Here is a 58663-nt window from a genome sequence, read left to right on the forward strand (position 1 = left end):
ACCGTTGGAAAAACCCGCTACCCGTGCTTTTTCGACGAAGGCTCGTTGCTCCTCGAGGCCCGAGCTGGACAGGGCCGCCTCGCAGCCTTCCCACGTTAGCTGATTTGTTGTATCAATACTTTATTTTGTTGACAAGTCCATACCATATGATAAAGTTTGACTTCTGGCCACAAAATTTGCACTGCGCCGAAAAGGATTCGGCCTCAATGGCGTGAAGTGTTGCTGGATGATTAAATGACATAGTTTGTAACCTTCGAAGGTGACACTCTTCTAATTTAGTAAGACCCTAAATCAGAAATGTCTGCATTTCAAGGCGCAAATGCTGTAATATATCTGAATATGTGGTTAACGGAGAGGGGAAGCCTAAATCAGCAAGGGAGGACGTAGAAGGATTCCGGGGAAGAAAATCTCGTGCCGAAGCGCGTGCGCGTACGTTGACTTTCTGTCCAAGGTGAGCTGGCGCCCATATTAGCTTCTTCTGTGCAGCTGAAGTCCCACATTGACTCAAAATTTTGCAGGCTAGCGGCGTGATTCTGCCACGCATACAGTTTCTATAACCTGCCTGGGAATAGATAATTTTTTTTTTCGATGCGGAGTGCGTTGCGGCTAGGGCTATCGCCACTTCCTCCATAGCCTACATTTCCCCGTTACAAACTGAAAGCCCGTCCACGACCTGCATTTGGTGCACCACTGATATTGTTTATATCTCCGCTACAGGACCCGAAGTATCCACGAAGAAGGCTCCTTCTCTTGAATAAGGTTCGTTCGTCTTCTTGCTTCTCGCCACTCGTCTAGCATGATGATGATCTGAGTGCATGTTTTTGGGGAGCGGAAGCGTAAGGAGTTTGCTCTTCCACTCTTAAGGTATATCTTGTCTCCCAGCCACTTGTCGTGGAAAGCAAATGTTCAAATGTTCTTAGACCCTGCGGCCAGTCTTGGTTGCGGCCAGTTGCATTACCTGGCTTGTAAGATGGGCGCTAATCAGTTGGCCGCAACAACAGCCATCGTCCACCACCGAAACAGTGGTGGGTGCAATGACGGCCTAAAACAGATAAAAATTCGGTGGCTGGCTAGCCCCTGCCGCAAGCGGCGTTGACCTACCGTTCCAGCCCCGTAGGGCCAGGAACAGCCACCCCTCATCTATCGTTAGCGACCGCTCGGTTCTATAGCCCTCCGCCACCGATAGAGTAACGGCTACTTTCACGGCCTCTGCTACAATGCAGTGTCGCATAGAGGCGCTGGTCACTTCGCGTAGAGACGAATCGACCACTGTGGCCACTGTACTTTGGTTGCCTCCTCCTCTCGAGGACGCGTCTGCATACACGGTCGAGTCTTGAGGGGTGTATGTTCTCTGAATGTATTCGGCCCTTGCTTCCCTTCTGCCTCGATGAAGGTTGGGGTCCATGTTTCTCAGGTTTGGAGCTACCTTGAGTGACTTGCGAAGTTCGTCGGGTATCGTTTCCGTCCTTGCTATTTCTTGCATCTGCTCCCGGTATCCGAGTCTCTGTACGAGCGCTCTTCCAGACTTCTGCAGCAGCCTAAGGTTTTGCGGCTCAAGCTGCGCCTCGCGTAGCTCTTCGAAGGTGTTTTGCAATCCAAGAGCCATATAGTTTTTCTGTCGACGTGTTGCGCGGTAGTCGGAGCGCTGCCTTGTACGCTTTGCATAGCAGGGCATCTGCCTGTTGTATTTCGCTCTTGTTGAGGCATGGTAGGGTAGGCTGTGCATACTTGGGCTCACTGCCAGGTTTGTGACTAGTTTTAGTCTGTCCTCTTCGCGCATGCCGTGCTGCCTGTTGGTGATGCGGGTGATCATGCGTGTTAGTTGTAGCGTTGTTGTTTTGAGCAGGGGAAGCGTGTGCGGACTGCTGTGGTTGGATTGAACCCATATACCCAATGTTCTTATTGTTGTCTTTTCCGGGATGGACTTTCCTTCCAGGTAGATGTTGAGTTTCATGTCCTCACTGGTTGAGACGGTCCGGTTTATTTTGCCTCTCTACACTAGAAACAGTTTGAATTTATCGGTCGAGCATGCGAGTGCTCTTTCTCCGAGATATTTATGTACACAGGAATCCGCTTACTATAGTTTTTCTTCCTTCCCCCCGAAGGAACTGGTCTTCGTCTAGACTGTTATGTCGTCTGCATACACGGCGAGCAAGATTCCTTCGATCGTCTCTGGTTTTAGTGCTAGACCTATCATAGCTATATTGGAGAGGATTGGTGAGATGACCGACGCTTGGGGTGTTTCTTTGTTTGGCGCGTAAATTTTATTCGATCGAAGATCTCCCATGCCGATGGTGGCGTGTTCTATCTGACGGGATGGCTTTGACGTACCCGTGGATTCTGGGTCCACAGTCCAGGTCGTCTAGGTCTGTAAGGATCGCTTCGTGATTGACGTTATCAAATGCTCCCTTGATGTCAAGGGCCATTATGACATTTTCACCCATTCAGTGTACGTTGCGAAGCACATCTTATATTTGAAGGAGCACGTCCTGCGCTTAGAGCTTTGCTCTGAAGCCGAACATGGTATTGGGTAGACGCTCATTATCTTCCATGTAATTTTGCGGTTTGAACATCACCACCCGCTCGTAAAGCTTGCCAAGGCACGACGTGCGGAAGATGGGCTTAAGGCTTTCAATTTGGAGCTTTTTTCAATGTTTAGGGATCATAATTACTTCGGCGTGTTTCCAGTTTTCGGGAACCGTCTCCGTCTTCCAGTGTTTTGTTTAGAAAGCTTACGAGCTCTTGTATGAGGTCGCCACTCAGGTTGCGGATCAGGGCGTTGTCTATTCTGTCCGCTCCTGCTGCCGTGTTTCTGGTCGTATTCTTTTAGGCCGCGCAAACTTCTTCCACAGTTAATGGGCGGTCGAGACTCGTTTTTGGCTCCGCGATAGGTTCCTTGGTATCGTGAGGAGTTGTGATCACCGAAACATATTTTTCGTGCCTTCTCTAAAAGGTCAGTGTCCAAACTCCGAAGTAGTGGATGAATCTGTGGATGCTTTTATTTTTTCTGATTTAATTTTGGTAGGATCAATTAGGGTTCTTAGGAGATTCCAGGTTCTGGCCGTGACCAAGGTTCCCTTAAGCGAGTCGCTGAATTGTTTCCAATTTTGTCTCGTGAGTTGCGCTGAGTATTCTTCAGCTTTTGCTGTAACTTCCGTTATCTTTAGTTTTAGTTTCCTGTTGTGTTTTTGCTTCCGCCAGCTTTTGGTGAGACTGCGTCTGTCTTCCCATAGTCGCAGAAAGCGCCCATCTACTTCGGGAGTTGTTCGCGTTACAGTTTGTGCATTTGTCAAACGCTTTTGTCAACATGGCGCTCCATTCTTCCAGTGATTGGATGCCGCCTTCACGTTTTTTGCAAGCCCCGCGAAACGCGTTCCAGTTTGTGTTTTGCTTGTGCGATCCGGCGTCTTACCCTGTCCGATTCTATTCGCGTCCGGAGGATAAAGTGATCGCTGCCTAGGTTTTCTATGATGTTTTACCACTGTGACTCCCTGCGATTTCTTTACGAACGTTCGGGCAAGTGTCCATGCTCACACTATTACCGATTCTCGGGGGGTCGCGGGGTCTGTTATTAGACTGCAGCCAAAATATTTCGCTACCTCCGCTAATGTTCTTTTCTTGACATCTTGTTTCCGGTATCCCCAGCTCGTGTCCATGGCGTTGAAATCTCCTACAATAGTGACTAAATTTTCTTTTACCAGCTTATTCGCTCCGTGGAAGAGTGCAAAGGATTTGACTTTTCTTTGTCATGGCAGGCTGTACACGGTCAGTACGAATGCAATCCCTACCTTTCGTTTTTTTTTTTTTTGGAATTTTCGACAAGCGCGTGCTCGATGTATTATAGTAACGTGCCTGATGGCGGTGATGACTTTGCTGACTGGAACGGCTGCTTTACCTCCGTTTTGACTCTCGTAAGCATCGTACCCCTGTCAATTGGGCTTAGTTTCAGTCTCTTGGAGGGCAATTACATCGGAGGGTGTAAGCTCTGTGTTTATAAATGTTTTAGGACGCCTTGGGTTTAGCTGTAGCTTGTGCAGCTCCACTGCCAAATTTCTAAGTATTCTTGTTCTTGCTGACGCGTCTTGGTCATGTTTATGTGTCACTGCTGTTGCCTTGTTCGACAGTGAACGCCGTTAACTATGGACGGTTGTACGCTCTTTTCCTGATGTTTTCGTTATGTCTTGTTTTCGAAAAGCACTTTTGATTTCTGAGATCTGCCCCTGAAATTGTGCTTGCGCGTGTTGCATTTGAGATCGTATTTGCCGCATCATATTCTTCATCTATTGCATTAGTGTTTCAAGTTCTCCATTGTTGGATGCTTGAGGTTGTTTTGGTAAGGCTGTAGTGATTTCTAGCCCCCGCTGTTGTGCCTTTAGACGTTTTATTATTACCTCGACCTTGCGTTCGAGCTCATTTTGTTTGCGTCGAACGAGTTAAAGCTCGCGTCTGAGCGCATCGCTGCTCACATCTCTCGCTTCTTTGAGACGAATATTTTTGTTGTTTGTATTCTTTGTGTTACTACTGTTTTTACCGAGTGCGCATCAATGGTAGAGACCCAGCTTACCTTGTTACCGCCTTTCTGGGAAAGCCTTTTCTTTTCTTGCTTGTTCCCCTCCTAAGGACTGGCCGGCGACAGAGGCGGGAAGGAATTAGGCCTTGATCGGCTCTTCGAGGCTTCTCCCTCTGAGCTAAACCATCGCTTGCGTGGCCGCCCGCGTTGTTCACTGCGCCCTCTTTCCCCGCTGGACTTGGTCCTCTTTCGCCCTCTTTCCCCCCTGGGAAAGAGGGCGCTCTTTCCTTGCTTTTTTTTCAGTCTGTCCGGGCCCTCATTGGATTCGATGCAATGTGTCTCACCGCATATTAGGCACTAGAGCGCGCACACATGGTCTTGGGTGTAATTTTGAACTGCGCGCAGTCCGCACACAATAATGTACGGTGTGGGGCACACGTCGGAGCGGTGTCCTTACTGCAAACAGTACCGCCCTACGAGGCATAGGCGAGAACTACGGAGTAAATTTGACCACCTGTTTTATGAGCCGATTATTCTAAGCATTTGCTGTTTGTTATCCATGGCTTAAGTGCTCATGGCAGCCAAAGTGCAGGCCGTGGCTTAGTCCACGCCGCTATGAAAGTAACGGTAGTTAAGCCATGCTATCCGACTAATATTGCCCCTATGGCTGCCCTATTGCTGAAAATGATGGCTGCATGAGTCCAGACCCTTAATCACAAACACCGATTGAGGGTGACAATTAGCAGGGATGACCGGAGGGATGTGTCGAAATGTGTTCCGAAAGGTCGGAGGTAGGGTGAAGCAATACGGATGAGCGAAGGGGACGAATGAGAGAATTTTGATGAATTCGCAAGGGAACGCCATAAATCAGCTCAGCAGAAGAGCAGCAAAGGTCAGCCTTCAAGGCTGAGTGGTTGCCCAGAAGTACGAGATGAAGATGGTCGGACCAGCGATCACTCGGTGGATAAGTGGTAAAAGGCAGCCTTGAGTTGGCAATGAAGACGTTCCACCGCGCCATTTTCCGATGGATGGTAGGCGGTAGCATGAATGTGACGGACGCCCAGAATGTTGGTAAGTGTGAACTGGGCCGACTGAACCTGGCGGCCACGGTCGGTGCTGATGACTGACGGGCAGCCGAAATGAGACACCAAGTCGACCATGAAGGCCATAGCAACTGTCTCTGTCGTAGTATCAGAAATGGGTATAAGCTCGGGCCAGCGGGTGAAACGGTCCACACATATGAGCAAACATGTGATGACAGAAGGGGTTCAACAATATGTAAACGTGAGAGAACTTCGCATCGGCAGGCAGAAAAAGGGAGGCAGGCGGGACGGTGTGGCTTTGAACCTTCACGCATTGACATTGAAGGTAGGTTCGTGCCCAGCGGCGGACATTGGCATTCATGCTCGGCCAAAGGAAGCGCGACGTAATGAGTTTCTTTGTGGCACGAATACCAGGCTGGCTCGTGTAGTGGTATTTGTCAAAAATTTACGAGACCCTTTGGCGACCAAAGTGATGAAAGGCGAAATTCTGAATGCCGCATTCTGCTACGCATTCTGCTACTTATTTGTTCCGAATGTGGCGATGAATTATGCTTCGAGTAACGAGGGTGACTTCTTTTTCACATTCTTTCCTTCTTTAACGGCATCGTGCATATGTACGCGGAGAATTGTGGCAGATACGGCGCCTTTTATTGCAATAGCAATACTGCGCCAGGTTTCTAGCCGTCGCGAGGTCCCGGCGGAGGCCACGCTTGACCTTGAACAGCCGAGGAGGAGGACGAGGAGATAAAGAAGTAGAAGACTGGTAACTTACGCTCTCGCGTCACACTCTTAAAGGACGATCTTAAGTATCCTCAATAATGTAGCACCTTACACTGATAGGGAATGATAGGGGAATCATGTATTAGGCAAAAGGAGCTTCCGAAGCTGCTATCGCAATTCAACTAGGGTTAACTAGAGTTAAACCACAACTAATGTTTCTATCCAGTAAATCAATTTCAAACGCCGCCGATGCCTGCTGTACTAACACCTCCTATCAGTGTAAGGCCTATCAGTGTAAGGCTCTACATTATTGGGGACACTTAGGCTCATCGTTTAATGGCATGACGCGACAGCGTAAGCTACCAACCCACATATCAAGTTACGCTTCAACCAAGCCGTATGAAAGAGCCTGCGTGTCGTAGGGGCAACGAGAATGCAAATGGTTCTGGCAGGCTGATTATGATATCACCCTCCCATATGAAAGGGACGACCCGAATTGGGAGCTCCTGTAGGTGCTGTGATTCCAGTGGAAGGCAAACGTCATGTGCTTATAGTATGGGATGACATGAAAGTTCCTACCCTCCAGAAAGAGGCGGAAATGCTTGATTGCCAGGTACACCGCGAGGAGTTGGCGAGCGAAGGCTCTGTATTTAGACTTTGGTGGCTTTATCGTTTGAGATAAAAAAAACCAACTGCAATACTAGATGCATCAGTGGCAAGACGCAAGATAGCGTTAGGAATGGGACGTATTAGGAAGGTGGGGTCAGCGAGCGCCTTCTTCGCGGCAGAGAATGCAGCTACAGTGTCATCAGTCCACTCAAGTGGTGCAGCTGGATCTTTTTTGGTAGCTGAAAGGTCGGTTAGAGGCTTCAGGAAACTAGCACAATTGAGGAGAAAGCGGCGGTGTAAGTTAGAAGGCCCAAGAATTCTGTGAGCTTCCTAAGTGATGCAGGAGGTGAAAAATTTTTAATGGCCTTTACTTTGCTGTCGAGAGGCCGGATGCCTTGTGCAATGACAAAATGTCCTACGAACACATTTGTAGCCGCGACTAAAAGGTACTTGTCCTGATTGATAAAGAGGCCGTATTCATCAAGGCGTTGGAAAAGTGCGCGCATATGATCTGCGTGCATCATCCTCAGAGGAGCTTGCGACGAGATTATCGAAGTAGGTGAAAATGAAGTCGATGCTTCGTGTAACCTCGTTTGAAGTTCGCTGAAAAGTCTGTGCAGCAGCGAGCAATCCAAAATGCATCCTCACATACTCAAAGAGGCTGATTGGTGTGGTAAAGGCCGTCTTCAGAATATCGGCGGAATCTACGGCGATTTGGTGGTATGCCTTCACTAACTCAATCTTAGAGAAGATCGTGTAACAAGCCAAATTTGATGAGAAGTCCTGTATGTGACGAGGTGGATAGTGGTCTGGTAAGGTGTGAGCAATGAGAACACGGTAATCTCCACATGGCCTCCAGTCGCCCGGATCGTTCTTTGGCGCCATGGGTATTAGCGATGCTCAGTTTCTGGTAACGAGGAGCCCACTGCCGAGGACAAGCATGTATTGAAACTCGCGAGTCGTTCTCCGGACAGGTGCCGAGGGCTAGCAAATACAGGTAGTACACAGGTCACGATTTAGTGGGTGATAGAGCGTTTTACGGGGTACTCTCTAGTGTGCGGCTTCCTGATGTTGGGAGCATCGGCAAGGATTCTCCCGTACGACGAAGTAGGAACGAGAGCTCTAAGATCTGTCCCCGAAGAGGTGGAGAGTACGCCGTTGACGGAGAGTTTCGTGCTGAGATTTGTGAGGTGATGGGCCTGAATATCGACAGCGAGGTTGAAGAAATTGAGGAAATCAGCTCCGAGAACAGCTTGCGAGACATCGGCGATGATGAAAATCCGGCGCGTTTTCCAACGCAATCCGTGGTTAGGTGCAAGACACCGTTGGCCGTACGTGCGGATGGGGGAGTGTTTATCGCTTGGAGCGGGGAGGTCGATTCGTTGCGACGGCGATCTGCCCAAGCTGCTAGTATTACACTGCCCTGTCCTCCCGCGTCAACGAGGAAGCGTGCGCCAGTGATCTTATCCGAAGCATAAAGTAGGCGGTATGTCCATCCACCAGTACCGCTTGCCGCCGTCAGTGGCCGGTCGCAGAATTTCCCGACCAGGAGCATGTGTGGGTGCATTTGCGGGAAGAGCTTCCGAAAATACAAATATGGTGGTACCAGCACACAACCGAGGAGGAGTCGTGCCGCGCTTCGGATAGTTCAAGTTTCGGCGAGGGCCACGGTGCCTGGGAGTGGCGGTAGGACTAAACCCGCTGCGGTGAATGGCATGGCAGGGGCTCGAGGTCATTGAGCCGCCTGGGTAAAGCATTCAGTCACTCTCTTTGCTCACAAGCTGGGAGGCTGTCATCGTAGTGCAAGGAGGAACGGTCCCAGCGCTGACGCTGGCGTGCTTTGAGTAATCCGCAACACGGTCCGCGAGTTCGGCGAGCTTATCCAGAGTGACATCACCAGCAGCCGAGAGGACGAGGACCATGTTCTGGGGATGTCGCTAGAGAAACAACACACGCAAAAAACTGTCCGGCCCGGGGGAAGTCTCCAAGCAGCTGTCGCATGCGGCAGAGGATCTACAAAGGACGGCTATCACTGAGTTCAGCAGCAGTGAGGAGCTGCTGGAGTCAGTTGCGCTCGGACACTGATTTGCGGTCAATGAGACCTGCCTTCAACATGCCAAGTGGTAGGGCCAAGTCCTGCGTGGCGAAAGTGTCCGCTAATTCATCGGTGACGTCAAGAGGCAGAGAGAACACGAGATGGAGGAAGTTGGTCTCCTGGGTAATGATACGCCGCAAGTGGAAATGCTCCTCCACCTGGAGCAGCCTGGCACGAAGGCTGTTGGGCCACAGTGGTGGCAGATTGACTAGTTGAAACATGGCCAATTAAGCGCCATTTTGCCGAGCATCCTGGGGCGGGTGTAGCTGTAGGTGGGTGGAAGCGCCAGCGGAATCAATGTAGGAGGGCTGAGTGGCGCGGTCGATGCCGGGTCACCAAATATGTTGTAAAGGCAAGCAATCAGCAGCTCCGACAGCGTTTGGGTCTGAACTGATTTTTTATTGCACTCTTCGCGCTGATGCGCCTGGTGCGAGCTTCATTTTTCAGCGCCATGTCTTGGCTTGCGAGAAGAGCGCGGCGCGATAGCGCTACACCCCGATATGGTACTAATATGGGGTGGAATCTGTAAGGTCACAGTAAGTAATCAACGGCGTGGCATTAACAACATCGGAAGCAGTCTCCTTGTCAACGCGTACCCTGAAGCCCATCGCTCTATTCTCGGTTTGTGTGCTCGGGAGAAATGGCAGTGCTCGATGAAAAGTTCGTCTGAGCAAGCTCTGCGGTCGTGGTCTCAGCGCGTTCGCTGTGGTGGTGTAATTTCTGGGATACAATCTTTGGCTAGCGGTTTTGTTGATAAATTTTGGTTTTTGAGGTTTACCGTCTCAAAGCGACTCAGGCGATGACAGACGCCTTAGTGAAGGGCTCCAGAAATTTCGACCAACAGGACTTTAACTCGCGCAGCTCACGGAAGTCTTGATTTTCGCCCTAATTGAAATGCGGCTGCCGAGGACGGGATTCAATCCCGCATCCTCGATCACAACTTTTGAGCGCCCTAACTACTGCACCACTGCGGCTGGGCCGTCTTGAATAAAGCAAGGTACATATACGTCGAACACAAACCAATCAGTAAGCATCGTCAAAAGTTAAATAAGTCGTATTGGTGTGTGTTATTTTTTAAAAGCACTTTACAACCCAATGTACGAAAACGAACACATTATTTCTCCAGTGCAGAACACTGAGGAAAAGAGTCGTATACGGAGATGGAGGTTATTTACTTGCTTCTTTCATTATTTTTCTTCACGGCGCGATGCAGGTGTCCGCCAAGTATGACGCACTAACTGCGGGTTTATTTTCCTTGCAATGTATTTGCCTCCGAATAAATTCTCCAATGCAAACATTTTGCATGATGAAAATATGCAAACAAAACTGTAATTGTCTTCGTTTCCTCCGTAAAATAAGATGGAAACATTTTCTTTCGAAAGCCAAAAGCCTATAGCTGACAACAAGTTGTTCCACAAAGAACGAATAGCCAATGGTATGTACCAAGAGGCCTATCGTGAAATAAGCGTGAACGCACAACACTATTTAAAGGGTTAGGGCGGCTGGTGTTTGAGATGCTTTATTAGTGCAAAGTATAGTCATGTGTTCGATATATCAGTGGTATAGTCGGGGAACAATGGAAGTGCCATTTATTTGACTAAGTTACACTGCTATGAAAGAAAATTTTAAAAAGAGCAAAGGAGCTCGATTTTCCTAGGAATATGTATTGCACGTGGTGTCCGGTCCCACGCAGCTTAGATCCTACGCAGAACATTCAAGATAAGGACCTGTAGTTGCCCATGGCAATCTCTTACAGCTTAGAACGAACTGTGTGTGGCTACAAACGTTCTGGTACATTCGCCGAGTGGTAACAAAATTAAAGCTACTGCAAAACAGCTTTAATTAATTGCACAAGCGTTACAACGGTTTGATGTAATATTGCATTAAATATAGACTTGACATGCCATGAGAAATCTGTTCTTTTATGGTCTACATGCTACAGTGTGCATTTTACAAGAAAGTTTAATTGGTTAAGAAACTTTGATGAGCGCCATCAATTTCATCGCTCAGAATAGCATTTTACGGTGCAAAGTCTGCAACATCTACTGTGTTTACTACAGGATAATAAGTATCTTGTACAATGTTTATATATCAAAACGCGAAGCCATTTTATGCCGCTCCTACCTGAACTGTGTTTATGCTGCACTGGGAACATGAACACCGTATTTTAGCAGCTCACTTTAAATCGAGGTGTCACTAGGGGGCAGCTTGTGCATTTTGTGGAGGGCAATCATTGAGTTGACGCATTTTAGACATTCGTGTTCGAAGCTGGAACGAAGTCAAGCGGCATTTCTTTTCTTCTGCAGTCGTAGGCCCTGTAAGTGTGCTTGAAGAGTGTCATTTATATATAGGCTAAGGTAGGAGTCATCGCGTGAGGCAATGATCAAGGACATACAAAAAGCAAATGCAAGAATTTGAATGATAACACTTATTTTATCTTGGTTCTGCACCCGCGACAAATGCACATACGAGGAGATGAGGCAAGAAAGTTCAGAAGACACCTCCCGATGACGTGCCCCTTCTATCAGTTTCTTATGACCTTGCTCAAACTCGCGATACCAGGATTTGTAAAATATCCAAGGTATCATCAGTGCCTGGATCATGCCGCGAGTTTGAGGTCGCATTGCAGTTTGAGGTGACCTCAAAGCATTTAGGTATTGGACCTTTTTCGGTACAGTCAGAGGTGAATCCTCACACAAGGAAGCGGTTAGAAGTAGGCTTAGCTCTCATTGGAATAAAAGAAACCGAAATATTTCAAGGCTATATTTTGAATCGCACAGTTCAGTTCAGTTCAGGCGTTCAGTCTTGTCCGACTCTTCGTGACCCTATGGACCATGTCACGCCACGCTTTCCGGTCTCTCACTATCTTCTTAACATCACATAGCTTCATCTGCAATGCCTCGAGAATGCCATCTAACCATCTCGGTCGCTGCCTACCCCTTCTCCGGCGACCCTCAACCTTTCCCAACATCAAATCTTTCTCCAGCGACTCCTCTCTTCTCATCAGATGACCAAAGTAGCTGAGCTTTAACTTTAGAATTTGACCCTCGAATGAGCAGTCAGGGTTTATGGTCGACAATATCGACTGATTTGATCTTCTGGCAGTCCAAGGAACTCTTAAGAGTCTTCGCCAGCACCACAATTCAAACGCGTCAATTCTTCGGCGGTCAGCCTTTTTCACAGTCCAACTCTCGCATCCATACATTACAACTGGAAAGACCATAGCACGGGTTATATGGATCTTGGTTGGCAGACTAATGTCTCTGCTCTTTACTAGGCGGTCAAGGCTAACCATTGCTGGTATTCTGTACTGGTATTGTGGTAGGAAGCGCAACCCACTGAAATGTGGCAAACCCATGCTAAAGGAAAGAAAATATGCACTGAGCAGCTGACATTGCAGGTGATATCCACGGCCTCCACCAGATCTGCCGTAAGAGCAACACATGTGCTTAAACACGGTGTTCGTCGTCTGCTACCGCACGAAATTCGTTTGTTTTGTTATACTTTCTCATTACTACCGTCCATGTAAAGCTTTGTATTATATCAGCCGCAGTATTTAAGAGGAAATGTAGCGTGCGCGACAGCTTGTCACACTGCGCCAGGAGATTGCTCCATTCTGAGAAGCGCTCAGGAAATTGACCCTTCAGGTATATATCTCGCTTCAGAACTATTTGCCGCGGGATATTCACAATAGGTTCCATTCGAAATAACACAAAATTTTCGCCATGCTTTTATACCAAAGATTAGTTAATCAATAACTACCGACAGCACCAAGGTGGTCTCACACAAGAAAACATTTCGGTATGATTTCCTCAGCGATGATGAAGGCATTGCGAAATCAGGGGGTAGACAAGCCGTACGTGAAAGTGCAGGAAGATATATATAGTGGCTGCACAGCAACCATAGTTCTGCATAAAGAAAGCAACAAAATTCCCATACAGAAAGGTGTCAGGCAAGGAGACACAATCTCCCCAGTACAATTAGCAGCTTGTTTAGAGAAAGTATTCACAGGCTTGGAATGGGAGCAGTTAGAGATAAGGGTAGATGGAGTATACCACTGTAATCTGCGATTTGCTGATGACATTGCCTTGCTAAGCAACTCCGGGGATGAACTGCAAATAATGGTTGATGACCTAGACAGGAAAAGCAGAAAGGTAGGCTTGAAAATCAATATGCAGAAGACTAAGGTAATATTCAACATACTCGGGAAGGAACCGCAGTTTACACTAAGTAGCGAAGTACTGGAAGTAGTAGGCGAATATGTCTATTCAGGACAGATAGTAACCGCAGATCCAGACCATGGAAAGGAAATAACGAGAAGAATAAGATTGGGATGGAGCGCATTTGGCAAGAACTCGCAGATTATGACTAGACGCTTACCGATATCGCTCAAGAAGAAAGTATACAACAGTTGCATTTTACCCGTACTCACCTATGGGGCTGAAACGTAGAGGCTAACCAGGAGAGTTCTACTGAAGTTGACGACACCCTAGAGGGTTATGGAACGAAAAATGGTAGGGGTAACATTAAGAGACAGAAAGCGTAGAGAGTGGGTCATAGAAATAACTCAAGTTACCGACATTCTAGTAGAAATTAAGAAGAAGAAATGAGTTCCGGCAGGACATGCAGTGCGACGAGAGGATAACCGATGGTCGCTTAGGGTGACAAACTGGATTCCAAGGGAAAGAAAGCGTAGCAGGGGGCGGCAGAAAGTTAGGTGGGCGGATGAGGTTAAGAAGTTCGCAGGGGTCAAGTGGATGCAGCTAGCACAGAACCGGGTTAAGTGGAGAAATATGGGAGAAGCCTTCGCCCTGCAGTGGGTATAGTCAGGCTGATGATGATGATGTTTCGCTCACATATGTTCCTGGGGATCCTCCTTCCGACCCATTTACATTACATTCTGCGCTCTTTTAAATTAATCCTTCTTTGAAGTCACGTTCTGTAGCTTCGAAGTCTGTCTTGGACTGCTGAAGGTGTATCTGCGCCAGGGAAAGGCGTGTCTTCACCAAGGGAAGGCGCATTGCGAAGTTATAAAAATGTTTTGAAACTACGTGAGTTTATGTGTCCCTAGGAGGGACTAAGCCTACTTTTTCCCCACTCAAGCAAGAGAAGCGGCACTGCATTTTACTTACGCCCCGCATTATTATGGCTCTATTAGCAGAGAAGCAACATTACACTGCACATTTGTTGACTGATAAAAATACTCCGCGCCTTGGTTTGCGAAGCGCAGTGCTCAAGAAATGTAGTGCTTCTCAACATAGGGAAAGATGCCAGTGTTGAGACGCAGATTTGTGTTTTTTGCAGGGCGCTAATCGAACGCCAGCTGGACAAAAGCATGGATCCATGCAAAGATTTCGCTGCCTATGTCTGCGGCCGCTGGACACCCCGTAAACAGTTCGCAGAGCTGTCGCGCTCTGCACTGACGGACATGGTGATTACGTGGCAGGAAAAGCTACCCGACACACTACTCAAGGGTGTCGCCCGGCTTCCAGCAGGGAGAAAAGCTGTTGCCATGTTCAACAGCTGCATAGCGCAGACGGGCTCGCAAGTTGGCGTGTTCAAGGAGTTCATGAGGAAGCGTGGTCTCACATGGCCGGAGGATACGGGAAATATCAAAGGGTTCTATCCACTGGACATTCTTTTCGACCTTTCCTTCAACTGGAACGTCAACCTTTGGTTTTCGCTGGACCTGCTTCCACCGGCGGTGGATGACAGCCAGAGGCGTCGTCTATTTTTCGCTCCAAATAAATTCATGCTGGAGTGGAGGACTGTCTTCAAACAAATACCCAGGCAGTTCTTTGACAAGGTTTACCGTCAGATCTTTAAGATTTTCGCTAACGACACACATGCAACGCCCTCACCTGATGAAATAACAGAAGCTTATAACATGCTTCGTTACATATTCGATCTCTTTATTTCATCGAGCTCGAGCAAGGCGAGAGTGCCGTTGGTGTTGCCCCTGCAGAAACTGGACGACCTCACGCAACTCGCCACCACGAGTTACTTAAAACGCATCATCAACACAAAACTTGCGTTTGATCCGCCTTTCACAATGGAAGACCTGTTGCTCACGACTGACGCGACCCTGCTAAACGCGAACTTGCAAATTTTTGGAACATTCAACGACAGCAGTGTTCGTCGCAATCTGGCATGGCTGTTTCTGGAGGCATATGCAGCAGTAGCCAACCCCGAGACCATCCTGCTTGTCCTGCATGGAAGTCAGCGTCACGCCCAAGTAATGCGGCCGTTGTTTTGCGCCAGCCAGGTTGAGGCCAGCTACAAGCTTCTGGTGGCCGCTATAGTTGCAGTGACGCATTTCACTGATGAACAGCGTCGGAACATTGACACCCACCTGGCCAGTATCATAGAGGTAAGTGTAGCTGCTTGTGCAATCTCCCATTTATGATTGAGGAATGCGCCTCGGAACAAAAAATAATCGAGACACGTTCAATAACTGCAAAAAAGCGCCTTTTGTACGCCAAAAAAAATTTCCAACACTATCTGTGTCATTATTTTCTTATCACTGATTTCATTATTACCTATGTCCTGTTTACTTTTGTTGCCACTATTTTTCTTATCACCAATTTTCTATTTAATTTCATTATCATTATATTTCTGTGACTAATGATCTATTCACTGCACATATTTTCCTTTACCATTCCGGGCACATTATGCCCTCGGTGTTTGGCGACATACTATAGCCTATTAAGGCTTTCGCCTTAGACAATTATCAGTTGTTACATGCGCCTTGTGCTTGTGATGTGGCTACGCTTTGGTGGTGCCAAGAGGAGAGACGCAGGGGAGAGAACTGACTGCTGGAAAAGCAAAATATTTGTTTCTACTTGCGGACAACACATCATCCAGCGAAGTGTTGCTGCTGTTCTTCCGAGCTTTACAAGTAATAGCAAGTGCGATAGTGCTATCTGGAAGAAAAGGTTTCAGGACAGAAAAAAAACAGTTATAGAGTAGAAGTGGCACGCTGTTTGGCTATCAACTGATTTCACTAGCCCACGTCCTAGCAAGCTAGTCTGACTTGGACACTCACAAGTTTGGTCTCCAGATTCTGGGGAATAACAGAGATATCGTCTTGTAATGAGAATGACTAATTGTGGGAAATATTTGTTCCCGCTTGTCTATTTTTTTTTCTATTACCGAACTTTCAAATGGCTAAAAATCTAATTTTCTTCAGCTGGAGTTCCCAGCTATTACGCTGCTAACTTACTGATGAGATTGCTCAGCCTGTATCAAGGCCTGCTAAAATACATGCTTTGCGGTAATTAGGTTCTGTTGTACGTTGGAGCTGCACTCTCTGTAGGAGAAAATCCATAGCGATGACACTTGAAGTTTGACTTGCATACCATGCGGATGCCATGGAATCTGTGAAAAAAGCTTAACATCGGCCTGACGCACTTTTGTAGATTCATGGAAATGTACTGACAGCGACGGAGTGTGCTCTGGAAACTGGCCAGCAGTAAGGGAAATGGATACGCCTGGGTCTTAGAAAGCTTACCAGAAGGCACACAGAGAGGTTGAAAAAATCCGAAACCGTATAAATGGTGAGTTTGGATGCTCGAGCCAATGTAATCTATGGCTCAGTAACGTAGGGCTATAACAATGAGACCAGCACTCACCGTTGTAAGCTTGAACGAACAGCAAAACAGCTGCATCAGACATATTGTTCCGAGAGTCACAGAACGAGTGAAAAGGCCGCATGCCAGCTATGGTCCCCCGCTACAGTTACTGAAATAATTGGCGGCATCCCTGTGCTATGGAATATCGTGTTTGCGTTCCCTCACAAAGTAAAAGATAATGGCAAACATAAATAGGAATTTAGCATCAACACAACACGCGTATTGGGACTTGAAGCGTACAACAAGCAATATTCCTGGACAAGCGCGGCACTGCTGCGATGCTTCCGAGTCATTGAGAAAGACTGCAGTTTACCGACAAAGCAGGCATTGGTGAAACAGCTTTTCGATCACTCGGTGACTGTATATCTGCGTCGAAACACAGACTTGGTCTTCCGGTTTGTCGTCGGCATTGCCTCGTCGAGAGTTGTAGCATTGGTCATCGGTGCATTGCTGATCTTCATTACGTAAACAGATGAGTCAACAGGCCTCACGGTGAGAGTATGTAAATACGTAATCACTGTTACCGTAAGGACCATGCGGTAGCAGTACTGTGAGCGTGGTAGTGATCGGTAAACTAGGCAAAGGTCACATCCTTGGGGTCAGTATCTGTCTTGTTTTCGGCATCAACGAACAGAAACTGTTTCCCTGATTGTTACGTAGACATAAAACGTAAGTCCGTCGGTCTGGAAATGATGAGCTGTTCTTGTGTTGCTTGGAGGACTGCATTCTAAGATTGGATGAACACAGACAAAGATTTGGTGTGGGGGGTTTACTGTTCCAAACCGACTCAGGCTATAAAATTCTTCGTAGTTAGGGCTACAGAAATTTCTACGACCTCGGGATCGTTACCGTGCACTCACATCGCATGTTAAAGGACACCGCATGTGATGCCGGCGCGCTTGGAAAGAGACCATACGGAGGCTTGGCGAAGACATCTATACCACTCCTCGGAGAACGTAGGACGTCTTGGTGTTCGTTGTGGAGGAGTCATCCTCATCTCTTGAGAATCAAGGTAATTTTACATGCGTACAGTCGATTGCGCCAGCAAAACCGGTGCTTAGGCTACAGGTTATTGCGTTAAGCCGCCTCTTTAACACCGTAAATCATACACGTGTGCTTTGTTCTTCCGCAGACCGCCGCCGAGAAGGCTTCGGCCGCACCATGGCTGGACAATAGAACCCAACATGTCGCGGCCGAGAAGCTCCGGTCTGTGCACAGCGTGTTATGGCCGGACAAACAGTTTCTCACTGCTGAACGTCTCGAGGAGGTGTACGCCGAGTTCCCTGAGAGCGCCCTTTCCTTTGCTCATTTCTGGATCGAGACTCGTCGGAGTCTCCGCGGCCTCACTGGTACCGACGCCGGCTTGCAGCAGCTGCGAATTGCGGAAGGTGCAGCCCAGCCATACGCACAGTACGTGCATGTCCTGAACCAACTGTCTCTGACCTTGGGAGCTCTGGCGCCGCCGTTTTATTACAAGGACGGCACAAAAGCCATGCTCTACGGTGGCTTGGGCTACCTCTACGCTAAGGAGCTGGTAGGCGCTGTGGACCGAGAAGGCGTGAAAGTAAGCGAGCCAGTGCATGCATCCTAGTGTTTCTTCTTTTGATTCAAAGCTTCCGTCCGCTGTCTTTCTCTCTTCATAGAGGTTTATAAATCGTATATAGTCTTTCTTTTTTTCATATTCTGTTCCGCTGTCACCCAGCGTACGTCGTCTGCCTGGCCACATATTTATCGCATTGGCTTCCAAAACCGGCAAATCGACTGGCATTGGCTTTTCGAAGCCTTTGCAGCCAGCCAAAGTTCACGCTCTGTGACAGCTGCCAATAAGGCCGTAGATCGTTTTGTATTTTACATTATTTTGCATATTTGACGAGTGCTGTATGACGTGCATGTTCATATCGACTCGGATGTTCCGCCGCGCAAAAAAATGATTTTTCTGGTCTATGTTGACATCGCCCTTTAAAACACGTGTGGCCAGTTGCACGCAATGCCGTGACCACAAACACCCTACAGTTGCACCAACTGGGTTGTCGCATCCACTGCAAACCTCCAAGCGTGCCATTTGATCCACACAGCATCGACTTACTGGGTTCATTCGCAAAGTCTTGCTTCGGAAACAAGTGGATCGTCATTTGCGCTTATTGTCCTCGTGTCTGGGAAACGGCTACCATTCTGTCAGCTAGAGCTCCTCAAGTACCATTAGGTCTGCTCCGCTCAGTTGTCTTATGCCATAAGTAATCGGGCCCGTCAGTTCCCTGCGGATGTCGTTTAGGAGCTTCTGGGTCAGCAAAGGTTTGCCACTTGGCACCGTGTCACCCGCAAACGAATGGCTTGTCTAAGCGCATGAACAGGATGTTAACCATTATGATGTTGGTGCACAAGGCCACAGTTGAGCCACTGGACATCATCCTACTTTTTTATTATGAGTTGACAGGCTGCAGCCGTTTCCTCTGTTTGCCCGACCACCACCTTACACCCTTGGCACCTTACCGTTTTCATTTAATCTGCAATCCCCGTATCGCCGAGACCCTGTGGCTTGACGAAGACTCAGCGAATGGCCCGGCTTCCGACCGTTGCTTCCGAGCAGCGCTTTAAGCAACGCTGCGATTAGTACTGTCGGCACCTCACCCACGCGTCGGGCGACGTTTTCTGGTTTTGGCGACAGCTACGACAGCGTGGACTTCAGCAGAAATTGTAGGCCCACTACGATGGTTCTTAAGTACTTATTAGCCGCCTAAGTATTGCGACCTACTACGTACCGCGCCTCCTGTGACAGGCGGCCGTTCTACGAAGACAGAAATATCCCATGCTCCGCACTTGAAGCTCTACCACGCTTATGAGACTCCGTAACTCACACGGCTCGCGTCGGCTGCATAGGGAAAGTATATCCCACTGCAAACACGGTGAGGTGTTATGCACTACGACAATGGACGAAATGAGGTTTGAGCATGCTCAGCTGAGAACGGAAACGGATCATTCGACATCTTGCTTTTTGTGAAGGCCTTGTTTGTAGCCATATAGCAAATGACAGTTTGGTAGTGTCGAATCTTTAAGTCAAACCTCGGAGCAAGCGCTAACGGTCTGTAAAATAAGTGGGAGATATCGTTCTCAATAGAGACAATTCTGTGTGAAAGTTTTCATTTTCAGCGAAATAGAACTCACTGGCCGTTTAGGTCGTTGTCACACGCTTCCGCATTCGCGGTCAACCGAGGCGCGGGATCCCCTTTACGGTTATCCGTCGTCCCTCTATGAGATTTGAGAACAAAGTTAAGCTGGTCAACCCGTGAAGTACGTGTGTCAGTTTGTGATTGGGACCAAGTCCAAGACAGACATTTTTTACAACAATTCGATATTTATATCTAGTAGTGCTGGAAAAATGAATAAAACGCCAAGATACGATAGTCGTAAAAGACGACTCGGTAAATGACAAAAGAAAAAAACGACAATGAAAAAGCAGTGCGATAAAAGGAGACTATAAAAATAACAAAGCAAATATTCCAGATATAATAAGTAGGGGCAAGAGTCACGCAGAAAATACAGCGTAAAAATACTAAGTCAGATCAAGGTTAAATAAAGGCGAGACTAATATTATATTAACCGACAGTCTGCGGCGAAAGGGAATTTTCACGGTCTTCTTGTTCGATGAGGCGTGATCGATAGTTGATCGCAGAGTTTATCGGTAGCGGCGACCGTACAAGCGAGGAATGATAAGTTGATAGCGGGCTCGGTGAAAAACAAGACACTTTTCCAGAGCGAGCGGCCGTGAGAGGGGCCCGGAATACTGCATCTTCCCAGAGCGCACTGCCGCGGGCGACCAGCGGTCTGCCTTATTATACTCTTGGCTGTTTGCGCTGCAGCGCATCGTCAAGGACGTGCGCTGGCCGGTCGCTGCCTCGGAGGTTCATGTCGAAGCATGCTCAAAGGAGCGGGGAGATCACGTAACTTCCGCTCTATATGTGATGCAGCTTGTGACAATCGTTGTATATCGTCATTCTTGCGCGCAAAACGCTTTCCAAGATTTATTTATTTATTCAGTATACCTACATCGCCTTGGAGGCATTATTGTAGGGGGGGTAAAGATACATGGGGTGGCGTGAGGAAATACATCAGTAAATCCAACAACATGCAGGCAACAACACCAAAAGCAATAAAGCAAAAACAAACTGACACAGCATACAATTTTTTTTTAAATTAACAAACCTAACTTTCCATTATAACAGAATTAAAGGGCACAAAATAGCCTAAATTCAGAAATGAATAAAGTAACATACAATGAATAAAATTCTGCATAAAATTCTCAATATTAGTCGCAGCCATTACATCACTAGGGAGCTGGTTCCCATCGTTAATCGTGCAAGTGGAAAATGAATACTTAAACACATTAAGTATAACACTGGTTTGGTCTGATTTTATTATTGTGGTCTCTTCTAGATGACAAGTAATGTGGCTGCTTAATAAACAGTGTCTTATTAATTCCAGTTTTATTTTGATGTATATTGTGCAGAAACGTTAGCCTTAGAATTTTTCTGCGTGAAGAGAGGGTTTTCCAGCCCAAGCTTTTCCGTATATCGGACCCTCTAACAGTGTACCGATAATTTCCGGTTACGAAGCGCGCGCTGCCTGTTTCTGCTCCCATTCCATTTTATCTATTAGGTTTTTGTGTATAGATCCCATGTTACGCATGCATATTCTAAAATATGTCTAACACTAGTCAGATACAGGTTAGCTTTCAGTGAAGGAGGTGAATGCTTAAAATTTCGTAGGCAAAAATGAAGACGGCAAGCTTTCGTGGTAATTTGGTTAACATGATTGGACCAGTCAAGCGTTTGAGAAAACGTTACTCCGAGGTATCTGACATGTTCGGTGGTATTGAGTGCACTATTATTTATGCTAAATAAACTGGGGAACCTTTCCATCTTCTTTGTGAATTTCACATGGTAACATGTTTCGGTATTCAGAGTCATCTGTCACCGGTTGCACCAGACAGACACTTTTTCTAAGTCGCCCTGCAGAACAGACATATCAGCACAACATATACCGGACGATACAGGACGCAATAATCGGCATACAGTCCAATGGTCGATTGGAGGCCTACGACTAAATCATTTATATAAACCAGAAATAATAATGGATCAAGTACAGATCCTTGAGGCACTCCCGATAAAACATGCATTGAAGCCGACGTCACCCCGTTTAGAATAACCTGTTGTTTTCGCATGTGGAGATAATCTTTTATCCAGCCAGGAATATTTTCAGGGATGCCCGGGATTGATAATTTCATGCAAAACAGATTGTCTGGGACGACATCACATGCTTTTCGTAACTAAAGAAAGAGCGCATCTATTTGTTCACCTTTGTCCAAACCAGCTGCAATGTCATGCGTCAATTCCGTTAGCTGTGTTAGCTGTGTACGTTTCTTGGAAATGTTTCATCAGGTTGGAGTAGAGGACATGCTCGAGCATCTTACAGCAAACTGAAGTTAAAGATACCAGCCTATAATTGCCTACGTGTATACGATCTCCCTCCATGGTCATGAAATAAAGATTATCCATGGTCTTTGTTTAAAAATTCTGGTAGGCAATTGGGATCACTTAACTGCAATGAGGCGAAAGCCTCTATCGGGCGGTGGCCCGAAGCCCTCCTCTACGGCACCTCTTTCTGTTTTCACTCCCACCTTCGCGATGACGCGAAAGCGTAAGCAACACATAAAGCCCCGTTTTAACCCAGCCGTATGAACGTACCAGCGTCGCCTAGGAAGACAGGCTGATTGTCATGTCATCCTCCTATATGAAAGAAGAGGCAGGAGTTGGCATCTCCTGTCCAACGTAATATCGGGAAGCCCTACGTCCAGTTAGTTCTCGGCCATCTCAGCTGCCAGCTACCACCTCTCACGTAACGAAAGCGTTACGGATGGATGGACACGATTCGCGAGCATGAGCCATTAAAGGCTACCGACTTAACCTATAATCGCTGCGAAATTTGGAGCAGTGCTTGTTGAAAATCTGGACTGCCGTATGGTTTATATTCCAATGTTGCGGTTGGATCTATCTGCCCCGTTTGCTCTTCCCACATGCATTCCTAGTTCCCGTGCTCAGTTACAAAGCGTATACGTGGACGGGTTGGCGACCGCAAACAAATATTCATGTAAGTATAATCGACGCATCGTTGCTGAGTAGACCATTATTGCGAAAGCATTCGATTCCGCATTCCAAGGAAAAGGCCAAAGCCTCCTCCGTGCGTCATGAATATTGCCGACTGGTTCAGAGAATAACGCGTTTATCTGAAAAATGGCCTGGCCTAGAGTGTTCTCTGCCTCTATCAGTAAGGTAATTCTGGAGTGAGTATGTCTACTATGGCCAATGGGATTACACTCCCGTAGAATCAGTGGGATAAAAAATCGATTTAATTAATTAAACTGTTATTTTGCAATTCTTAGCCCTTGGAAAATTATTAGAAATATGTACGACCGGTAAAAACCTCAAATTTTACAGGTTTTTGAAGCGGATTGATTTCGTCTCAAACTTTTGCAAGCTACTCTCGCCGCAACAAGGCAATCCAATCCATAATCGTAGCGAGCGCATTTGGAGCGCATACCGTATTTTTACCGATGCCGCTTATTTTGTTTACGTGTTTCGTCGCGTGCTGCACTCACCCAGCGTTTCCGCATATTTTGTTGAGCACCCACATCTCGTGCGTATAGGTTCTCTTCTAGCATTTGAGGCGTGGTATAAAACTGTAGTAGGATATGCCTTGGCGCGCTGGGCGCCCACGAAAGCGATCGCGCTTTAGTCCGGCCGCAGCACAATATATTCGGCATGAATTTCATACTTTATTCAAACAAAGCATAATTCTCGACAGTGCACGTGCAAAAACGACGCGTTTGCTCATGAGTCCATTCACAACTTACGTTTATTCACAACGAAGAAACCTGACCTCGTTAAACTGCAGCACTACCGTATTTTCACTGTAATCGTGTTAATAAAAAAAAGCCTACAAAAGCTCACCTAACGAAAGCGCAACAAAACCTTCCTGAATGCTCCACCCTAGCGGTTATAAGTAGCAACTCTCATCGGCCTGAGATAGCTAACGGTTTCGTTATCGCTTGCAACGGATTGGCTAACGTTTAGATGAAATGCGAAGCAGGAACTGTAGAACTTGCACAGTACTTAGTAGCCAGTGCTGTCGCACAGCTTCCTTACACAATACTAGCGGATCAGGTTGCTTCTTTTTTCTTATCACTTTCAAAGAAATTCACAACGGTATTCTGTAGTTTGCGGTGGTCGACCGCACCAGCCACCGCTTTCTCCGCCGCCGATCCAAAAAGATGGGAAGGGGGTTGTATGTCACGTATCCAGATATGTTTTCTGCTTCTGTTTTTTATGACATTATAATAAGGGTGTAATTACTCATTGCATCCACCCAAGCGCAGCCATACGGCTACAAAGGACATTATATTTGTATTAGGCAGTGTGCAACCTTCGTTCTGCCTCTGCCACCGATGCGCTTGCCATCGTTCTGACGGCAACGCGAACGCGCAGCTCTCAAATTGCCACCCTCTGCTATGGTGTACGGCAGGTGTAATGGTTGACCGCTGGCTGATCTTTACAAAACTTCCGAGTATGGCAGAGTCTGCTCCTGAACGATTTTGTATGTTTGTCATGCCATCAACGGAATGGCAGCCTCAGCTAAACATTACGAAGTCGTTCTAAGAAAGGAAATTTCTTTTCTTAAAATGAAAAGACTCGGTCAAGTGGAATTGGGCCACTGTTTATTGGACCTCGATAATAACACGCTAACTCTACAAACCTGGGACGTGTTTTCTGTCCAATAGTTTAGAGGACTTATACGACCATCGTATACCTTAGTGAGGACGGAGAATGCATATGACAATACATACACCTTTAGTAAAGCTAAGATTACCAAATAGGAACTCTACTAAATCGGCGAGTTCATTGTTTCTTGCATTGAAATTGACACGTGTCATAGAATCTCCACTAGCCGCAAAGATGAAACCAACATCATAGTCCGCTTTGTGAGCCGAGATAAGCGCCAGGCATTTCTTTCCAAGGCCAGAAAGCATGGGCTGTCTAATAAGGAGCTTGGCTTCACAGAAACAGACAGCGGCCGTATCTACGTCAATGAACACTTGACCTATGCCAACAAAAAACTGCTAGGAGCGACCATTGCTCGAAAAAAGGAACTCGACTGGAAATTTGTGTGGACGAATGGCTGCAAGATTTTCGCACGCAGGGATGAATCATCTGACACAGTCAAAATCTCTGCCGGATCTGATCTGGCTAAAATGGCTAATTAGGTGTTGACTTATCTGATAGCTGGACTGAGATCTCATTGACATGGACAGCCCATTCCATTGCATTCATTGTGATACACGATGCTTTAACAACAAGTTTGCTACTTCCATAGGAAGGTTCTCTGGCATACATATTAACGTCCGTAGTATGAAGAACAAACGTGACAGTCTTGATGAGTTCTTTGGGTCATTAAATGTGCAGTTTGATGTGCTTTTCTTTACCGAAACTTAATTAAAATCTCAAGATGATCATTTGCCATTCATGAACTACCGGCATCATGGGCTCATTCGCCCAAATATGAGAGGTGGTGGTATTGCCTTGTATGTGAAAAACTGTTATCCACAGTCTGTACTAGAAGACATTTCGATGATAGATCCCAATGTCGAGTGTTTAGCTGTGTCACTGTCCGATATCATTGTGGTTGTGATATACAGACCTCCTGCTGGGAAAAAACTGCATTTTTTAAAGTTTCTTGAAAGTTTACTGCTCTATCTCGCCAATTTCCGGTTGCCTTTTGTAAAAATGGGTGATGTTAATATTAATCTAATGCATGATGATTGTAACACACATGAATTCAATAACATTATAGCATCTTATGGTTGTATAAATGCTATATCTATACCAACTAGAGTTACCGTTGATACAGCTTCTCTTTTGGATGTTTGTGTCACAAACACGATGTCTCCTCAAACGGAGGCTGGCCTGTTATCTTCTGAAATTAGCGACCACATCCCGATTTTTTGTTTTCTTCCTATGAACCACAATAAAATTGTATCCAAAAGCGCCGAGAAGGTAACTAGGGATATTAGTGAGACAAACCTTTTTAAATTTCGAACTCTAATCGAAAACACTAGTTGGGACAATATATATTACATATCTGATGTCAACTTGTCATATACTACATTTCTTGCAAAGTTCACTGAATGTTATAATGCTGCATTTCCTTTAATTCAAGTTAAGCAAAGCTTTCGAAAGTCCAGAAAGCCATGGGTCAATAAGCAGTTATTTAAACGAATACAGGTTAAAAATAAAATGTACCATAACTTTGTATGCACTCGTGATGCAAACCTTTTTACCGAGTTCAAGAAATTCCGAAATAAATTAAACAAAGACCTCAAGGCAGCAAAAACGGCTTACTATATAGAACGCTTCTCGAGAATATATAACGACCGCAAGAAAGTTTGGCATGAGATAAACAAATTACTAAACAAGCAGAAGTGCAGAGATAACGCAGAAATTCTTATATCTGATTCCAAGACCAGTGGAACTGATATAGTAAACACCATAAACCACTTTTTCATTGAAGCTGGTAAACCCACTTTTGATCAATCTTTATCAAACCCCTCCATGCGTGACCTCATTGAACCTTTATCTAATTCTATTGTGCTGTTGCCTGTGGTTCCACAAGAAGTAGCTCTTTATATTGGTAAAATAAAAAACAATGTTTCCGCCGGCCATGACGGCATCAAAGCCATACCGTTAAAGTATGTATCGGTATCAATTTGCGACGTTCTAGCTTATATTATAAATCTAACTTTCACCAGCGGTGTGTTTCCAGAAGAACTAAAAATAGCCCGGGTGTGCCCAGTATATAAAGGAGGAAATAGAAATGATGTTACGAATTATCGACCAATATCCGTATTATCTGTATTTTCTAAGGTATTCGAAGGAGCCATTCACAGCAGAATGGAAAAGTTCTTCAGTGCTCATAATATAATTAACCCGTCCCAGTATGGTTTCTTAAAGAATAGATCGACCGAACAAGCCTTACTTGATGTTAAAGAGAATTCATTGACAACATTGAGTCCCGAGCATATACACTTGGTTTGTTCTTGGACCTCCGAAAGGCTTTTGATTGCGTGCAGCATGAAATTTATTTAGGCAAACTAACTAGATATGGAATACGAGGTACTTCCTTGAGCCTGCTTAGAAGTTACTTGAGCAACAGACCTCAATATGTCAAATGCAATAATTTTGTTTCAGATTTCTTGTGTTTTACTCAAGGTGTGCCGCAGGGATCTATTTTAGGCCCACTTTTATTTTTAGTTTACATAAATGATGTTTGTAACATACCTGATTCACCTGATTTGTTCATGTATGCTGATGATACGAATATATTTTTCACAGCCCGAACTCTGCCAGATTTAGAAACTACTGTAAATGACTACATGGTAAAATTGCACGCTTGGATGCAGGCAAATCAATTTAGCTTAAACTTGTCCAAGACTAGTTATATTATTTTCAGACCTATCAACGCCCCAATCCATTACTCACTTGATATAAGGTATGCTTACAAACAAATACAGCAGGTAACCACTCAGAAGTTTCTCGGTGTCTGGTTCAATGAACACCTATCCTGGAATACACATATTTCTAAACTTGCCACAGATCTTAGCAGAACTGTTGGCTGTCTCTACAGGACCAGTGACCTTTTACCTGTTTCATTAAAAGTATCTATGTATTATGCTCTATTTTTTTCTAAGTTATCTTATTGTGCACTGGTGTGGGGCACCGCAACAAATAGCAATTATCACAAGCTTTTGATTCTGCAAAAAAGGCACTCCGGGCTATTGAGGGTTATCATGGAAGACCGGAACACTTACCAACATCACCTCTATACCAAAAACATAATCTACTTCAAGCTAACCGAGTCTACACATACCGCTTGTTACAACATATCCATAGCAATAGGCTTTTCTCCGTCTCTCCTAATCGATTTCCTACTAAATACCCTCTCAGACAACACAGAAACCTCGTCCCAAAACAAGGACAAATTACGGTAAACAGAAGCTTAATTACCAGATTCCAACTATTCTCAAAAACCCATCCCTATGTTCAATGTTCAATCTCTCTAAACGCAGATTTAAAAGAGAAATAAAAAAGCAGTTGAAACTCTCCGAAGTGGAATAATTGTTTAGTCTGGTTTTGCATTTGACAAATGCAAATTTTCATCATGTTATGTTACTGTAAAATTTTTTTTTTGCTTTCCTTGTTTTGTGTGCCATATGCTGTTGTTTCTTTTTGAGTGTACAGTGTACACTGTTCCTTTTTTTTTAGGTTTTACTCCAGTATGATTTAATTACCACGTTTGCTGTAATGTTCTGTTATCGTTTGTTTTCCGTGTTGCGCGCCGCTGTGAACTGTATGGGGAACTGTGACCCCGTCAGGCCTAACCGCCTTTTGTCGCAGTTCCTTCTTTCATTTTTTGAAAGAGAAATCAAGAATATCTGAATCTGAATCTGAATCAATAGTAGTAAGAAACTCAATGGTACTACGATACGATAACTACGCAGCCGAAATGGGTATATTACATGGCAACAATGAATACGTTTTATACGGCTATACTATCTTATCAACTTCTGTTTCCACCTCATACGGCAGGACTGTAGCACGGCCGCTCGATGGAAGCGCACTGGGTGCGGCCTGCTGCGTCGCGCCGCCGTCAATGGGCAAGCGCGTCCTTGGGGAGTTTACAGTTGCGCCCGCTATTTCTGCTGAGGGCGCCACTGTTCGGGGACACGTCGCCGTCGGGGTCGCCGGCTCCGAGCGCGCGGTTTGCTTCCTTTCTTGGAGCCTTAGCCTCGCGTCTGCGTGGTAAACGCAAACTTTTTGTGTGCGCGTGTGCAAGCACGGTAACGTTGAAACGGGATGCGTTTGTTTTTTTAAAGCGAAAGCCGTCCTAGGCGCTTGGAGAGAAAATCTGTTCGCAAAAGCTGTGCCTGTAATCTGTGCTTCGCATCTGTGCACTGGTGTGTCAGTCGCAAAAGCAGACTTGCTAGGAGAGAAATTAGGAATGAAATTGATTATTGGTGATAGGTAATCAATAAAAGTTATAAATAGACATTGATAGAGGTAATGACTAATGCTAATTACTAATAATGGTTAATAATGGCTAAAATGATTTATAATGACGAGTATATCAAACTACGACAGGTAACGACGGCAATTGATTAGAAATGAGTAAAACTGCTTAGCAATGTGCGGTAATGACTATAATAGCTAGGCCTGACTCATCATTACTGTTAATGACTACGAAATGGCCAATATGTGAAACGACGACATGTAATGACCACTGCTGATTCTAAATGAGAAACCTGCTTAGTTATGAGTGACAAGGGCTACCATGACTACGCAGGCAGACTCATCAGGACTAGGAAACGACCAATATATCACACGACGACTTGAAATGACGAACTGTGGCAAACGATGAGAGGCAAATGATAGGAGAAGGTTAGGCTTTCGCCGTCCTCCGCTTAAGATACATTTAAGATACCCTCTAACGATATCTGCTGAGCTCGCTTCAGGCAGACAGCAACGAGGAGTGGACATGCACTCGCTTCCTCTGAAATGAAAGCGGCGCTGAGGTTAAAAAGTTCAGATGCTGAAGCATAATGCCCTATAAGCTGCCATTCAATTTGCTACAAGGGATAAGGTAAGATGGAGTCCAAAGTCAGACTCCGCCCGCACCACTAATGTATCGCGGGAGAGAAAGTTCCGCAATTCGAAAAATAAATGAATAGGTCAAAGAGACAAAAGTTTTTGGTTGGAAGGTATTAAATAAAACGGGGAGGTGCTACTAAAGCAACCCACAGCCGAGGAAGCGGGCCCGGGGAGACCCCACGTATCTCCCTTGGGCTGTAGCGGAAGGGATGGTTTGTAGGGTACTGGGAAATAGGAATTAGGATAGGGTTATGGGAAGTTGGAGGGGAATGTGGGCAGCGTAGTATTTGACTGTCAGACAATATGAGTTGAGCTCCCATATGGGCCTCCGTAGAGGGCGAGCACTCGCTCTTAGCCGAATATGCAGCCCTCGGCCCTTGGATCATTCCACCACCGCAATGCGTTTGCCGGGTCTGCGGCGTCTGAGACAGGTTCCCTACATGAAGCCGCTTTTGAGGTTCCCCATCTCCCCAGCTCGGTTCCCCCACCCCGACTCTAGTTGAAGTACTGAGAGATAGATTTTGCAACGTTCATGCCTACTTCAAGGTACTCCGCAAGTGGCCAGACTTTAATCTGGCGCACACTGATGGATACTCTTTCGCGGTTTTCGCTCGGCAGCAGATTGTACTTGTTGGTGATTAATTATAGGTTAACCGTGTAAACAACGTGACGGGAACACAGGAGAAGAAGACGGCACAACCGTGCTAGTTGTGTCGTCCTCTTTTCCTGTGTTCCCGTCCCGTTGTTTAACCTATTTAGTAGCTGGCCAGTGAACTAGGATTTTTAATGATGTGTTGTGAAGCAGATGAACACGATGAAGTAGCACCAGAAGCTCTCTCGCAGGTTATGTTGCGAGGAGATATCAGAAAGAGCTACGAAGGATTTCTTTTATAAAAGCATGCAATTTGTTCTAAATTTTGCCGTGCTAGTCTTAGTGGCCTTGCAAGTAAAGGAGCCTGTGGATACAACATTTGTTTATACTCTTGAGACTGTTTGAGCCGATGCGATCAAATGAAAAGCCACCTTCCACAGAAAATCCGGCGCCCGCTCTGTCGGTGGAAAGTCGAAAAACAACCTCTCTGGTAAGAGGCACTTTAGTTGGTTATATGGCCAGACACCTTTGGCGCAATGAGAACACATGACATGTTCAATGTGGCAGGAGCTGACGAACCAGAGAGAGTCAATAAGATGTAAGGATGAAATGGGAATTATTGAAAGCGGGACCCTTAGATCCCAAGTCAGGCACAGTATACTCCTATAGGGCTTGTTAGTACGGCTTCGGTAAAGAGGAGCTTTATATAGCTATGTGTAGGGTACTATTTCATATAAGGCGGTGGCTTACGGCTGCATTCTAATGATATGCGACAGAGGCAGCAATTACGGGATACGGTGAATAAGCAGGTGTCAAAGTACGGGCACTCTAACGAGGCTCCTCAAGGAGACTTAAGAACCCCAAGTTTTGTTTATCACTACCAGGTTGTTGCTTAATTTATGCGATATTTGGTATGGTTTTGAGGCGACATGTCAGTCGTGCAAGAGTCTGTTGTAGGAAATATGAGTCAACTGGACCAGTTACAGGTTAATGAAAACCAAGGACAATGGATACTTGATGTACCCCGCAAATGAAGTAATCAAACTTTGTCAGCTTACGAGCACCTTCTATAACAGGATGATGAAGTCTGAAGAGGTCCGGCGAAGTAGCAAGCTGTGTACACTTTTCATTTCATCATTCTTTTCTCACTGTACACAGTACCTGCAGCTAATCTACAAAAACAATGATCGTGCCCATGCTTAGGCGCTCTGCAAGATATCGTTAAACTGGTGCCCCCACTGATAGCGAGGTGGTCTGGAAATGTCAACTCAACAGTGGAGCGACGTTTAAGGCTATGGCATAAACCTCTCTCAAGAAAGGTTTTCCGCCTGCGATTGGTAATTTTCTTCCTTTTTTGTGTAACCATTAAATAAACGTACTCGGCTGCTTGTTGAATCTCGGCTGCAGTTGCGCTCTGAAGCGTGAACATTCTTGTGATCGCAGCTAAGAGTTTCACAACAAGAATACTCAATGCGCGTTCTTCCATTGAAAATTACGATCAAGCAAAATTGTATGGGTTTGCGAGCAGCCAATAAAAATAGTAATAAAAACTTTCGGCGCGTATACGTAGCACCTTGAGGCAGACCGGCTCTACCAAGCGCGCTTACTTTGTCCAGTCATGCAAAATGCGGGAAGCCATGACGGAAGCCATGGCGTACAAAGTTTAAGGTCTCCAAATTGAGTCGAAGATCCCAGGTTATCATCTAGATTTAACCCAATAAACATCTTCATATTTCCGCCGTAACATTTGTCAGAATGAGATAGAAAGTTTGGTTACATGTCGCATTTTCACAGAGGTTGCTCATAGTAGGACATTTTTTTATTGGATAGCGCTGGCAGCTTAGAACAGGTTAACATCAATTTATGTATGAAAGCTGTATGCAGGAATGAGTAAATGGTATGAAAATGACACACGGAATTCGCGACATAGTTAATTAAGTGGTTATGCATTAGGCTACCATGACAGCTGAACAGCTTCGAATTGTTCACAGCCGGCTCACATTTTCATGTGACAAACTGGATGCGAATGCAACATCACGGTAATGCGAGCTCTCTAATCGAGTGACCTTGAACCACCGTCCCTATAAGTTTTTCGTGGTACACTCCAGTATACATCCTTGCCGAGCAAGCGCTAAGCGTTGACATGGTCACACTAGACATGACAGTATGTACTAATTCGTGTTGCCAAATTAAGTCAAGTGGAGCTCTTATATCCTTAAAATAAAAAGCTTCTACCACGCCGACGCCACCCTCAAAGCGCAGCCAGGCGCAGCTCTTCGCGCGTAGCTGTCCCCGAACGGTGGTGCCCAGGCGGTGGCGACTGGAAGTAGGCGCCTCCCGCCGGTTTCGGGCGACGTAGAAGGCCGCACCTAGTGCGCTTCCATCGAGCGGCCGTGACTGCAGTTTCACACAGTCACTTTCCCATTTTATTTGGCATTTCTTGCAAATCTTTCACTATAGCCTGTTTCTCTCCGTCCGGAATAATGAATTCTTCGACGACGCTACTCATCTTACTATCAATACCATTATTTCACACACTGCCAGATACGTGCAGCTATCTTATGAAAATCCAGAAGTCATTGTTTGCATTCGTTCTATTCGCAGAAAATGTAATGCGTACAATATACGACATGAGAGATTCTGAGCAACTTTACTTTTCAACGCGCAAACTGCCTCTGCATCCCCACCAATCATTCGATAATGTTCAAGCAACTAACCCATACACTGAGGGTTTTACGGGATCATTTCTTGAGCCGCCGTGTAAATCAGTAGGGATACAATCAAACCAAACATTCTCATGCAGGTGGACCATAAGGGCAACATTGTGTCGTCATGGCTAAGTGAAGCCGTGAAGCCAGTATTTGAAGATCGCGTGCTGGGCTGCCTCCCCGGTGGCAATCCCGACCTGTTTCCAGAAGTTCCCGCGATGGAGGTGGCCTTCGCCGCCTTGAAGCGGAACCTCAAACATGATGATGTCCGTCTTTCCGAAGTAAGTAGCTTCCAATATTTGGTTCACAAGGGCCTAAGAAAACATTGGAACGGGCTATAGATGATCTACCGGTTCCTTCTTTTGAGTATCCTTGTGGAGCGAGAAATTTAGGAGTCAGTATGCCCACTCATACCTTTGTTGAAATTTTGAGCACACCTGCTCCCTCAGTAGTAGTTTAATTTTTTTTTACAAAATACAGACAAGCTTGTAATATTTATAATCTAAAAGATAACCATTACTTCTAAGACTGGCGAGAAGCTGTATACTGAAGAAGCTAATTTTTTTTCAGTCGACAGAGGCCATACCTCAACAAGTAGAAAGTGTAGTGCGTGGCAAACCATTGGCCGCCCATGAAATCAAATATAACCTACCTTAGTCTATCACAACATGCATTACTCTTCCTTGTGCAAATTCTTTGCCAGGGATGCAATATCCATTCTTTTTCCTGGAATTTTTTACCTTTTTTGTGAAGCCTAAACTTTTATCTGTGTCGTTGCTGAGGCTGTACCTTTTGATAATATCAGGTATGTCGGTGTAGCTAACTACTTATTTTAAGAACACATTTTTAAGGTGTGTAGACTAATTCTACGCTATATTTTTGCTATTTGCGGACATAAAAAAACGCAAATGATATTAAATAGACAGCTGGTGGACTGATAACACAAAACACATATTTATTAATTCAACGCAGGTTTTTGGTCAACATTTGTAGCTATCCGCCGGCAACAATAATAATACTGATATTCAACTACAATTAATTTACCATGGATACACTACACCGTGACCCGACCAGCTATGCATGCATTCACGTACAGGCAAAACATGGCCTTCAGCAATTGAATAATGTTCCTACGCGTGTTGAACGACGAGCAGCGCCACATTACATAATCTCATGACTGATCACTCAAGCTTTGAATTCACAACCGGGACAATAGCATTCGACAGCGCAGATTATGTAGATCTTTTTGCCCTTGCAACAAGGTCAGCAGCACAAGTCAGGGAGCAGATGACCATCTCTGTACAAGACACTAATCTGATTTTGTAGAAGTTGTCACAGGATTCCTGGGAAGATGTTTATTATCTTAATTCTGTAAATAAAAACATATCATAAGCAGGTACCTTGGAAGAGCATACTAAAGCCTGAACAGCTCAAGTAAGATTATCTACAAAAGGACTGAAAAATAAGACATTTATAACGAACGTTTTCTTTAAAGCAGTCGTGAAAAGAACAAAATGTTTAAGAAACTAAAAGTACAGCGTCGTAACACTCCTTTGACGAAGTGTTACAAAACGTACAAAAACATATTTAGAAGCTTTTAACTGACTCTAAGAACATTTATTTGGAAGCTATGTTAACACACGCCTCGGATAAGAGATCTGCGGCGTGAAAAGTTATCATGCAGGCTCTAAACCATAAATACCCGCAGTAAAGATGCTGGCAGTAGCTACTGATGAAGGTATTATAAGCAATGAACCAATCGAATTAACCTGATACTTCTCCAACCTCCCTTCTTCGAAGACCATTCCAAACCATGGCAACAATCAGATGCATTTTCCAGAAATTGAGCGCAATGTATCTTTATTGTTTTCAGCTCCGTCAATTAAGACGTTTAAGCGTCTATATTAGCACTAAAGCACCTCACCAGTCAGTCACGATGATATTTGAGCTAAAAGTATGAAGGCAATAGTAAGTCACATAGCACCTCCATTGATTCATATTGTTACGTACTCAGTACGTGGCGGGGGTGTTTATTTGTCGTCTAAAGCGCTGCGAATTCCCCAAGGAACACCAGCACACACCACTGTGGCTTCTTTTTCTTCTTCTTCTCCTCAGCTTCTTCTTTTCTGACACACCGAAGCACGTGACACTTCCCCCCTCGCAGACGAAGCCCCAGGACAAGCAGTTTAAGGAAGATTCCGGGAATGAAACCTTTTTAGCCGAGCCGCATGCACCACTCTAGTCCGGCGTGAGCATCGGCCACTTTCGATGCGGCGTGAAATTACACAGTTCACGTCACTCAGGCGCTCCGAAATGACAAAAGGGCCGCTATAGCGAAACAGCAGCTTCTGAGCTAAACCACGCTTGCGCAGCGGCGTCCACAGCAACAATAAATCACCGGGCACATAACATACATGTGGGCGCTTGTTGTCATAACGCTCCATCGAACGTTCCTGTGAGTCCAGGATCCGGAGGCGGGCAACGCGGCGAGCTTCTTCAGCTCGACATAAAGTGGTGGCGACAAAAGGCTCGTTGTGGAGGTTGTCATCAAGACAACTGTTGGGAACTCGAGCATACAGGAGGTAAAACGGACTGTAGCCAGTCGTCTCATGCTGTGCTGTCTTATACGCGTATGTAATGAAAGAGGATGTCATCCCAGTTGTTGCGATCAGCGTCCACGTACATAGCCAACATAGTGGTCAGAGTGCGGTTGGTCCGTTCAACATGTCCATTCGATTGCGGTTGATACGGCGTTGTATGACAGTAATCGCAGGTGTACAGACGAAGGAATTTGTCGATAACTTCAGTTGTAAATTGGCGCCCACGGTCACTGATCAGAACTCGAGGAGGGACATGGCGCAAGACGAGAAATCGCAGAAGATATAGGGATACTTCGTAAGCAGTGGCTGAAGGTATTGCGGCTGTTTCTCAATATCTAGTGAGATGGTAAACGCATAACACTATCCACCGGTTACCGTTAGAAGATCGCGGAAGAGGACCCAAGAGGTCGATGCCCACCTGCTCAAAGGGTGCGGTCGGAGGCGCAATAGGGTGCAGCGGTCCCGGTGGACGGAAAGTAGGGACTTTGTACTGCTTGCACTTGACACAACTAGCTACATAGCGCTGAATGGCTTGACGCATTTTCAGCCAGCAAAAGCGCTCCTGTGTGCGATGAAGGGTCCGACGTGGTATCGTCCTGCATCATTTCAAGAACGGGAATCCGGAGGTTTTCCGGGACGACGAGAAAAAAGCGTGCACCGCCGGGGTTGAAATTCTTCTCGTAAAGCAGGCCGGCACGAACGCAGAAACGCGCATCTCTTAAACCTTGAGCGGCAGAAAAGAGCGGTGCTAAAGTCTGATCGTTGCGTTGTTCTGCCTGTAACAGTTGAGGGTCAGGAAACGTTGCCGAGATAGGCGCCAGGTAGTCATCAAAGTTGTCATCATCACTACCAGTTGACGAAAGCGGCAAGCGTGACAGACAGTCAGCGTCAGCGCGTTGACGGCCGCTTTTGCATGCCACGGTGAAGTTAAACTCTTGCAACCGCAATGCCCATCGAGCGAGCCGGCCGCAAGGGTCACGAAGATTTACGAGCCAGCAGAGCGAATAGTGGTCAGTGACGATGGTAAAAACATTGCCATATTGGTAGGAAGGAAATCGTTGCACCACAAAAACCACTGCGAGACACTCGTGTTCAGTAACGGTGTAGTTACGCTCCGCCTTGCTCAACGAACGACTAGCATAAGCTATCACGTGCTGATCGGTGCCATGACGCTGGATGAGCACTGCGCTAACGCCAACGCTACTAGCATCGGTGTGAACTTCGATGGGGGAAGAAGGACAGAAGTGACGTACGATAGGTCCTGATGTCAAAAGGAATTTGAGGTGACGGAAGGCAGAGTCGCAGTCAGTAGTCCAATTAAACGGTGCATCTTTGTGCAAAAGGCACGTGAGCGGGTATGCGATGTCAGTGAATCCGGGCACAAAACGACGAAAATAGGAACACAGTCCTAAGAAGCTCCGAAGCTGCTTCACTGATTTCGGTGAAGTAAAGCTGGTTACAGCCGCAATCTTCTAAGGATCCGGCCGAACACCATCCTTATCGACCAAGTGACCAAGAAAAATTGTTCGGCGTTCGCCAAAGTGGCACTTCTTAGAGTTGAGGACGAGGCCTGCTCTCTCAATGCAATCAAGAATGATGGCGAGGCGGCTATTGTGTTTCGGAAAGGTCTTGCCGAAGATCACAACGTCGTCCCAATAGCACAAAAAAATTTTCTACTTGAGTCCGGCAGAATGGTATCAATGAACCATTCGAACGTGGCCGGCGCATTGCACGATTCAAAGGGCATTACGTTGAACTTATATAGACCATCGGATGTCAGAAATGCCGTCTTTTCTTTGTCTCTTGGGTTCATTGGTATCTGCCAGTACCCCGATCTCAAGTATGACGCCGAATGAAGACAGTCGATTAAATCGTCAATACGTGGAAGCGGATATACATCTTTTTTGGTGACGGCGTTAAGGCGACGATAGTGCACACAGAAACGCCATGTGTTGTCTTTCTTTTTAACGAGAATAACTGCAGCCGCTCAAGTACTTGAAGATTCCTGAATAACGCCACGTTGGAGCATGTCATGAACTTGTTCGTCAATAGCTGACGTTCGGTCGGAGACGCACGGTAGCGCTTCCGTCTGATCGGGCGAGAGATTCCAGTATCAATCGAATGATGGAGGCGAGAATTTGGAATCGGTGGCTCTTGATCTCTGGCGAAGTCGAAAACCGAAACATGCTTGGAAAGAAGGTCAGTCAAAATTCGGCGCTCCTGTCCTCCCAAAGATGTGTTTATCATTGCCTGGATTCGAGACTCTGCAAAATGGGATGTTTTCTCTTCAGGAGCATGGTTACTTAGTGTCACCACGTAACTCGACACACCTTCCTCGTAATGAGCGAGCCTCATGCCACGAGGCAACATGGCTGGCTCGTCAGAATAGTTTACAGTCCATAGCAAGGTGTGGCCTCTGGTGACTAAAACTATGCAACGAGGCACCAAGACAATCTTCTTTGCACAGGCCAGTGTTGTAGGTTCCACTACGGCGTCGAAATCCTCGCATAAATTCATAGATGAAATAACTTCAATGAATTCCCTGGACATCGCAGGTACAACTGTATCTTCAAACACAGAAAATGCTCCTAAATCGAGCGACGAGGTTTCTACAAGAGCCGACATCAACGCAGCATTAAGCGAGATCTGTCCACTACGGCAGTCTAACGTTGTACCACACTGTTGCAAAACGTCTATACCTAAAATTAGTTCATGCGTGGAACGCGGAAACACTGTGAATTCGATTCGAAACGCTTGGCCACCAATCACAAGTTTCGCATAGCACTCACCCAAAGGCACCAATGATACACCGCCAATAGCACGGAATACCACAGCTTGATTCACGCTAAACATCACTTTATGTCCTAATCGATTCTTGAATGCTAAACGCATAACAGAGACTGTTGCTCCAGTGTCAATTAGTGCCATACTGTGGATGCCGTCAATGGATACTTGGAGTTTGTTCTTTAACATAAACACAGGCAGAGGTATTGGGAACGTTGGTTTTCCGGCGACCTCACCCCCATCGGCCGCGTATTCTAGTTTCCTGAAGGTGAAGAACGGCGCCGAGGAGACGGTGATTGTCGCTGTCTTTGGGTTGGCGGCGTCAAGCTCAGGCGATACGCTTCGCATCTGTGCCGGGCGGTATGTATCCAGAGCCGGTGTCGGATAAAGTTCAGTGCCGAAATGATCAGGAACGTTGGGCAGCGGGCGATGATCTTGTAGTAGCAGGCCCCGCCGACGGCAATACCGGGAGATATGTCCGGTCATACCACAGCTATAACACACAGGTTGCTGGCGCCACCGGTCCGAGTAAATGCGGGTGCAAACTCGTTCTGGTGGCCGGTAGTAATCGGGACGGCGTTACTGACGAACCACCTGGCGTGTGTAGGTGGTCCTTGGGCACATCCGTGGCTGAGAAGTGCTTAAATCATTATGCTGTCTGCTCTCGCCAAAGCATGACGCATTTAAAGGCGGAGTCCAGGAAGTTGATGGAGTCGCGGATTCTGCTTGCAGCGCGCAACCGTCATAGTGGTGTTCGTCCCGGCATGCAGAATCTTTGTCACGCAGTAATTCTACCCGCACGATCCGGCATATCAGATCAGCCATGGGTTCCGGAGCACTGACATCAACGCTCGCAACAGATGTGACGTTGGCCAGTCGCCCAAATTTAGGAGTGATGAAACGCAACTTCAAGGTTTCGAAAGGGCGGCAGTGCCTGATGAAGTCAGCTGTAGAGTTCTAATTATTTTTACTGATAAGACAATTATAGGTATCTACAGCGATACCTTTGAGCAGTGCCCCACTTTATCTTCCTCAGACATTCGAAGGTTTACAATCTTGCACAATTTCATAATATCCTCGATATATGCGGTGCAAGTCTCGCCAGGTACCTGGGCCCGTTGCATAAACGTTTGCTCTGCGCGTTTCTTTTCGCGGATCCGTCGCCAAAGCACTCTTTTATCTCTTCCGTGAAACAATCCCAGCTGGTGAGTCTTCATGATCGTCAAACCAACTAGAGCAGTGCCTTCCAATAAGAACACTACGTTCGCTAGTTTCGCGGTCGCATCCCAATGATTGTACCGGCTCCCCGTTCGTAGTTGGTTAGCCACTCGTCGACGTCCTCGTCAGATTTTCCACCAAATGTGCGCGGCTCGCGGTAGTGCTGCCAGTTGCTCACCGCAGGTGTTCGATCAGCGTCGCCGTCTTGAGCCATGTTAGATGGTAGCGGTGGCAAACCAGCGAGTCGGCGGCTTCGTCGAAGACAACGGGGATCCGTGTTAATCAACATCGCAAACTCCACCACAACTGTTACGTACTCAGTACGTAACGGGGGTGTTATTTGTCTTCTCAAGCGCTTCGAGTTCCCCAAGGAACACCAGCGCACACCACTGTGGCTTCTGTTTCTTCTTCTCCTCAGCTTCTTCTTTCTGGCGCCCCAAAGCACGTGACAATATATATACCAGCCTCATACCCTCGAAACCATATACCCAACCACGTATCATTTTAATGATTTAACAGTCGAGCGACCTTCCCCTTACAAGTATTTAGAAGTTTACCTTCAGTCAGGCTTGACCTGGAACTTTCACATTAACCTGGCTTTGGCAGCTGTTAACCGTTCACTTGCTGTTGAATTGTAATCTTCGACATGCTCCGGTGTCTGTGCGTAAACATGCTTATACTACCTTAATTCGACCTAAAATTAGTACGCTTCTTTCATATGAGACTCAGATCATACATCAAAGATATCATCCAATCCCTGCAAAACCGTGCTGCTCGTGTCGTTTTTTTAAACTACTCGCGTTTAACTAGTCTCACCTAGCTAAGAGTTCGTGCTGGACTTAAAAACACTTGCCCATTGTCTAAACTAGCTCTGTACACAAAATAAACCGTCATCAGTTCCTTCACGACAATTTATTTCACACCCTCACCGATTGTTCCAAGTTGAGACCATATATTCAAGATCTAACGCCTCGCACGACACACTACAACGTTTGCAAAATCGTTCATACATAAATCCATTATTTATTAGAACCGGCTGCCTACCACAACTCCAACTGAAAGAATGCGACATCATTTCATGAACATTATAAAAATGAAAGCGATGTATAGTTTTCTTCATGGTCTGTTCTGTTACCCGCTATGGGTTTCAGTTTTCTATTTTCGTTCTCTTTAATACATTCTTGTTGTCTTTTTCATTATATTCATTTTTCGTTATGTTGTTCTGCCATATTTTCATTCTTGTTGATTATGCAGTTGTTGCATATTTCTTGTTTTATTCTTTGTTCAGTTCCTCATATATTTCGTTCCTCCCTGTATCTTCATGTTTGATTTTTTGCCACCCCCTATGTAATACCCTCACGGCGAGGGCCTTTAAAGATGTTTTGAAACTAAAAAAAATTAAATATTGTGTGTTTCTGGACAGGTGACTTCCATTCAGCACTAAAGATAATCAAACTAGTACCGAAATTTAAGAAAGGTGATGAACTAAATGCAGGAAATTACCATCCAATATCTATTGTATTAACTATATTTAACGTTATATAAAACCTTCTTTAGAAAAGTGTAAATATTTATTCCTGAAAAATAAATTATTGAACGACTTTCAGCACGAGTATACACGGGAAAGACCGACTGAAACAACTTGATAAACGGCAAACAAAAAATCATTCAATATATAGAAACCACCCTTTCCACATATTAGCGTATTCATTGATCTATGGTTCTGTGATTTTGATTCATTAGATCACATGTTATTGCTTCATACATTAAAACGATATGGTGCCACAGGTGTCCCGCATAACCTAGTAAGCGTTTCTGGACTTCCTGTCAGCAGAATGTGCTCTTTAATTGTAAATTAAGTGTCTGAAGTAATGAACACTAATATTGGAGTTGCGCAAAGAACAATAATAGGCCCGTATCTACTCCTGACATATATTACTGACCTTTTCATCATGCCCTTGGCAGGATTCTACATTATAAGCTTGAAAAATGAACTATGCTAGGCATAAGTGTTCAAGAAACTTTGGCGAAACATTCTTCATGGTTACATGCTAATAAGATAAAACAGAACACAATAAAAGCAATTACATAATATTTTCTGGAAACAACATGCCTCCTCTCTGGAAAATGTTTTTGATGCAAAGTTTCTTAGAGTTCTCATTGACAACCTGTTAAACTGGCCCCCACATGTGCAGGAATGTATTAAAATTTACCAATACTGTACAGGTTGTTGCATATTGTTTTTCTTAAAACATCTTTGAAACTTTACACTTCCTTTTTTTTCATTAAAATATCGTTTATGCACGTGCTGCTTATCATTAACCATATTGAACTATGTTATCCATTAAACGTTGCGCAGAACACTGCACTGCATAGTATATTATTTTTGAATAAACGCCAATCCCTTCACTTGACATGTCCACTACTAAGCATTCTAACCATTGAGCACAGCACAGGTCTCCGTACTACCTGCTTATTGTTTAAAATGCTGAGAATTATCATCAGTTGTCCGTCAGTGGCAAATAAACAACATAACACTACCCAGACTACGCGTTCATCTGCAGCTACGTTACTGCAACATGTTAGTAGCAATTATTTTGCATTCTCATTTGACTCCGCCGGGGTGGCGCAGGGATTACGGCGCTCGACTACTGTCCCCAAGGACGCGGGATCGAATCCCGGCCTCGGCGGCAGCTTTTCGGTGGAGTCGAAAAGCACGTGCTGTACAATGTCAGTGCACGTTAAAGAACCCCAGGTGGTCGAAATTTCCGGAGTCCTCCACTACGGCGTCTCTCATAGCCTAAGTCGCTTTGGGATGTTAAACCTCACAAACCAAACCATTCTCATTTGCATATACTGCAGTTTTATATTAGAATACTATACCGCAAGGCATGGAAATAATCAATAAATATTAAGAGTGTGACGGTTCATTAAAGCATTATCTTTTCTGCAAACAACATGCGCCTTATTACTAGGAACCCTCTCGAGCTGTGGGGTTCTTATCGAATATCCATCATGTTATATATACATTTGTAGTTAGCAGTATTATGAAAATTTGATCTCCCTAGGCGCTGTGGTGGAACGAATTATGGAACAAAGCGCTTTGGAACACTCGCTGCTCAAAGCAGCTGCCCCGCGCAGCCAACATATTGTTCCATTGTCACGTTACCTTCTCTGTCAGCATGTTCTGGAGCAGCAAGCAGAGAAGAGCGTCGTGCATAAAGGGGAGATGCGGCTGAACCCTCGTTGACAACATCAGAAGACCTATGTTTACACATTAGTGGCAGCCAACCCTAAAACGCTTTATATACTGTATAAAACGCAAAGGTGTATTATATTTCGAGACCTTTCGTCTAAGCTCGCTGGCTGTAAATGACTGGGCCTGACATCAGCACAGATTGCCACAGAGATATTTTAGATGGGTAGGATGGCATATAGGTTCTCTTTTCTTTCTCCCTATCACTCACCTCTTTGATTTCCTCTACCTTCTCCTCGCTATCCCTTTATTTCCGCCGCCCCAGTTCAGGTGCTTCAGATATAAGATAGCAGATACCGGGGCTGGCAAACATCTTTTCTTTCCTTTTGTACATACAATAAATAACCACTACAACAACAACATAGGTTCGGAAAGTATCATTCTTACATTCAACCTCGAAGCAGTAAACATGCCGCAGGTAATCATCATCGCTGAATTCGCTATGCATCGCCATCTTTTCAAGCGTGTTATACAATATTGACACATTTGTATGGTGGCATATAAAAGCTTCGGGTAGCTCGTGGGAGGCCGCCATGCTCAGCTCGGACCCGGTGATCCAACTTCGGGCCATTGAGGTCTAACCCTGGTCGCCAGACCTTAAGGGCTCCTGGCCATCTAGCGCGAAAGCTCCTGCCTGCCTAACTTCCTCAAATAATAAAATGTTTATCGTCCTCCTCCTTCTTGGGTAGCTCATCACGTCATTATTGCCAGAGCCAGGTGACACGTGGAACTTACAACGACCAGGTAATCAGAAAAAGTAATAAAAATTTAGCTTTAAAAAACACCGCCGCGGCTGTCGTGTTTTGATGCAGGCGAAATGCCAGATCTCCGCGCGCTGTGCGAATTAGTGCGCGCTAAACACCCTCGCTGGTCGTAAACATTGTTACGTGGTGGCATGACGAAGCGATGGAACACGGTGATACAATAGAAACAGAAGGACGTGATGACATGACGATGAAATATGCTCTAATGGCCAGCGTTGCCTGGCACGAGCGCTCCGCCCCGCGCCACAGCCCGCTTCGTCATTTTTGTAGCACTACCCGGGGCCACCGAGCGATCGTCCCGATCGATCGCTAGAAATTCATTGCAGGAAGTGACGATGAACACAGACAAAGGGATTAGGACCGGAAACGCTGGACATCACAGTGAATGCGAAGATGGGATGAATGCTTGCCCCGGAGCATCAGGTCCAATCTTCACCGTTCGCCGAAGGCCAAGGCTCATTGACACGCCGAACGGCTTGAGCGGCAGTGCTGTCTTCACTCGAGTGGTCGTCAGGTCGCTTCGTCGTAGGGTCGGTCGGATCGGCTTGGGCTCTTCCTGGTCGTCATGTGTTGTGGTCAGTGCTGGGGACGGGGCTGGGGAGAGCGGCTGGTTGGGTCTGAGCACCAAAGGCTGGGGTAAAGCTGGGCGGCGATCTCCACGGGCTCTCGGCCGATGAATCCGGCGTACGGTTGGCTTCGACGGGGCAAGGCGAGGATGGGGATGAACTGCACCTCCACCAAATGTTACGTGGTGGCATGACGAAGCGATGGAACACGGCGATACAATAGAAACAGAGGGACGTGATAACATGACGATGAAATAATCTTAAATGGCCAGCGAGCCTGGCGCGAGTGCTCCGCCCCGCGCCACTGCCCGCTTCGTCATTTTCGTAGCAATATAATGAGCCCTCCACCACAGCGTACCTCATAGTGTGATTCACTTAGGGACGTTGACTCAAATAACATGTTCCGCTAAGTCCGTTAACGTTGGGCAAATCACGAGTGACCCGGAATAAATTTGCGCACCATGATGGGACTGTGCGTGCTCCAATGTGCGCGTGCTCCATCTGCGCGTGCTCTATCAATTCGGTTCAGTTTAGCGCAACTTAATCTTTTGCCTGACACAATCGTAAAACCGTCGATGTGGGCATAGGTCGTTATTTTCAGCACGAAAACTAACGCACAGTAGAACTAAGATGGCTGTTTCATGCAAACATGCCGGTTGCTGAAGATAGACGCGTGGGATGGCGAATCACGAAACCTACAGCGCTGTCAACGAAGGCGCATTTCTCGGACCGTCTGCGCAAGCACGGCACCAGAAGCACTCTTTTCGCATGCATTGTCTCGTCTCTCTGTCTCTCGCTCACTGTCGAATGTGTTGTTATGCCTCTCGGACGAGTGTAAGGAAATTTTGCGAATATTTCCATTCCCAGATTAGTGATTGGTGCCCAATAAACTCTAAGTACCTCACAACATAAGGATATCAGATTCTTTGTCATTACACATATACATATAGCTCCAAAAGCGATAAACACCCGCAAAATGGCTGCCGCCACAAATAATAGCACGAGTGAACTTACCCCACGTTTGCTAGGGTGTTTTGTAGTTCGCTGCTTATACCAACGCAGCAGGCTGGATCTCTGACTAGGAGGCCTTATTTTGGTCGTGATGAATTACAAATTGTCTGTATATCGTGCGATATCACGTGCATGTTAAACGTTCCAAGGTAAGTCGTTACTGTGAAGTCCTTCCCGAAAACTTCCCCAGTAATCCACGCGTCTCTACTTGTGCTTTCATCATAACAATGCCTGTAATTGAGCTTTTATTGCTGGATATTTTTGCGCCTTTTTGCAAAGTACGTGAATTAGCTATTCCTACCAACGAGCCACTTTGTGGTATATGTTTTCGTAATCACTGTTCGCGTATTTTTGGGGGAGAAAAAGAAGCGCAGTAAAAACCACACGGAAGGAAGAAAACAATAGGGCAAGCTCTACATTTATTATATGTTGTTGCAGCGACGCCAGCAAATCTTTAGGTAAGCGAGCACATGGGCGAGCCACCAGCTTTTCACAAAACGGGTTCAAAGTGACCGATTTCTTCCCTCGAAAGCTTTATTGATGTATCGCTGACACACACTGCCCCTCTTTCTAATATGTTTCTAGTAGTTCTCGTGCTAGTTTGCCACAGCCTTAGCCCAGCATCCTAATATAATTTAACCATGCCTTGCGCGACACGCAGCTTGCGCAATGATTAGCTAAACTGGTTCTTCCAGCCCGTAGCGTCACAATTGATCCCCTATCCGTTTATTAACAAAACGCCCAGTTTTTGTGCGACAGGAGCAAGTGGCCCGAAGGAAGGTCGTGTAGAGATTTTTGTATGCACGGCGAGGAATGAAGCGGTGATAAAAGTTGGCGAGGGTATGAAATTCGCACAGTTGCACTGGCTGGCTGAGGAAGCTCACGTATCGCTGTGAAAAGGGGCCGTAGTGGATGAATACGACGGAAATTGACGCGCTGGCCGAGGAAATGCAGTTCCGGGACACCAAACGCGCTCTTGATAGCGTTGACAGGACCGCATTTGCAGAAACGTGCGAACACTTCATGTAGGAGGAGCTTGTGATCCTCAGTGATGGGGCTGAAGACAAGGACGTCATTCAGGTAGACGAAGCAGCATGTCTATAAGGCCTGGTCAACGAAACTCTGACGGGTCTGTGCCACAATAAAAAGACAAACCGAATGGCATTCGGAAGTTTTCGAAGAGACCGGAGGGTGTAATACCGGCATTCTTTGGAATATCCGAGGGCTCCACAGAAATCTGGTGGTACGCTTTAAGAGATCAATCTTGTTGAAGGTGGTGCAGCCATGTAACGCCGACGTAGAATCCTGGATTGGGGGAATGGGATAGCTGTCCGTAATGATGGCCTAATTAAGAACATGGTAATCGCCGCATGGTTGCAAGTAGGAGCACTGTATGGAGTGGCGAGGCCCAGAGACTGGAGGAGAAACAGATGAATCCAAGGGAAATCACGTGCTAAATCTCTTGTTTGCATACACCCAGATGATAGGCGCAAGCAAACAAAACCGAACGGATACGGCAGGGCCAATCGAAACGATATGATGAATCATGCTGTGATCAACCAATGACTGATGAGATGGTGGACGAAAAGTGTCTGCAAACACTACAAGTACACTCGGACAAGGGTCGGGAACCGTGGTTTGCACCTTGAGCAGCCGGAGAAGTGGTGTGTGACAGGAGATGCCCTGGGCGGCCAAGCTCGTCTAATAGCCCAAGATGCGGCTATACCGCATGTCAGCAACGAGCTTGTAGCGCCATAAAACGTCAGCACCGATAATTGGCTTGCGCACCTCCGCGGTTACAAAGACGGAGCAAAAGGTCCTGTATAATGGGGCAAAAGTTTTTTCGAGAGGCCGACGCAGCGAGCTGGGGTCCAAAGTAGCACGAGATAGCCGCAAGAATGCTGGGTGTTGCAATGACAAGAATCATAGCGACGCTTCTGGGAGTGCTGGGAGGCTGCGAGTTGGTGGCGAGCCACAACGCGGGCAGCATCAGCTCGGTCTATGGCGTCACGAGCATATGCGCTGGCAGTGGCGGCAGAAGGGAGCAGGCCGTCAAAAGGAAGCAGAGGTTCACGGCCGTATAGAAGATAGAAGGGGGAGTAGCCGGTAGTGTCGTAACGCGACGAATTGTATGCAAATGTCACAAATAGCAGCATTATGTCCTAGTCGCGGTGGTCATCAGAAACGTACATAGGCAGCATGTCAGTTAATGTCGGGTTAAGGCGTTCAGTAAGGTCGTTCGTCTGTGGATGGTAGGATCGTAGGATCTCGTCGACTATTGCCCCAAGAATGCAACGGCCACGGTCGGTCAGCAGTTGGCGGGGAGTACGTGGACGAGTATAACGTCGTTGAGGAGGAAAGCAGCGACATCAGTTGCACAACTGGTTGGTATAGCTCGTGTGACCGGGTAGCATGTGGTGTAATCATTGGCCACCGCAATCCATTTGTTCCCCGAAGCAGACAGTGGAAAATGCCCTAGAAGATCCAGACCCATTCAGGAAAATGGGTCTATGGGGATGTCGATCGGCTGCAGGAGTCTAGCTGGTAAAACTGATGGCTTTTTCCGGCGTTGACAGCGGTCACAAGCAGCCACGTAGCGGCGGACTGCGCGGTATAGGCCTGACCAAAAGAACCGACGGCGCACACTGTCGTATGTGCGAGAGACGCCTAGATTACCCGCTGTGGGAACGTCGTGACGCTGTTCAAGGACGGCTGTGCGTAGGTGCTGAGGGACTACTAGTAGAAGGTCGGGGCCATCAGGTCGCATATTGTGCCGGTATAAGGTGCCGTCATGGAGCACAAACAAACGATGGGAAAGGTCATGGCGATCAGCTGAGTCGATAGTTAATTTCGCGACGCTGAGGTCCTGGCGTTGCTCCCGGCGAATGTTGGAAAAGTCAGAAATAGAGAGCACGAAGCGTCATTGTCACATGTTGGCTTTCGGGTCGACTGGATGACGGGACAGGCAATCGGCGTCTCGATGCAACTGGCCAGACTTGTACTACTGAAAGCGCAATGAAAAAATGTGCTACTGAAAGCGCAAGGCTCAACGCCCAAGGCGGCCAGTAGGGTCTTTGAATGTGGAAAGCCAACACAATTCCTGGTAGGTAGTAACTACTTTGAATGGCCGCCCATGCAAGTAAGGGGGGAACTTCGTAATGGCCCAGACTAGGACTAAGCACTCACGTTCAGTGATTGAATAATTCTATTCGGCAGCAGAGAGGAGTCGGCTGGCATAGGCGATGACGCGAGGGGAGCCGAGCTGACGTTGTGCGAAAACGGCACCAATTCCATGACCACTTGCGTCGGTGCGTACTTCTGTGGGCGCTGACGGATTGAAGTGAGCCAACACTGGCGGACCGGTGAGGTGGGCAATAAGAGCGACGAAGGCGGCCGATTGTTCGTGGCCCCAGGAAAAGGAGACCCCTTTTTCAGAAGCTGCGTGAGTGGACGGACCATTTCCTCGATGTTTTGTACAAATTGCCGGAAATATGAGCAGTCCGAGGAAGACACGCACGTTGCTGGTAGATTTCGGTGTAGGAAAACTACTTACAGCGCGAATTTTGTCGGGGGCCGGCTGGATGTCATGGGTGTTGACCAAGTGTCCGAGGACTTTGAGTTCCCGACGACCAAAGCTACACTTCTTGGAGTTCAACTGAAGGACAGCTCGCCAGAAGACGCCAAGTATAGCCGAAACGTGATGGAGGTGGCCCTCGAAGGTGGATGAAAATACGAAAATGTCATCGAGGTAGCACACACATGTGGTCCATTTCAGCCCGCGTAGTAGAGAGTCCATCATGCGCTCGAAGGTCGCAGGGGCATTACATAAACTGAAATGCAGCACCTTGAATTGGTAGAGGCTATCTGGGGTGACAAAGGCCGTCTTTTCACGATCTCTTTCGTCAACAGAGATCTGCCAATATCCAGAACTGAGATCTATGGAGAAGTAGTTGGGACCATGCAGGCAGTCGAGGGCGTCATCGATGCTTAGAAGAGGGTACACGTCTTTCTTGGTTATCTTGTTTAGGTGTCGATAATCTACGCAAAGCCTCCAGCTGTTGTCTTTCTTTTTACCGAGTACTACCGGAGACGTCCCGGGGCAGCTGGACGGCTCAATAATGTCGCTGGCCAACATTTTCTCCACTTCTTCCTGAATGACCCGGCGATCGGAAAGAGCAACTCTGTAAGGCCGTCTGTCAACAGGGCGGGCCTCTCCATTATCGATGCGATGTGTGACGACGGGCGTTTGGCCCAGGGATCCGTTGCTGAAATCAAAAATGTCGCTGTATGTCCGCAAAAGGCGGGCAAGGGCGCTTGCATATTTGGAACGCAGGTTAGAGGCAACCATGGCTGAGATGCGATCCTCCGGACTCTGTGACAGGACAGATTTTTTAGGTACCTCGGCGTGACGGTCTGACAGCACTCCAGAAATAGTAAAGCTGGACAAAGGTGACAGGTCGGAGAGGAAAATGCCCTCCGGGAGAACTTGCGAAGACATGCTGAAGTTGACTATGGGAATGTAGATGAGATTATTCTCGACCTGTACAATGTTGTGAGGTAGGACGATGTTGCGCTGAAGAGTGACGTCGGTGATGGGGTTGACAACGTAGTCGCCGTCAGGAAGGGAGGGAAAAGGTGACACGGGCACGTATACTGCCGCCTCGGGAGATAGGCGAGTCAATGCACTGGAGCGGAGGCGATGGCTGGGAATGGTCAGCACAAGGGTCGTAAACACAATGGGGCAGGGCTAGGCACACACGTCCAGAGGCACAGTCAATGAGAGCGGAATGGACTGTTAAAAAGTCTAGGCCTAAAATCACGTCTTGAGGACAAGTAGTAAGAACGGCGAAAAGCACAGGGGCGTGATTGCCGGCGATGCTGACGAGCGCAGTACATATTCCGATGATGGTAGCAGTGTTTTCATCAGCAACACGAACTGTAGAGGTGTTAGCGGGCGTAAGACGTTTTTTGAGGCCCTCGCGGAACGGCGAACTAAGGACTGAAATATGGGCTTCAGTGTCAATAAGGGCAGAAACGGAGACTCCGTCCACAAGAATGTCAATGAGGTTACGTCTGGGTGTGGGCGTCGGTTCCTAGTTGACAGTCCAAGTCGGTAATGCAACGTCACTCCCGGGCGCTGCACTCACTAGTTTCCCGAGTAGGTGCCGGCGTATGATGAGGAGGAGCTGCGACGAGGCACCGGTGATCGGGATCGACGAGCCAGTGGGGATGGAGATAGGCTGGCGCGACGGGCAGTCGGGACGGTTTCGTTCCGAGGCTGATCTGTTTGAGGAAGATAATGTCCAGGTCCATCATAGGCGGGACGGGGCTGCTCTGGTTGGGCAGGGAAGCGTCGAGGTCTATTGTAGTATCGACGGTCGGTGTTGTAATAAGAGCGAGGGGCGAAGAAAGTACGGCTACGGCAATAACAAGATGTGTGGCTGGCGCGACACCAAATGAAGCAAATTGACCTGTCATCTGAGGTGCGCCACTCTGCAGGATTGGGGCTAAGGTAGCGACGTGGGGAAACCTGGCTCACGGCACCACCAGCTACTACAGAAACAGGGTGCGTTGGTGACGGTGGTGGTACGGGGCTGGAGGAGATGCCGACGCTGGCGACTTCTTGGCGAGTAACAGCCTGTATCATGGCCATGCTGTCGGGCGGCGGAGACGTGAGTGGTGCAGGAGCCAAGGCCTCGAGTCCTCTCCGCATGATCCGAATGATGTTCGCTGGATAAGAAGGCTGTTCCAAAGGCGGCAGGTCAGCGCAGGATGATGTAGCCGCCGTGTTTGGAAGGCGTTCAAAGCGATGTATGAGACGGCGTTGTTTAGCCTACTCGAAGTTTCGACAGACTTGAAGTACAGAGTCGACGGTAGGGCAAATCGTACAGAAGAGGATGCTGAACACATCATCCGCTATACCCTTGAGGATATGCCCTATCTTGTCACTTTCTCGCATGGAGCTGTTCACCTTGCAGCACAGCGAAAGGAAGTCTTGAATATAGGCAAGGTAGGGCTCCGTGGGGGATTGGGTGCGAGTGGAAAGTTCTGCTTTTGCTGCGAGAGGCCGCCCAATCGGCTTTCCGAATAAGTCCTGTAGCTTTTGTTTACGGATTTCCCAGGTCACTAGCTCTTGCTCGTGATGCTGGAGCCACGTCCGAGCTGTTCCCGCCAATTAGAATATTACGTTCGCCAGCATAATGGTCGCGTCCCAGTGGTTGTTTCTGCTGCAGCGCTCGTACTCATCTAGCCAGTCGTCAACATCCGGCTTGTCTTCCCCATTAAAGATAGGAGGATGGCGGATCTTCGTGAGCACCACTGGCTGAGCCGATGTTGCTGCGTTGGTAGGGGCTGCTTCGAAGGTCATAGTGGTCGTTGCTGACGTCGTTGTGAGCCAGGGTAGGGGGCGGCCACTGCGCAAACCCAACTTTTCTGTGCTATATTGCTCTTAGATTCTGTTCTGAGCGCACGGGGACCTTTAATCACCTCCACCACGATGGTACGTGGCAAGGTAAGGTCAAGATATTCGTCCAAGATGACTCCGCACACAGCACACAGAAACACAGCAGCGTTAACCGGGCACCAATCGACACTGCTCCAATGTCGTCTTCACCAAAATTCACGAGATTCTTCTTATGCAGATATAAGTGCATGCACCGCCTAATGTAGCAATGTTAAATCTGTTTACCGCAGTGGGAGGAGACGAGTCAGGAGGATGGCTGTGCTCAGCCAACGTTGGGGCAAGGACACATGTTTCGGCACCAATGCCGATGATCTAGTTAACTTTTATGATGCCGTCGGTGACATGGAGAGGCCACTCGATCTGGGGCCGAGAACACTGATCGCCCTCAGGGTTTAGCCGGTCCGTGTCTCGCATATTTGGACTAGCGGCATCGCCGGGCACGGGAACCGTAACGACGTGGTACCATCAAACCGTATCGGAGGATTGTTCTGTCGATTTCTTCATTCCGTCTCGATTTTTCAGAGCGCTTGCGTTTCCCCATCGAAAGCTATTTACCGTCTTCTGCAGAAGCACGAGTTCTGTTAAGTTATCTTCCGCGTGGGCAGGGCACAGTACTAGACGTCCTATTCATGAAGTTTACGCATAATATGTGTCGCCTCGGGACATGAAACACTGGCATCAAGACGTGGTTTTACTCCATGGCCTAAAGTTTGTTTCCTATCGCATATTTGCTTGTATCCTTGAGTGAGATATACATTCTGGTGCCTGAATGTCGCGGTGTGTGTAAGGCTCGCTCTGAGAACTATGTCAGCAGACATCGCTATAGCTTTGCCAAACTACGAAGAATTACCCACGCAGGTTTACGCATAATATATCTCTTATTTTTTTGACTAACACTATAAGCAAAAAATACCGTCTAACTGACGCAGCAGAGGGCGTTTATGAATATATGCATGTACATTTTATCAGCCTTTCCCCAAACTGAGTAAAGTCTAATGTTGACGTATTGTGGTTCATTGATGTCGCAGGTCCTCACTGAAGAAAAGGTCTTTTTCATCACCGCGTGCCTCTTGAGCTGTTCACAGACGCCCGCTGACAACCTGTACGGTGGCGACTGCAACAAAGCGGTGGCAAATTTCGCGCCATTTGCGGAAGCCTTTCAGTGCCGTCCAGGATCCGACATGAACCCGATTACCAAGTGCACTTTTTTCGACTAACCGCCAAGATGCCAACATCCTCTCCAGATTCATACCTGTCTTTTTTCCCGCATGTTTAGCTTACCAGAATATTGGCAATGGAGCGTGGTGTGGTGCATCTTACTGCCATGTAGGTTTCTTGAACACTCATCTATATGAACCATCATAACCCTAATCCAAAAAAACGTGATATAACGCTAAATCTTCATGAAATGTTTTTAAACCAACTCATACAGTATAACCATGCCGATGTTCGACGTATTTTTTAGGATAAAGTTTTCTTAGCCCATGGCGCTTCTTTGACAACTTATTTTTAATATCTATACGTTGTGTGCAGAGACTGTTCCTGATTTGTGTTTTGCACGAATTTCCTACACCGTTGATTACATAGTTTTCAAATCCCTTCCCATATGTTGGTATTGAAGTAAGAAACTGCCAACATAACAGCAGGCTGCGGTTGAACCTTTAAGAAGAGGTGTACGCGGAGCACGATGTGATTGTATGCGAGGCACATTGTGTTTCTCATAGTAGCGTATGTACCGAATACTCAGCTTGTAGAAAGATTGCTTCATTGAATGCAAACAATGCCAGCAGCAGCTTTTGAAACGTTCAGATCGTGACCACTGTTATTGGACAATTCGGGCAACGATATGCCTTCTGGACTATTTGTGCAGTTTGGGTTCGGGTTGAAAACAGTGCTACGAGTGCATTGGTGAGCCTTCAACCACGAATCGGATGAACGCAATATGAGACTGAATGCAACGTTGCGAAGTGCATGGATATGATCAAGAAGAGCCCAATAGGTGGCATTGGTTTAAAACCTTGATAAATAACAGTTGATATCGCATTCCGCGCCAGTGCCACTTGCTATATGCGGCAGCCTTTTTTGCCCTCACACTGAAGATGATTTCGGCTTCTTAAACGCATTTTATTTGCCTAAATTGTTCTCTTGCTTTTATACGCAAATAAAATATATTTTACAGACGTTGCTAGGTGTAGAAATTGCCCGAAAGTAATTTTATTAAACAGAAGTGCACGTCGTCCTCTTTATTTTTGTAACTCGAAGTCACTGTAGCAATACATGCTAACCACATGATCCTCGGAATCGATTATGTAATTTTTAGCGTATTGTAATTCCCCGAAAACTGCAGCAACGGAAATACTGATTTTGTCACCGTCGCGTCCTCTTTAGTGCGTTGAAATAAAACGAATAAGAACGCATTTGAAGCCTGTAATTCTCGTCGCTTAAGTAACGCAATCGAAAAACGCTACTTATCTTAGCACTAAAACGCGTGTTCGAATCCTACATGTATTAATGCTGTGAGTGCCACTTCTTTATTTTATTTCACAGCGTCCAACTAGATTACATCTATCTTGGGGTGTGTTCCCCTTTAGGCTACATAATGTGATGGTTATTCTTCATAGCCGCAAAACCAGCTGTGAACACAGCCAGGAGTTAATCTATGACAACGGTTACAGTATGCAGGTACTTTCACCGTAAACAATTCCTGCCTTCAGTGAATTTGTTGCCTTTAGGTTGAATTCAAAGACATCTCTCTGCAACAATCGCCGTTTATCTCACAGAGAGACAACCAGTGAGGAGAAAGAAGTTGCGGGACCCTACCGTTCAGAAAACGGAAGTACGCCGCGCTGATATCCAAGTTAACTTATTCAACGTACCAAAGATTGCTCGATGGACGCAATATATGTAGTAAGATTTCTACTGTAATCTAATTATTTAATTATTGATTTGGTTACTATCAGGGCCGTTGAGACGTTACAGATAGGCGTAACTAGTGTACAAAATAAAATAAAATAAAAATAATAAAAATAAAACACAATTTTTTACCATAGCTTATAAATAATATAATAATAATAATATTAATAAAAACAAAAAAGGAAAATTTTTAACATAGGTTACGAAGAAGCGCATGTTTGAATGCTTCTGGTTCACAATCGGAGAAATTCACACGAATAAAAATAATTCCTTAATTGTGCATTTCGATTTACGTACTGCGCTCTATGCTCGAAAACCACTTTGTGAGGGTTCTCACGGGGCTCTGACTCCGCTCTAATAGCAAAACGCCTCGCCGCTAGCTCTGACCACATCCGTGGCAGGGAATAACGAATCAAGGAGGCACAGTCAGCGGGCCAAGCTGTTTATTGGGAGTTCCCAACATTCTTCCTCGGTGTCGTAGCAGCATCCGCGCGCTCCGGCGATGCGGCGTCGTCTCTCTGGATGCTGATGCTGTCCGCCGAGATGAGAAGGGAGGGAGAAGGAGGAGCCGCCCGGCACGCTACGCCAGTTCTCTCACCACCGCCCTCTCCGTCACAGCTCCGGGGAAGTGAGGCCAGGAGGGTAAAGATGCGAAGTCCCCGTAAAGGAAAGAAGGAGCGTGTTCACCGCGTCTTGCGGGCGAGAGGAATGTTGAATTCCCACAACGTAAGGCTTTATCGACTTCTTGGAATAAAAGGTAGCGCAAAAGGAGAAGGGCGGAGTAATGGACACAAGGGACAAATGGATTTATTGACTTTATTGACTTCCTTTTTGTTGTGTTTTATATTTAGTGACGTACTTGGCACTCCGTTGCAGAAGTTTTGGGGAACGGCAATACTCCTACTTTGTACTACCCTTGGTGTCACCTGTTTTGTTATGACGCCACATCGGCATAGAAACCTGTGCGTCGGTGCTGGAGGCTGAAACGCACAATTTCATAATGTTACCTTGAAGTGAAGAAGATAGAAAACAGCCTTTTGGCCGCTGAATGACTTATTTCGTGCCTTAGGCCACATGCGTGATAAGGAACATTATATTTAGTAAATGGCAAATACAATTTCAGTTACTCATATGACGTCTTCCATTATGGCTGTCAGACAGCTGACAGCAGAAGCGGGCCCGAGAGGCCTACCAAAACCTCCTAAGCTCCGCCGAATAGCATAATGCTGCCAATTCCAGGTCCATGCGACAACACGATGATAGGGTTTTCGGAGTCGATTTCGGCCGGCGTTTGGTTTTATGTGCTCCGAGCTATCATGTATCAACACAAGCCGAAAATAACCCCGCAAACGTCGCACCACGTTGGGACTCCGACGGCTCTTGCTCCACGCCTGAGTGAGCAAGTGAGCTGACAGGCTGATCTACGCGCTTTTCCTCAGAAAACGTGGTTGGTTTCATTTCGTTTGTGGGGTTAAACGTCCCAAAGCGACTCAGGCTATGAGAGACGCCGCAGTGGAGGACTCCGGATATTTCGACCCCCTGGAGTTCTTTAACGTGCACTGACATAGCACAGCACACGGGCGCCTTGCCCTCCGCCTCCATGGAAAAGCGGCCGCCGAGGCCGGGATTCGATCCCCCGTCCTTGAGAACAGTTGTCGGGTGCATTCCTCCGAGACAAGAAGCTTATATACCGCGGAGGAGGAGGAGGAGGGCAGTTCTTAGAATTGTGAATATACGGCAACAAAGTGTTACAAACTTTTATGGCCATTCCTAGCTGTGAAGGAGGCAGATAAGAGTGCAATGGGTTGGAGAAATGTGTTACAGCATTGCCGCCTAGTCAGTTCGGCAATAATGAATTCAATTTCTGTTCAGGTAGTTTCATGCTACACATAATTACTCAAAATAGCTGTATCATGCCAGTGCTTTTTTTGTAGTAGGAAGCTTAAGGAAAGGTAGACTATAAATTGAAGGCATAACTGCGATGTAAACCTAAAGAGGAGCCTTCACAAAATTACTCTGCAGATATTTCTGCTAAACGCTACAGTCAAGAAGAAAGCAAGACTTCTCTTTGTCAAGCTGCAGTGCTGCAGAAAGCTCCGTTCTTCGAAGCGCTGGTCTATAATAAAATAATAATAATAATAAGCTTATTCGGACATGAATCATGTACACAGAACATGCCCACGGGAAGAGGCAAAAGAAAGAATCTGGTGGCATTCTTCCTGACGAGGCTTCACCCCAGGTCACATATCAATGGCAGAAGGATGGACGAGGTCAAGGTCAGTTTCACTAAGACAAAACAAAACATAACCAATGAAAAAAAAATCCCATAGATTATATTTGGCAAGCAAAGTACATCAGTAACGCTACAATTCGTGACACAAAATGTAAGCAAAACATGACAAGCACTACAAGTCACAGATTTGGTGCATTCCCAAGAAGTGGAAAAAAGCAATTTCAATTTATTTTAAATTGAAAAATAGTTTTGCTGTTTATAGCATCAATTATTGAAGGATAGGCTTTGCATACTATACTAATTTGGTTATCTGTATGTTGGGTGCCGTAATTAGTCCGGGCGCAAGTGGGAACAAGAGGTAACACGCAGGCTGTAGCCAGTATTTCTGTTCAGATATGTATTTCTAAATGATGTACGTCTTGCCTAATTTTATGAAAGATATGTACAGCAACAACATACTTATGGCACACAGGGAATGGAGGAATATGTAGGGCGAGAAATGAGTGGTGATCGTTTCAAGGGTTTGTGGAACAAGCGCGTAAAGCTTTTTTTTAAAGAAAATAGCCTGAACAAGTTTTGTTGCAAGACACCAGATTAGATTACAGTACACCAGTCGAGAATAAATTAGAGCAAAATACAACAGTTTTTTTTTTATCTGCAAGGGCAACAGAGAGGCTTAACCTGCGCGCCTGGCTATACGTACAGCAAAGTTTGCATATAGGTATATAAAGAAAGTCAACGTGATTTCCAATACTCCAGTTCGTCTGTATCATAGCTGCAGCGGATGCTTTTTGAGAAAATATCGGAAAGGCAGTTAGTGTCGCTGATTAAATCATTTTCCTAAAAGCGGGCAATCTACGGCTTGTACCATTAAAGGTTCTTCCTCCTTTCCCTTCCCAACTTATTCTCACCTCCTGGACACCTACAACAACACGTCAGGCTTCTGGGCACGCTGGATCTAGTAGTTTTTGCGCTTTTCTTCCGTAATAGGTCCTCTCTGCCCATTTTTCCCGCTTTTAATTTGTATAATTTGTTTTTGTATATTTGGTCTTAATTTTTTTTAGGGCGACCGTCTCACCCTTTCTTTTTCATTTCGTTTTTGCCTTCGATAGCCTCTGGTTTGGTGTGGTCTTTCTCAGACATTTACTTACCTTTTATGTATAGATAGTTTTACAATAAAGGGGTTTATTGTAGAACAGTAGGTTTTAGGAGATCCATTTTGTACCCGTGACATAACAAATTTTATTTGGCACTGCATGTTAATTACATATGATCGTCTAAGCACGGCTCAGCTGTCATTTTTCTATGCACAGACAGTTCTGGGTTTACCAGCTAAGACCGCAGGCTAACCTTGTCGATGGGAGACAGCTTAGGTACGATGATAGTGCAGAGCTGCACGCATATATCCATAGCGTGCTCCCTAGAGTGAATTATAGCTATAGTTATGCATACCCTATAGGCGCATTATGCGAAGACTGAGAAATCGAAGACTGCCCTCAGGGTGCAGATGAAAACCAAAAGTTGCGATTTTGCCAGAAGCTGTTGGTAAAATATTATTTTCTTGGCAATTAACTTCATTCAGACAGGGTGGGATCACTGTTCAGTCCTCGTCTGAGGAAGACCAGGATAGCCACTGTGGTTGACATCGAGTCAACGTGAGTCAATCTCTCTCTTAATTTCATTCTCCCATTAGCATGAATGCCTTACTTGCATCAAAACGGTGGAGGAAGGAATTACACCAAAACTATAACTTTGTATCCTATCAAAATTGGAGAGGCAGCAATTTTCTTGTGTCTACCCATTTTGAATCCATCTGCAGGTTACGGTTGTGGCTAGTTTGCGATACGGATTCAAAACGACGACATATGTATGCCTCCAATTGAATGCCCTTAATTGTAAGCGCATGTGTCAATGCACAATCTTCTCTTCAAAATGAACCAATGTTCATTTCGGGGAACGCACACTTTGCCAAGCTGTGTTCCAGTCTTTCAATGCTTTGCCACCAGGAAAAACCATGCCAAACTGTCCTTTCCGGCGTCGTTATCAGTTTATTCGGATTTTTACCTGACAGGCGTTTCTACTCTCATTTATATTTGTCTCTGGCACCTTGATACACCAGTGGATATGTACTTATTCTTCATGCCATTGATGTAGAGTGAATACGAAACATTGTTATTTTTCCCAGTGAAGTGCAT

At 46.3% G+C, this 58663-nt stretch overlaps 1 protein-coding gene across 1 annotated transcript; it reads left to right on the plus strand.

The window, feature by feature from the left end:
* Positions 1 to 8075: 8075 nt before the first annotated feature.
* LOC146177178 (endothelin-converting enzyme 1-like) lies at positions 8076 to 52548 on the plus strand. The gene is made up of 5 exons (XM_084581480.1): positions 8076 to 8206; positions 14282 to 15347; positions 17741 to 18172; positions 32756 to 32941; positions 52351 to 52548. Exons 1-5 carry the CDS (start codon positions 8076 to 8078, stop codon positions 52537 to 52539), a joined length of 2004 nt encoding a protein of 667 aa, XP_084437606.1. The 3' UTR covers positions 52540 to 52548.
* Positions 52549 to 58663: the final 6115 nt, after the last annotated feature.

Source organism: Amblyomma maculatum, chromosome 10 (genome assembly GCF_055883805.1).
Source record: "Amblyomma maculatum isolate TAMU_Amacu chromosome 10, ASM5588380v1, whole genome shotgun sequence".
Lineage (NCBI taxonomy): Eukaryota > Metazoa > Arthropoda > Arachnida > Ixodida > Ixodidae > Amblyomma > Amblyomma maculatum.

Excerpts from the sequence above, each read along its gene's own strand:
- LOC146177178 (XM_084581480.1), top strand. The coding sequence starts at position 8,076 with ATGGGCCTGAATATCGACAGCGAGGTTGAAGAAATTGAGGAAATCAGC. Across the intron at positions 15,348-17,740 it reads ACCTGGCCAGTATCATAGAG|ACCGCCGCCGAGAAGGCTTC; the intron begins GTAAGTGTAGCT and ends GTTCTTCCGCAG. Across the intron at positions 18,173-32,755 it reads TGGACCGAGAAGGCGTGAAA|GTGGACCATAAGGGCAACAT; the intron begins GTAAGCGAGCCA and ends ATTCTCATGCAG.